General features: G+C 32.5%; 2 protein-coding genes, 1 long non-coding RNA gene and 1 pseudogene across 6 annotated transcripts; 1 reads left to right on the top strand and 3 right to left on the bottom strand.

Moving 5' to 3' along the window:
• Nucleotides 1-2,402: 2,402 nt before the first annotated feature.
• Nucleotides 2,403-13,174, bottom strand: LOC123220449 (annotated as a pseudogene).
• Nucleotides 13,175-18,952: 5,778 nt separating this feature from the next.
• Nucleotides 18,953-19,683, top strand: LOC123220453. The gene is made up of 2 exons (XR_006503048.1): nt 18,953-19,176; nt 19,289-19,683. It is a non-coding gene; the product is annotated as an uncharacterized LOC123220453 (long non-coding RNA).
• Nucleotides 19,684-22,685: 3,002 nt separating this feature from the next.
• Nucleotides 22,686-27,577, bottom strand: LOC123220450 (F-box protein SKIP16-like). Its single transcript, XM_044642668.1, has 6 exons — nt 27,222-27,577; nt 25,676-26,386; nt 24,598-24,816; nt 23,864-23,970; nt 23,231-23,323; nt 22,686-22,988 (listed from the first exon to the last, which is right to left on the bottom strand). The coding sequence occupies exons 1-5, from the start codon at nt 27,564-27,566 to the stop codon at nt 23,245-23,247; spliced, it is 1,461 nt and encodes a 486-aa protein (XP_044498603.1). The 5' UTR covers nt 27,567-27,577; the 3' UTR covers nt 22,686-22,988; nt 23,231-23,244.
• A 3,608-nt stretch (nt 27,578-31,185) lies between these two features.
• Nucleotides 31,186-43,584, bottom strand: LOC123220752 (flowering time control protein FPA). Of its 4 annotated transcripts, none has more exons than XM_044643328.1 (6): nt 43,034-43,582; nt 39,278-39,523; nt 38,875-38,967; nt 37,732-38,687; nt 35,835-37,120; nt 31,186-31,666 (listed from the first exon to the last, which is right to left on the bottom strand). In XM_044643328.1, the coding sequence occupies exons 1-5, from the start codon at nt 43,328-43,330 to the stop codon at nt 35,851-35,853; spliced, it is 2,862 nt and encodes a 953-aa protein (XP_044499263.1). In that variant the 5' UTR covers nt 43,331-43,582; the 3' UTR covers nt 31,186-31,666; nt 35,835-35,850. The 4 variants fall into 4 exon arrangements, with proteins under 4 accessions (XP_044499263.1, XP_044499266.1, XP_044499265.1 ...); XM_044643331.1 differs by lacking the exon at nt 31,186-31,666 and adding an exon at nt 33,780-34,626 and having other exon boundaries at nt 43,034-43,584; XM_044643330.1 differs by lacking the exon at nt 31,186-31,666 and adding an exon at nt 34,656-34,863 and having other exon boundaries at nt 43,034-43,584.
• Between the last annotated feature and the right edge of the window lie 7,933 nt (nt 43,585-51,517).

Here is a 51,517-nt window from a genome sequence, read left to right as displayed (position 1 = left end):
AAACACTCTTGAAAATTTAAAATTTTTAATATATATCCCTCCTAAATCATTATTTTCTTTAAAAAGTATATCAACAATATATGTCGTATTGTACGATACATCAACTATATCGTATTAATTTGATACACCTCATGATATACATCAATTTTAATCTATATTATATTATATTATATCATATCATATCATAGGATATGTATTCTATACAATAAGATATTGATAACTATAAAAATAAGAGAAAACAATTTAGATTAAAATTAATATAAAATTTTGCTCGACAGTATTTACACAAATAGACAAAAAAACTCTTATTTATTTTTTTATTAATAAAACTATATACATTTAATTTAGATATTAATAATAATACATTATCGTCTGTTTTGTGAGGCACCCATCATAATAAGTGTAAAAAAGATTTCTCTTTTTGTATTTTCACTTTAAAATAATTGACATAAAGGTTTAAAATTATTTTTATCAATTTGGAAAAAAGATATTTATTAACTTAATGGTTAAATCTATTTGAGAAATTTGATAATATAGTAAAAGTGATGAGTATTTTCATTTTCATAATAAATTGAAAAAAAAAATTTAATAATACAATCAACTAATTAAGAATCATAGCACGTAAGGGCAAATTCAAATTGAGAATTTGAATAAATATCAATTCGAACTGATGAATAATAGTATCATTAGAGAATTGGAAAAATCATTAAAAAAAAAAAGAATTCTTAAAGAATAAGAAGATTCGTGAAAAAATTTAAAAAAAAAAAAAAGAAAAGGAAGAATTAACGGAGAAAAAGAAAAAAATCATCAGCAAAATGAGTTTTGACATCAACAACAATCACAAGCCAAACTTGAGCTTAACAAACTAAAATTACTTTAATTCGAATTCAACTTGTTCAAGCAAAATAACAAACCAAACTCGAATCGGTCTCACTCGAATCCACCCTTAGTAACACATATGACACAACTTACAAACCTGGAATGACTTGTGCAGTAGCCCGCCCTTACCCTTTGAGCTGTGAAAGCCATCAGATACATCATACATTGGTTTGGGGTTCATTGGCTTTGTCTTGACGTAGGTTCACCAAGGAAATGGTACCAACTGCCAACTAATTTATCCCGAGATGCTCCAATCAGCTGACTTTGTCTCCTACTCTCTTTCCACACAAAACACCTTTCCTCTAAAAGAGTTTTATAAAACATTGTCGATATAATAAAAGTAAATAGAGATAGATACTAATTGAATTCGAACTTGAACACCCCTTCAATCGAGTTTACTTTGAATAAAAAATCATTTTATTTAAATTCAACTCAAATTAATTTAATCAAAATTAAGGATATTCCAAGTTTAACTTAAATAAAAGTAATTCAATTTAAATTTGATTCGAGTTTATAATTTAAATTCGTGACTCGAATTTATAATTCAAATTTATAATTCAAGTCCATAACTCATTAATAAAAACGATATTGTTTTATCTAATAATAAACAAAATGACATCATTTCACCAATTGTTTAACATAATTTAAACTAAACCACAAATCAAATTCAAATCAAATTGAGTCATCCACCGAACTCGTGAGCCGATGTGAGTCAAACTATTTAGCTCGAATTCAATTAAAAAAGATTCAAAATCTATTGATTTGAGCTTAACTCAAATCCAAGATAAATAAACTCAAATTGACTATCAAATCAAATCATCATTTGAGTCCGAACCAACTCAACTCAGATCCAACTTTGAGAGAAAACACAACTCACATCTTAATTGCCATACCTCATTTGAATGATTCACGAAAACACACAATGTTGTACGCTCTTCACATTTCTTGATCTTAATCACAACGTTACCAAACAAAATGGTAAACATATCAAAAAATGTCAGCATGCATGATGCACATGATCCATAAATTAATGGTGTAAAATAACTTTCTCCATGATTAGGGAAAACATAAGCATTGAAACATGCAAATCACAAAACTTGAGCAATCACACAAACTCATTGAGGATCATGCAAATCAGAAAATTAATCAAAATAAACATGAAAAATGTTCATAATTACGCTAGACTAGACAGGACAAGGCCGGATTGTGTCTAATTTGGCATAATATGCCATGCCACGGGTCTTGCCGTACCAAGGCCCAACAAAAGATGGGCTCGTATCAACAATAAGGCCCAGGCCATGACCAAGTCAAAGGCATCCTAACAGAATTATCTTATGTATTATCTTCATTTACCAAAAATAATAATAATAAAAAATTAAAGGCATCCTAAATTATATATCAAACTGGCCAAGTTAAAGGCATCCTAATTCTTTACTTACCCTTAAACCATAATCCAAAGCCAATATGCACTTACCATTAACTCACCAAAATAGCTAGACCAAAAAATAAAAGTGCACTTAAAATGATTCCCAAATTACTTCAAACAAACCACTTCATGAAACACAGAGAGCTTTTCAGTCCAAACAAGCAGCAACAAGTTACTAATACTTCACGACACTCAATCTGGCAAATCTGGAAAGAAAATAGAAAGGACCATCCAGGTTCATGAGAAGGGACTACTTGCCCAGTTACATTTGCACAATCTATCCAGAAGGTGGTCAGCTCCATACATGCCACACAAATGATCTCTCCTGGACCTTCATTCCACTGACTGAGTGGGCGGAAGTCAGTTTCTGCAGGTTCAGTCAATCTGAAATCACGGTGTGGTAACCAAAGTGAGGGATTACAAGTAAACAGGTTACATATGAGGTTTCCGTCTACTGAGCTACCTTCCCATAGCCACCAGGCTAAGCAAGTCAAATATACGAATGCAAATAATTGTATTTGCTTATTTATTCACATACATACATACATACATACATACATACATACATATATATATGTCCATGGTTCTTAGAAGATGTAGTCTGGCCGACAGAGGGAGAACTCTGCCACCTCAGCTTCAAATGGCCCACCTTTTGGGTCAGTCAATCTGGAAGAACAGTAATATTGACGCATTAGGGAACAGCAATAAAGGAAACTAGAGCATTTACAGAGACAAACAGTTCAGAAGCAAAAGTATATAGATTAACGACAAAAACCAAAATGGCAATATTAATATGATATGATGTCTGAGGTTAAGGTGTGGTCTTAACAATATGAAAACTTCAATATTTTGCCTCCCCAGCTCGAACAGTTTAACAGTAAAATCCAAGGAGGTTACACATTCTCTTCTTCAATATGCCAACAAATGCGAGCGATTAACCCAGGCTTGCTTTGACTGAGTAATGGACAAGCTTGAATAAGTATTTTGAGCAACAAATCATGGACCAATTCATTTCCTGAACAAAATTCTCTTCACAAAATATATATACGAGTTCTTTCTAATTGCTTCTGAACAAGGACTGGGAGGTAGCAGTTGCTACATATTAATGGGGCTCATGTCTTATGTGTTATACCAAATTAATGAAAATTGCTTCAATATATAAAGAATTTATATAAATTACCTGCCAGGGACAAACGTAAAAGAACCTCTGACAGAACCTGATGAAGTTGGTAGAGGTGTGCGGCTCTCATAAACAAATTCTTCCTCACCTGGACGCAGGAGGGGAAACTGCAAACATATAAGAGAAGAATAAGATATCCCAGGCTTCTCGTGGAAGCAAATCTTTAAGATGGTCAATGTATGATTATGAATTTACTATCAAGAAACTGAAGATCTGAAAAACTTGCCAGCAAATTCAGGAAATCTTTGATCATTTTCTTTTTTATTAATTTTTCTCTCTCTTACAAACAACTCTAAGTGACCACTGACCAAGGAATTAAGTCCATTGTTAGTTCAAAAGACATCTGTAGTTTGTCAAGTGTGTTACTGTATGGCAATAGAATTAAGTTAAATATTTTGAAATGATGTTTGATTACAGTGAGTATGTAACTTGAATTACCCAACACATTTTGTGAAATATTGACAGTACAACCTAAAAATACATGTGCCAAAGGCAGAACTATTTTGCAGATATGAAAAAAGTCAAATTCTCCTCAGTAACGAAAAAATCTAACATGATTTGATCACCAAAAAGAAAATCATTTAGACTTCAAAATAAGGGTGGCCCTATAAATAAAATGAAAATATAAATGTAATAACTAAGCCCACTTAATTTTTTTCAAAAGAAGACATACAAGTGGCACGGAACTTCCGCTGAACATACACAGAGAAAAAATAGCAAGTAAATCATACCATTCCAATCACAGCCTCTCCATTAGTGTCCGAAACTACAACATCATTAGCACGAATAACCCAGTGCCTCTGGTGCAGCTGGCAGGAGCTGAAATTCATGCCACCGGTGATGCATCCTTCAGGCATGAGGGACATGCGGATTGAATATGCAAACAAGTACTTCTTAGAATGACGTTGAAGTTTAGCTGCCTCCGGAATAAATACAGAAGAGGCACGAACCTGTAGTAGATAATAATTTTTACTAGTTTTATTCCAACAAGATGACTTAGAAAATTTTTATATTTATATCACTTATAGAACTTTCAACAAAGAAATGCCCTCCATATGCCATAGATTTAATACATAGGAGCTGCTAGAGTGTGCAAATATCCTATCCTGTCCTAGCTTAAAATAGCTAGGATGATAAACATTACAATTAATGCTCAAATGAACACAAAATGCGTTTCATCCAAAACTCCTCAATCATGCAAAATGTGAAAAAGATAATATTTGCTCATTAAAAAAACACCATTTGTTTTTGAAGTCAAAGAGGGATAACCCTGTAAAAACATAGCAAGAATTCGCTTGTTTGACTACAGTTAATGGTTCTTCTTAGGAAAATTAATTCACAAAATAATTTAAACTGAGTCTACAGTCCACACCACTCATAGAAAAAACATGATCTTTTAACAGTGTTTTCAAAAGTTCAAAAGAATGCATATGATCCATCAATTTGGTTGCATATACTCATCAGACTCATCGTGAACTGTATGTACATTATTGCAATACATGCAACAGAAATCAGTGACAACACAGCAGTCTAGAACCAATAACAGTATGTTTATTAAGAAAATGCATAACTCAACAAAAATTTTCCATATGATAAGATACAATGCAAGAAGCTCAACATGACTAGACCTTACACATGATAAACACATTATGCTAACTTTGAGAAAGAAAAGGCTTCAATTAAGTAAAGTTCTTTGATGTCACCTTGAATTATCTAAGACAACTGTGTCATGGTACACATATTAATGCAGTCCTATAAAATCTGAAGGTCAAAATAGCTACATGTGAAAGGCAATACAGTACATACCCTCACACCATTGGTTATAGCAGTGGAACAGAGGGGAGGTTTTTCAGGAAAGAGGTTAATACTTCGGATATTTCCTTCTTTACGAATTTTGATGATCCCATTTTCTAAGCGTCGGGCATGCTCTTCTAACCATAGTAGCATGGCATCCTGCTGCTGATCACTGCTAGCATTTTGCAAATTTATCAGATTATTTGGAACGCATGGAAGCATTTCTCCATCTGGGAGAAAATTCCTCGTACCAACATAGAGTTGGCCATTGGTACAGTTGAGGAAGAAAAACTTAAAGCTAGATGTCAAAGAAGCTGCCACAAGGATATACTTAGATCTGCTGTTAAAAGATAAGCCACCTGTAATCTCCCTTGTTTCCGTGATTATTTGACTTAAAGGCAACAGGTACACATTAACCGAATGATCATAAAAACAGTAGCCACCAATAAGACCCAAACCAACTGGACTATCAGAATCATTAGCTGAGCATTCCTGGCCATCACATAAGCGGTACAGAATCCTCGTGGGGAGAGGCAACTTCACGTTCAAAATATTCTCTAACTTTTGGATATCTGCTTCTGATGCACCCTTTCGAAGTGTAGCCTTTGCCTCTGGAAGGTTGATGGTCAACCAGTTTTTAAGTCTATCGCAACATCTTTTAACACGTATAACAAGAGGCCAGGGATACATATTAAAAGATTCCCGCCATGCCTGGTAAGTCTCCTGAGGAAAGAGAGTAAGAGAGCAGTCAGTGAAGATACACTGTTACTACACAACTTGGTGGGAAAAGTACTAAAAGCTTAAGTTGATAGACAAGCTTTTCATATCAAACAAATCCCATAGGTGCAAAGCACATCAAAACAAGCAATAACTGCAAAGATAAATTTTTTTTGTAATGAACAATGTCACACTAGCAGGATAGCAACACAATAACATTAATGTAAGCGGATAATACATTGTTGAGTTACCAATACACATTGAGTGTCACTAATATCAAGTAAAAGGATACAAATGTGCAATATTGCTTGTCACCAAAAGCAAATTTCCAATTGTGTTATCAGGATTGTTACTCACCTTAACAAAGTAACACATTGTTGAGCAACCAATACACATTGATACTACTAATATCACATTGGACAATAATAATGCAATGCCTCAAATCACTTAAAGTCATTATGCATTAACATCAACGGGACTTCTACTCCCATCGTCAACAAAGCAACACATTGCTGAGTTACCAACAAACATGAATATTACTAGTATCAGAGGATACAAATGAGTTGCAGCACGTCACTAAAAACCATTATTCCGGTAATTTTACTGGAATTTTCACATCTGGTAACATTCTAATTCTTCCTAAGAGCACACACTGGCAAAACAGAAAGACCCCCATATCAACATTTCCACGAAAAATCTCTTCTTTTTTCAATTTCTTCCATTCTCTTACCCAAAACAATAAAAATCAAAACAAATAAACATGAAACAAACAATAATAAACAGGACCCACTTGATATATCACCTATACTAACAAAAACAAACCCAACAAGAATTAAATTCAATTCAACAAAAATAAAACCTTAAAGGAGGGAAGAGAGTTGCCATAAAGATTAACAGGGGAATGTAGATCAAGTTCATCCTTGCAGATTTTGCGCCAGAGAGAATCTTCAGAGGCAGACTTCCTCAACCCTCTGTTAACACAAGCAACAATAGCGGTGTGTTTTGAGTCTAATTTTGATAAAATTTCCTTCAAAGGTAGATCTCCAACACTCTCCAAACCCATATCTGTGCCTCCCGGATTAGGGTTTTGTATTACTTTTATCACCGTATCTGGCTCTCTCCGATTAGGGTTTTGTCTAGCTTTTTTCACTGTATCTGGCTCTCTCCAGCTGCTCTCAGCTCCAGCTGGATATTGTTGTGGCAATGTAGGCAAATTTTTCAAGATTTGATTCAGTTAGTTTTTATCGAACAAGTCCTTTAATTTCTACAAATTACAATTTCACCCTATAATGCTAAAAGACAATCCTACCCCTAGTTTTACAAATTAATGTGGTTACTCTTTTTCCTTGTTCATAATTTTAATCTGTGATTTTGAAATTTTGGGAGAATATTTTGGTTAGTGGGAGCAAAAGAGTGAGATTTTGCTTGATTTTAATCAGTGACTTTTTCCACCACAAGTCTAGAGATGTAAAACTTTCATCTTTTCCTTATATGCACTTGTCCCCTAGCTTTTTAAAAAATTTCAATTTCACCCCTTCTCTCTTCCTCAATTTCTAATTCTCCTCTCCGACCATCAATCAATGTCTTCGATTGTCAACTCTCTTTCTCCTGCCTTCCCTCTCCCTCTCAGTAACTCTTTCTTTCTTTTTTAACTGTCTTTAGACAAAGATAACCAAAGAGGAAAGAGAAAGTGACTAAGAGAAAGAAAGAGAGTTAACGATCGAAGATAATAAGCGATCGCCAAAGAGTGTAAAACTAGAAACTAAGGGGAAAAGAAGAGGTGAAACTAAAATTTTTTAAAAAGCTGGAGGACGATTTTTTATAGGGAAAAAGATGAGAGTTTGTAACATTAGGCTTAAAGGAAAAAATGGTCAGTTTTTTAACTTAAAAAATCTAAGGTTATGATGTACTCCAGATAGAAGTTCTATCTCAGTTTTGAATTCCTGCCCACCTTGAATAGATCCTAGTTGAGCCCGTTTAACGGCAACCAGTTCTCCAGTGGGAAGAGTTCCTTTATAAACCTGCAAATATGTTGAGAAAATCAAAATTTGGGAATCATTGACGATGATTTTTTTTTCTGAACTGAAGACTATAAGACACTTTCAGTAACAAAGCTATCAACGTAAAAATAATCCGTGAGAGGGGAATATGAGTATATTGTTTTAGTAAGAACTTGGCAGAATCATAAAATAATGACTTTATATTCTATAAAATATATGATTATTCTCTTCGACCTTAAGTTTGTTTCTAACAATTTTCTTTGGAGTTATAGGATTATCCAGATCACTTCAAACATTAGTTAAAGCACAGTGGAACTGCCAGGCCTACATGTTCTGCTGAATGAGCAACCCAAACCACTATGCAAAGTGATGAGGAATGGGATCAACGGGGAAACAGAAAACCTAACCTTCCCATAACCGCCAGATCCAATAACGTTGGCTTCTGAAAAATGGTTTGTGTATTTATTAACCTCTTCAAAGGAAAAGCATCTTGCGCCTTTCAGTTGAGGAATGTTACCACTGCTCTTGGTTTGGTCCTAGTGGGCTGCATGTATTTGTTGAAGATAAATACATAGGACAATCCATATACTGAAGAATACGAGTATAGATATAATCCTATCATACCAAAAGGGTTCTGTTTATTTGCTTTCTGTGCTATCTTCTTTTAATGATGTGCATAAACCCCGACAAAGATCAAAAGTAACAGAAGGACACAACCACCAGCTGCTGCTCCAATGATAAAGCCAATGTTTGTCGACTTCTTTGATCTGGATTCTCCTGAAAGATGACAATAAATACACTTGCATCAACATCAAAAAAAGCATACAGCAGCATTTATTTTTAGTTCTATGAGGACAGCAGAATTACCGGCAAAGTGCTGATAGTCCTCAGCCATAAAGATGTAAGGTCCATAACCATGTGGAGGCTTGTAAGTCTGGTTGCTAAGGACAAATCCAAGACTAGAAACTCCTGTTCGATTAAAACTATCCTTATCATATGGGGGAAATACTCGAAGGGTCAAATTGAGGTACTCATTTGAATCCTTGTGCGGTTTACTCAGAGAAATTGAATCCACAGGAAGTTGATAAGACTGAAAAGTTCGCTCCATATGTTCCTCAAGTGTTGTGAAGTAAGTGAAGTTTTCCAAGTCTGAAAAGGGAGGTGCTCTGAAGGCTAGAGTTCCTGTATATGGGTAAGCACAATGACAGTTGGGGCTTGAAATCTGAGCTGAGCTGCAGGGACCAGGAATACAATTGTTGGATGGTGTTGAATAAGTGGAAATCTCTACTTCAGGTATGCAGAAATCTTTTGTTTCACCTGATTCCTCACAAAGTGGGTTACTCTGAAGTCTGCAGAAATCAGTTAAAAAGCCAAGTAAGTGAAAGGACACATTTTTCCTTTTTCTGGAAGACCTTGAATTCATATCCAAGATCTCCAATGCCCAAGAAGTAATTAGTTACACATTTTTTACTAAGAAAATGAAAGACTTAAGCTTTACATGAAATCAACATCGTCTGCTCCTGTTGTTGTCACGATATTAGAAATTTGATTTCCCGTTAAATCAACTAATTTCAGCTGGTTGCTATGGTTGTTGCTTATATTCATGGAGCCATTAAGCTGGTTGTTTCTCATTACCCTGTCACATGTGTCAATAAAATTAGAAAATATTGCCATTGCCTGGGAAGTTTTCACAAACTCCTGTTAGGAGCTCAGGGAATCTGCTTTTGGGCTTCAGTTGGAATTTTTTATGCCAATGAATGTGGTAGTACTTGAAATTTAAACCGATGCTTACACTGTCTGTAGATGGGGAAGGCTGAAAAATTCAGGAGGAACTTGACCTTGCAGTTGAGTCTTGTCCATCATCCTGACAGATGAAGTTGTTGATTATTGTTAGTGTGGCTGAAAAATTCATGATACCACAGACAACACGGTACAGGGGGACAGAAGTTCCAATATAGCTCTTTCCAAAAGATACATCAGAAAGGCAGTCATCACATGAAGACTAAAATACAACACAGAAAGTGGGAAATTTTTCTTCGAGTATATTCTGATCAATGTTCATTTGCAGTCTAATATGTTAATGTTCTGAAAGACAAAAACAGTGAGCATGATTAGACAAAATAATTGGTCTAGATAAAAAGAACAGTGAAAATTAATTGTTACTCTGGACCAAAAATGGTGCAGTTTGTGCGCTGTTGACTTGAAAATTACATGTTTGTGCCGCATCAATGGTGGGAGAGTAAGAGATACAACGGAAAGAGCAAAGAGACGTACCATGTTGTCAACGACTGCAATGTTGAAAACCATGTAGGAAAATCGGATGGATCAAAACTGTTATTACTCATGTCCCTGCAGATCATATCATAGAATTAAAATTGATGTCAAACGAGGTTGACAGATAAAAATAGAGCTAGTTAACCATCTCTACTTACAAGTAGTTGAGGGAGTTCAAGCCAGTAAGGTCAGGTATGGAACCAGTAATTTTATTGTTGGACAAAAACCTGAAATTTTTTATCAACAAACATTAAGATTGTAAAGGTTTTTGTTCAAGAGGATGATGCGGTACCAGAACAAATATTAAAACTTATTCGCTAAGTCTACTTTGTACAGTTCATTAACATTCGAAAGATTGTTGAGGTTTGAAGGAGCAGGTCCATTCAATTGATTCCTATCAAATCGTCTGTCACCATGACACAAAAAAATCATCAGAAAAAATTCAGAGGACCTCAGTGTTGGTAATCTATCAATTCCTTTGAACTTGAGATGCAGATACTCACACGACCTCCAAAGTTTGCACAAGTCCAAGGGAGGTAGGAAGCGTGCCAGTGAGGCTGTTGCTGTCAAATAGCCTGGCACAAGGTGGGGAAATGTTAGAGGTAAAGAAAAGATATATTAGTTTAATGTAATTGTAACATCCTGGTCCAATATGATATTTATTGAAAAAAATTTTGTCATTCTCAAACGATATGAGATGTTCATACATATTCAACATCTCTTCAATTGTCTGTCTATATGAGATTTGAATTGGAGAGTTTAATACTTGCAATGTTTACTTTGCATGTATCTTTAGAAACTTCATTAGACTTACACATGTATCAAAACCATGTTTGAGCTGAAAAGTTGTTCTGGGATTGTGCCTGAGAGTTGATTCATTCCAAGATGACTGTTATTGATGGAGAGGATGTTAGACTAGAATAAAACATAGAAAACAAGAGGGTAGTTTTCAAGGGAACTAAAATGTCAAATTCACTTGACATACAAGTGCTTAGTATGAACTAGCATGTCCAAGCCCGGTGAATTTCCACTAGAGACTGGGATTGTCCCGGTAAGTTTGTTATCAGCTAGATCGAGCCAATAAAGTTCAGCCAGATTACCGATAGTACGCGGAATTGGTCCAATGAAACTATTAGAATTTAGAGATCTGCAATGCATACAGAAGAGCTTGTAATCTGTAAACCTATGATGAGATATCCATATACTACATCTGAATTATCTTACAGATAGACCAGCTTCGATAGATGTCCAATAGAGTCAGGAATTGGCCCAGACAAACCGCATCCTACCAAGATTCTGGCAAGAAAATAAACACAACATATGTGTAATGAGGACTCTAACCACAGAAGTTCCTATCAGGTAATGGTTGACAAAATTTTGTCTACTTACAAGCTCGTCAGATTCTTCAAATCCCCAATTGTTGTTGGAAGAGATCCGGTGAGGTCCTTGTTGTAGGATAAGTCCCTACATGAAGAGTTCATATAATCAAATAAAGAAATCCTTCTCTGTGAAATTTATCATTAGCTTTATAAGAAAAATATATGACAGTGAAAATGCGGATAGAAGACATACAGAATTTGTAATTCCGATAAAGCTGTGATGTCTCCGGACAGAGGACCCGACAATTTCATGCTTGGTAATGTTCTGAAAGACAGAATGGTTTAGCTTTAGAAGGCTGGAGATGCAACTTATTTATAAGTATTCAACATGTTAAAATAACCTTACATGGAAATCACACGTGAGTTACTGCACCGAATTCCTACCCAATCTTCACAAGGATCTGAGCCCCGCCAACTAGGTGGAAAATTCTTCCAGATATCCTTTAGAGAATTTAGAGCAGCGGCTGCATCAAAATCCAGGAAACAACAGTCAAAAAATAACATGGTCAACAACAAAACCTGATATTTGAGAAAGAAGTATAATTTACATCTTATTCGAAAAACAGTGTTAGCCCTGAATTTGAGCATTGCAAGAGGAACTTGAGCAATATTTCCGAGAACAACAGTATAATACCCCTAGATAAATCTCACAATAACATAACAGGGGAAATATGTGTGAGCAATTGACATCGTTTGGAAATAATAAGGGAAAATTGATTAAAAGTTTGGGATTGCAAAGCAAAACTGTGACAGATTATGTATTCAAAGCGGATAATATTTTCTTTAGACGAAATTTGAAAGAGAATAAAGTATAGGCTGATTCTCTTAACAGGTTCATCCAGGTATTTCATAGTCTTAGATACTGCTCAAATAAATCAAACTACCAACATATTCTGACAAAAGATTAGATTGAAAATTATCATTATGAAGTTAATAACATAACAGGCAGAGTAACTGTCAACTCTAAACAAAAAATTCTCTCCAAACCTCTCAATTGATGATTCATTTACAGTCATTGAATCTTGATTTTTCACCAAACTAAAGCTAAAACATTACATACATTAAAATCCTTCAATTACAAATCAACAAAGCAAAAACTTACCATCATATGAGTTAGTTGTAGCTGCTATGGTAAAAAACTGGATTGACAGACACAGCACAAACACTTGAAATTTTAGACCCATTTCTAAAGAACCAAATAACATATAAAAGGCTTCAAACTTGAAGAAACTTCACAGCTTTGCTTGTCGTGATCTCAGTTTCTGAACTTGCAGAGAACACAAAATCCAGCTGATATCGTTCTCTAAACAGCTCAAGGAGAGCCACAAATTTGACAGAGTTACAAACCATGTTGGTTCATATCAATTGGCAACCAAACCTTTGTCCCATCACAAAAATACGAATGAAAGCTTGCACGTTGGAGGTTACAAAGCAAATAGTTTTATTTTTAACTTCAACAGACATCAAATAAAAGTTGAAGAAACATGTACTGTAGTCTCTGAATCCTCCATGGCCAATCAAAAAAATTATAGAAATAGATAATTACAAAAAATTCAGAACGGATAAGATATATCTAGCTATGCACAATACTTGTATAAAAATTTTATGCTAATAAAACATTGAATATAGGGACCTCAAATTCAAACATCATTTATGAAAGATGTGAGGAAAAAGGCAAACAAGACAGGATAGAGTGAGTGAATTGCGTGATAATGAGCGTATTTAATGGCTTTTTCTCCAACCTGAGCTCCACGCTGCCTAAATTTTCAATGATAAAGTGCCGTGGTCCATCTCCCTCTTCGCCTGCCTAACTAGGAACTCAAGTAAACCTGTGACTTCTCATGTAAAATTTATATTAAGTCAACCAAAAAAAAAAAAAAAAAACAGAAGCCAAATCTCCGTGATTTCATAGTAAAAAGCTCCAAATATCTGGCCTCGGCATGCCTGGTGCACTCACTTTTTCACTGGCTTGCACTAACTTTGATGTTGAAAGGGTAATTACCATTCCCAAACTTGAGGTAAATTCTATGAATTATTCTTCTTCTACTCTGCAAGCCTTGTTTTTACAGGCGCATTCAAATAAATCACTCCATGTCAAACCAATTGATATAGGTTCAAGTTAAGTTTGAACTAGGGCTGGACTCGAGCCGAGCCAGCTCGAGCTCGAGCTCGGCTCGACTCGATCGAGCTCAAGCCGAGCTCGAACTGGCTCGAGTTGGCTCGGTTGATTTTTTTTAAAAATTTTTTATACAAAACGACGTCGTTTTGATCAATATATATTAAAAACGATATCATTTTGATAACGAAAAACGAGTCAAATCGAGCCGGCCATATTTGAATCGAGCCGAGCTCGACTCGGCTCGAATCCAGCCCTAGTTTGAACCGAAATGATAGTGTGACAAACTCCAAATATTATTTCATTGTATTTTTTAAGATGTTTTGCCAGAGAATCATATTATTTATAAAATAAAACTATATATGTTATAAATAAATTGTACAAAATTATTATAGAAAATACTACAATAGTTTATAATTGATTATTAGTGTATATAGTATTATTTATAAATAATAATATTTGAAGTATGATAGTTGAATCATGTATCGTATTATATATTCAAAATATTATAAATTAGTATTAAGTTTAGACTGATCGTTATTTGAGTTTAATTCAATTTGAATACAACATCAAGTATATATTGTAAGAATTTTTGTGGTTCATATGACATGAAGTTTTGTTTTATCAAGTATAACAATATTTATTTGATAAAATAAAATAATATAATATTTTTAATACCGAAATTCTATAAGCTAATATAAAGATGTGACTCCTTATAATTAAAAAAATATGATTTTTTATGATGAAAAGAAACGACTCTTTATTAATGAAAATATGTAACTTCTAATGGGAAGTCACCATTAATTCTGTAAATAAAAGTTGATTATCTCATTACTCCTTACATATTTTTTCACAACATTTATATTACAACACATTTACAGATTTTACTACACACCCAACATACTAATAGTAACAATTTATATATAGAAAAACTTTAAGTTGTTTTTATCCATTATTAATCAAGAGATCAAGTGAGAGAAATCAATTCTTTTTATGATTGGTACATTATAAAATACGATAGGATCAATGTATATTTTTTTATCTTCATTTAATGTGAAAAACATTAAGTTTAAAATTTACGCGCATGATAATTGTTTCTTTACGCATATAAGAATGGCTTACATTATAGACATAATTAACTTACACTACAGGCATAATTAATTGTTTTTTTATACATATAATAATGACTTATATTATGAGTACAATAGTTTAATATTTAATTGTTATGTCATGAATGTAATTATAATTTATATGAATTATAATTTAATGTTTAATTTTTTTCGCTTTAAGATAATTATTAATAACTTACATATGGTATCAAAGCATGGTTTATAAACTCATATTTTTCTATTAAAGATTGTTGATTTAATGTATCGTTTAAATTTAATTTGTTTGATTGCATATAAAAAGTAATAATATTGATTTGTGTATAAATTCAATAAATTAATCTTGGTATTGCATCGATAAATATGACATATTCGTTATCTTTTCTTTTCTAAAGAATATATATTATATGTCACATTTCACAAATACACGAGTTTGAATTGTTTTGTGAAAATTATGTATGAGAAATGTTGCATGTCATTTAATTTCTAATAATTATGTTATTGGTTCTTGAAGTTAATTTCATTATAGATTTTATATGTATAAACGATTTTTTTTAACCTAACGATGACATATAAAATATTAACGGTGGGAAATATGAAAGTATTAAAAAAAAAACTTATTAGAAATTTAATTATAATTTGAAATTTATATTATAGATGATTTATTAGTGATCAAAGTGACTAAATCTTAATGTAAATAAATTTCAATTATAATAATTTCTGCTTATTTAAAGTTTATTATAATTTGAAATTTATATAATAGATGATTTGTTAGCCACCAAAGTGGTCAAATCTTAATGTAAATAAATTTTAAAATTATAAATGTATCTAAAAATTTAAATTTTATTTTAATTTGAAATTTATATTATAAATGATTTATTAGCCACCAAAGTGATCAAATCTTAATATAAATAAATTTTAAATTATAAATATTTATATTGATTTGAAAGTTATCATAATTTGAATTTTATATTATAAATGATTTGTTAGTCTTCAAAATGATCAAATCTTAATGTAAATAAATTTTAAATTATAAATATTTATAATAATTTAAAAGTTATTATAATTTGAATTTTATATTATTGATGATTTGTTAGTCACCGAAATGACCAAATTTTAATAAAAATAAATTTCAAATTGTAAATATTTCAAATGAGTTGTAATTAATTATAATTTAAAATTTTTATTACGAATAATTTGTTAGTTAATAAAGTAGTCAAATTTTAATGTAAATAAATTTTAAATTATAATTTATTGTTATTATTTTAATTTACCCACATACTTTTATATTTAAAGATAACATTAAAATTGTGAAACAATATTTGTTTAAGGGTAAATTGAAGTTTGCCCAAAGGTTAATTATTTGTTCTCATAATTGATAAATATGATTGTGGTAATTAGTATGTTCTATTAGTTTTATTTTGTATATCCAATAATAACAAATTGATCTAATTAGTGTATATGTGGTTAATAATTATTGTTTATATTTGTATATCATTGTATCAGCTAAAGGTGAACTTTCATTGACTTTATGTTATATTTTGAATTTGAATTTATGTGATAGATTAATGTATGAGTATTTATTTGTAAGTATTTGTATCGTATTATTTTATTCGTAAGCTTTCTTTGTTCATTTATTTAATTGATTGAATTTCTCTTATTAGAGTGAACAAATCCAAATTCATTTAGGTATTCTAAATTTTGATTTGGCATTCTAAATTAAGAAAGTTGTTGCTATTATTGATGAAATAGCAATGATGAAAAAGCTTTATATGTAGTTTGGGAAAGATTCGAACAAGTTAAATTTAATGTTTATGTGTATGACAATTGCGAATAATTTAAGTCAACTCTTATAAAACTGATGATGTCAAGGAATTTAAGAGTACTATCAAATTGCTAAAATCTCATATACTGGTACATTAATAAGTACTTTGACTATCATGAAATATGATAGTTTTTGTACCACATGCATGAACATGTTCTTGGGACGAGGAACTTAGCAATAAAAATAACGGTCTCCTAAAACTAATATTTTAAGTTTAACGGTACCATAACTTCTTTTGGTTTTCAAGAAACTATTGTTGATTAATATATATATGGAGGTTGGTGGGAGCAATTTTTTTTTTTTTTGAAATTCTCTATGTTGATGACAAATTGCTAATGAGTTTGGTTAGAGAGACAACTTATGTGATTAGAATAGAAATGCTTAATAAAGATAGTTCCAATTCATAATGGAGATAAATTTAATTTTGTGTAATGTTTGAAAGATGAATTGGAATAAGAGCAAATGAAACTATTCCTTATGCACCAGTTTAGTCATTAGTTTCGCTTGATAGGTATAAAAGTAATCCGAGTTTTGGTCATGCGAAAGTTGTAAAAAAAGTTCTAAAATATTTACAAGAAACTAAAGATCATATGTTCACTTATAAAAGATTCAATCACCTTAAGGTAATTGGATATTTAAATTTATATTATGTTGGATGTGTTGATAAAAGAATTGTTGAATCTGGAGATGTTAGGTTCATTGAAAATGGTAACATTAGTGAGAGTGAAAGAATACATGATGTTAACATGTAAGAAATTAGGATGGAAGATGTTATACTCAAAACCTTTACGATTGTTATTTCCCACTTTTCATGGATTATGGTTGCGATACCTCATTTCAGGACCCGAGGTTGTTGACAGTATTGCTAGGGTGCTAAAAATTAACTTTTCTATAGTTTTTTTCCTCTAAAAATGACAAATATTCTAAAAGTGTTAAATATATAAAGATAAAACACTTTATCATTAAAAAAGAACTTCAAAAACTAACTGTCAAATTGAATACATTAGCACTAATCTTATGATTGCGAATCCTTTAGGATAAGGATTATCTCCCAATACATTTAATGAATATGTGGAAAGAACGAGAATTATTAGACGTTATTAATGATATTATATTATATTTGTATTAAACTTTTGTATTTGATATTCTGAGCTCACTTATGTGTTTCTGAATATTTCCTGTTTTTTATTTGTATACATAATTGTTATAGAATAATGCTGACATGAATAGTCTTATAATAAAGATATTAAAGTTGAACTATTATGATCATTTTTATTAGAGATCATGTTAAGTCAAGCGTTGGTGTTACGGTACATAGAAAAGACTACATTGAGAAAAATTGACATACAACCGCCATAACTTACATTAATATTTCAATTTAATAATGATATAATGTTATAGTTGATGGAATAAAGATTTTGGTATAAAAAAATTTTGCGCACAATATGTGAGTCATGTGAGAGAATATAAGAATTTTTAATGCTCAAATGACATTAAAATTTTATTTTATGGAGTATAATAGTATTTATTTGATAAAATAAATTAATATAATATTTTCGATATCAAAATTCTATTAATTAATATAAAGATGTGACTTTTTATGATAAAAATATATGATTCTTTATGATGAAAAGAGGTAATTTTTTATAATAAAAAGAGGTGATTTTTGCCCTCTTAAACTTTAAAAACTAAAAGTTTCCTCAAACCTAAGTTTTAAAAATGACAGTTTCACTATAGGGTTTCGTTTTGAAATCTCCAGCGTTATCTTTGACTCCATTGCTGGCAACCTCTCCCTCCCGAAGCATCTTTTCCCTTTGACGGTCCCTCTCCTCTCATTGGGATGTCTGATATTTTTCTACGTTGATCGGGTGTTCAAATGAGAAGAGAGAGACCGTCGGTGGGAGATGATGCTTCGGGAGAGAGAGGCACTAGACAATGGAGCTAGAGATAACGTCGGAGATTTCAAAACAAAACCCTAAGATGAAACTGTCATTTTTTAAAACTTAGAGTGGAGAAAACTTTTAGTTTTTAAAGTTTAGGAGGACAAAAAGATATTATATTTTAGTTTATTTTTAATATTATAGAGAAAATAACGATTTTACTTTTACTACCATTAATTTTAACTGCTTATGGATGGGTGTTTAGGAGTATCAAAATTAAAGGGGGGAAACTTGGTATTGCAGCATACCTTGTGTGGGCAATAGTGCTTTGGCCTAAGTAATACCCAAATAAAATCCAACGGCCGAGAACGAGTTCACAGATCAATAAACCCAGCCAAACCGCCATTAAGATCACGCTACGTGGATAACCTAACAGCGAATCTTGACCGTCAGATGTAACCCATGTGCCAATCATCACTCTGAAAGAGCATTTTTTATATCGACGCACCAAAGCTTCAAAGCGCCGCCTGGAACAAGACAAGCCAACTTCTCTCCTTTCTTCTCTTATCTTCTTGTTCTCCACATAAAACCCTAGCCAAGGTAACCTAAAACCCTTTTCTCTCTCTGTTATTCGTTTATTCTTCCTGATTGACTTTTTTATGCTTTCTTGATTTGTGGCTTATGGGTTTGCTCTGTTATTCGTATTTTGCAGTGTTAATTTGTTTTCCTATCGGATACCCTTTGCAATTTTTGTTAGTGTAGTTTTTTATCTGAGCTCGGTTTTCTGTTTTGTGGGTCTTTTGTGGGATTTATTATACGGGTTTGAGCTGATATATATACACACACACACGCACAGACATATAGATTGTAACGTGTTTTCACCATTGTGGATAATGAATATTGCTCCGTTACTTCAATTACGCCCTTATTGTAACATTTGGGACTGTTTATTTTAAGCTTTTAGGTTTAATGTTGTGTATGTAATTTGTTTTAGGATTAGGGTTTTCTTTTTTCTTTTGTGTTTGTTTTGGGCGTATTCAGCTGAAACCATTTATTGGTACACTCTTTTTTGTGGCGTAAATTTTAAGCTTCTGATATTTGCTTGCATATATGAATTTCATTTTTTCTTCCCTTCAGCTTAAATTGTATGAGTTGTCTTCCAGTCTTTATTGGGTGAACTCAAAACTCTTGCAATTATATCTAGGCCGCCGCATTTGGTCATTGACACCTCAAATTTGTTCAAAATTTAAGGGTGATCCAATATGTGGATTTAAATATAAGTTTTAAATGACAATCTTACCTTAATAGTAACAGTAAAATTTAACAGATGGGTGAATATTTAAGTTTTTAAAAGTTAGTGGATAGTGAATTTAGATTTACACTAAACCTTGGGTGGAAGTAAGTCTTTTGACCTTATTTTAATATATAACTTTAAAATTATGGGACAAGATTTTGGTTAATGGAAGCAAAAGAGTGATATTTTGCTTGATCTTGAGTTTAAAGTTAATAAAATCAAATTAAATTGGAAAAACCCAATGTTTTAGAACTTGAATGGAAGCTAATTGAAGTGCTCAGTTGAATTGGTCCGATTGGGAACCAATGGATAGTCTAGTTCGAAAGTTTAAACTTATTTCATCATTTAATCATATTGACCCAAAGTCAAATTAAGGGATTCAGACTATAACTATGGGATGCGATTCAATTGTTGGTATAATCAGATCGTCCAATGATGTTGATTCAAATTTGACTTAAACAAATATGAACTACACCGATTTTTTAAACCGAACCAATTTAGTTTGAATCTACTCTTAAGTTTTAACACTTTCAACTACAATATTATGAATAAATAAATAAAAAGTCTATTTCATATACATTTTTTAATTGGGTCTAAAAAAAATTAGAATAAAACTATATACATAAATAAATCTTAATAACTTATATATATAAATTCAGATAACAACTTCTAATTAAGTGATGTGATCGTACATAGTTTCTCTCATTTTAAAATACTTAATCAAATAATACCATATCGGATTGTATGAGTAAATTTGTATAATTTATTTGTATTATTATATTACTAAAAAATTTATGTCTTTGTCACTAATTATTGCGATAGCAAAAAGTGATACATCAAACATAAGATATATAAACATGGTAGTCAAATTATGTATCATATCGTGTATTAAAAACCTAATTTTATGTATCACATATCATATATTATATTGTATTGTCTGATACGTCTTTTAAAAAATAAAATAACAAAATATTAAACAATTATAATTGACACGCTATTATATTAAAAATATCATAAACAACTCTTAAAATTTTAAGAATGTTCATATACTAATACAATTCTATTACATCATCATTTTCTCTAACAAGATGTATCAATTTGAATTAATAATATGTATTATATCATATGATACATTCATTATATCGTATTAATTATATACAACTTATAATATGTATTATCTTTTATCTGTATCAGATCAAAGATACATATTATATATCGCATGATATTGATAACTATGTAGATAAATGTATGTATCATTGAAAATGAAGTAATTGACACAATTTTGATGTTGAAAAGGATATATAACATCTCTTTTTCCTGCTTTATATTATTTTTATGACAAAGACATACATACAGTTACAACTTATAAACCTGGAATGACTTGTGCGGTAGCTCGACTTTATGCTTTGAGTTGTGTAAGCCATCACATACATCATATAGTGGTTTGAGGTTCAGTGGTTTTGTCTTGATGTAGGCTCACCCAGGAAATGGTAACAACTGCCAATTAATTTATCTCGGGATGCTCTAATCAGCGGTTAAGAAACCTTGTTGACTTTGTATTCTACTCTCTTTTCACACGAAACACCTCTCCTCCAAAAGAGTTTTATGAAATATTGTCAATATAATAAGAGTAAATAGAGATAGATACCAATCGAATTCGAACTTGAACACTCTTTCAATTGAGTTTGTTTAGAATAAAACATTATTTGATTCAAATTCAACTCAAGTTAATCTAGTCAAAATTAAGAATGTTTCAAGCTTAACTTGAATAAAAATGATTCAATTTAAGTTTAATTTGAGTTCGATTTGAATTTATAATTTGAATTCATGACTCAAATTTGTTATTCAAATTCATGGTTCAAATCCGTAACTCATTAGCAAAAACAATGTCATTTTATCTAACAATAAACGAAATGACATCATTTCACCAATTCTTTAACATAATTTAAATCAAACCACAAGCTAAGATCAAATCGAATTGAATTATCCATCTAACTCGTGAGCTGATGTGAGTCAAACTATCTAACTCGAGCTAGAAAAAAGTCAAATCTCTTGATTTGAACTCACCTCAAATTCAAGATAAACAAACTCGACTTGACTATCAAATGGAACCATCTTTTGAGTTTGAAACAACTTAGCTCAGACCCAACCTTAGGAGAAAACACATCTCTCATCTCAATTGTCATAACCCATTTGAATGATTCACGAAAACACACAATGTTGTACACTCTTCACATTTGTTGATCTTAATCACAACATTACCAAATAAAATAGTAAACATATCATAAAATATTCGCATGCATTATGCACATGTCCCATAAATTTATGGTGTAAAATAACTTTCTCCATGATTAGGGAAAACATTTGCATTGAAACATGCAAATCACAAAACTTGAGCAATCACACAAACTCATTGAGGATCATGCAAATCAGAAAATAAATCAAAATAAACATGAAAAATGTTCATACTTACTCTAGACTAGACATGACAAGGTCGGACTGTGTCTAATTTGGCATAATACGCGATGCCACAGGTCATGCCGTACCAAGGCCCAACAAAAGATGGGCTCGTCTCAACAATAAGGCCCGGGGCATGGCCAAGTTAAAGGCATCCTAACAGAATTATATTTGAGTACTATCTTTATTTACCAAAAATAATAATAATAATAATAGTAAATTAAAGGCATCCTAAATTATATATCAAACTGGCCAAGTTAAAGGCATCCTAATTCTTTACTTATCCTTAAACCATAATCTGAAGCCAATATGCACTTACCGTTAACTCACCAAAATACCTAGACCAAAAAATAAAAACTGCACTAAAAGTGATTCTAAAATTACTTCAAACAAATCACTTCATGAAACACAAAGAGCTTTTCAGTCCAAACAAGCAGCAACAAGTTACTAATACTTCACAACACTCAATCTGGCAAATCTGGAAAGAAAATAGAAAGGACCATCCAGGTTCATAAGAAGGGACTACTTGCCCAGTTAACATTTGCACAATCTATCCAGAAGGCTGTCAGCTGCATACATACATGCCACACAAACGATGTCTCCTGGACCTTCATTCCATTGACAGAGTGGAAGGAAGTCAGTTTCCGCAGGTTCAGTCAATCTGAAATGATGGCATGGTAACCAAAGTGAGGGATTACAAGTAAACAGGTTACATATGATGTTTCCATCTACTGAGCTACCCTTCCCATAGCCACCAGGCTAAGCAAGTCAAATATAGGAATGCAAATAATTGTATTTGCTTATTTATTAACCTACATGCATACATACATATATAATGTATGTATGTAGGTATGTAAGTATGTATGTATGTATGTATATATAATATATGTACATATATAAGACCATGTCCATGGTTCTTAGAAGATGTAGTCTGGCCAAGAGAGGGAGAACTCTGCCACCTCGGCTTCAAATGGACCACCTTTCGGGTCTCTCAATCTGGAAGAACAGTAATATTGACATGTTAGGGAACAGCAATGAAGGAAACTAGAGCATTTACAGAGACAAACAGTTCAAAAGCCAAAGTATATAGATGAATGACAAAAACCAAAATGGCAATATTAATATGATATTATGTCCGAGGTTAAAGGTTTGGTCTTAACAATATGAAAACTTCGATATTTTGCCTCCCCAGCTTGACCAGTTTAACAGTAAAATCTGAGGAGGTTACACATTCTCTTCTTTGATATGCCAACAAATGCGAGTGATTAACCCAGGCTTGCTTTGACTGAGCAATGGACAAGCCTGAATAAGTTTTTTGTGCAACAAATCATGAACCTATTCATTTCCTGAACAAAATTCTCTTCACAAATACTTTTTACTGAATATATAAACGAGTTATTTCTAATTGCTTCTGAACAAGGACTGGGAGGTAGCAGTTGGTACATATTAATGGGAATAATGTTTTGTGTTATACCAACAATAAGGGGTTCAATTAATGAAAATTGCTTCAATATATAAAGAATTTATATCAATTACCTGCCAGGGACAAATGTAAAAGAACCTCTGACAGAACCAGATGCAGTTGGTAGAGGTGTGCAGCTCTCATAAACAAATTCTTCCTCCCCTGGACGCAGGAGGGGAAACTGCAAACATATAAGAGAAGAATGAGATAGCCCAGGCTTCTTGTGGAAGCAAATCTTTAAGATGGTCAACGTATGATTATGAATTAACTATCAAGAAACTGAAGATCTGAAAAACTTGCCAGCAAATTCAGGAAATCTTTGATCATTTTCTTTTTTATTAATTTTTTCTCTCTCTTACAAACCACTCTAAGTGACCACTGACCAAGGAATTAAGTCCATTGTTAGTTTGTCAAAAACCATATGTAGTTTGTCAAGTGTGTTACTGTATGGCAATAGACTTAAGTTATACTTTGAAATGATGTTTGATTACGGTGAGTCATGTGACTTGAATTACCCAACACATTTTGTGAGATATTGACAGTACAACCTAAAAATACATGTGCTAAAGGCAGAACTATTTTGCAGATTTGAAAAAATTCAAATTCTACTCAGTAAGGAAAAAATCTAACATGATTTGATCACCAAAAAGAAAATCATTTAGACTTCAAAATAAGGGTGGCCCTATAAATAAAATGAAAATATAAATGTAATAACTAAGCCCACTTAATTTTTTTCAACAGAAGACATACAAGTGGCACGGAACTTCCGCTGAACATACACAGAAAAAAAATAGCAAGTAAATCATACCATTCCAATCACAGCCTCTCCATTAACGTCCGAAACTACAACATCATTAGCACGAATAACCCAGTGCCTCTGGTGCAGCTGGCAGGAGCTGAAATTCATGCCACCAATGACGCATCCTTCAGGCATGAGGGACATGCGGATTGAATATGCAAACAAGTACTTCTCATTATGACCTCGAAGGTTAGCCGCCTCCGGAATAAATACAGAAGAGGCACGAACCTGCAGTGGATAATAATTTTTACTAGTTTTATTTCAACAAGATGACTTAGAAAATTTTTATATTGATATCACTTATAGAACTTTCAACAAAGGAATGCCCTCCATATGCCACAGATGTAATACATAGGAGCTGCTAGAGTGTGCAAATATCCTATCCTGTCCTAGTTTAAAATAGCTAGGATGATAAACATTACAATCTATGCTCAAATGAACACAAAATGCGTTTCATCCAAAACTCCTCAATCATGCAAAATGTGAAAAACATAATATTTGCTCATTAAAAAAACAACAATTGTTTTTGAACTCAAAGAGGTATAACCCTGCAAAAACATAGCAAGAATTCGCTTGTTTGACTACAGTTAATGGTTCTTCTTAGGAAAATTAATTCACAAAATAATTTAAATTGAGTCTACAGTTCACACCACTCATAGAAAAAACATGATCTTTTAACAAAGTGTTTTCAAAAGTTCAAAAGAATGCATATGATCCATCAATTTGGTTGTATATGCTCATCAGACTCATCGTGAACTGTATGTATATTATTGCAATACATGCATCAGAAAGCAGTGACAACACAGCAGTCTAGAACCAATAACAGAATGTTTCTTAAGAAAATGCATAACTCAACAAAAATTTTCCATATGATTAGATACAATGCAAGAAGCTGCACCATGACTAGACCTTACACATGATAAATGCATTCTGCTAACTTTGACAAAGAACAGGCTTCAATTAAGTAAGGTTCTTTGATGTCACTTTGAATTATCTAAGATAACTGTGTCATGGTACACATATTAATGCAGTCCTATAAAATCTGAAGGTCAAAAGAGCTACATGTGAAAGGCAATACAGTACATACCCTCACACCATTGGTTATAGCAGTGGAACAGAGGGGAGGTTTTTCAGGAAAGAGGTTAATACTTCGGATATTTCCTTCTTTACGAATTTTGATGATCCCATTTTCTAAGCGTCGGGCATGCTCTTCTAACCATAGTAGCATGGCATCCTGCTGCTGATCACTGCTAGCATTTTGCAAATTTATCAGATTATTTGGAACGCATGGAAGCATTTCTCCATCTGGAAGAAAATTCCTAGTACCAACATAGAGTTGGCCATCGGTACAGTTGAGGAAGAAAAACTTATAGCTAGATGTCAAAGAAGCTGCCACAAGGATATATTTAGATCTGCTGTTAAAAGATAAGCCACCTGTAATCTCCCTTGTTTCCATGATTATTTGACTTAAAGGCAACAAGTACACATTAACCAAATGTTCATAAAAACAGTAGCCACCAATAAGACCCAAACCAACTAGACAATCAGAATCATTAGCTGAGCATTCCTGACCATCACATAAGCGGTACAGAATCCTTGTGGGGAGAGGCAACTTCACTTTCAAAATATTCTCTAACTCTTGGATATCTGCTTCTGATGCACCCCTTCGAAGTGTAGCCTTTGCCTCTGGAAGGTTGATAGTCAACCAGTTTTTAAGTCTATCCCAACATCTTTTAACACGTTTAACAAGAGGCCAGGGATACATATTAAAAGATTCCCGCCATGTATGGTAAGTCTCCTGAGGAGAGAGAGTGAGAGAGCAGTCGGTGAAGATACACTGTTGCTACACAACTTGGTGGAAAAAGTAATAAAAGCTTAAGTTGATAGATAAGCTTTTCATATCTAACAAATCCCATAGGTGCAAAGCACATCAAAACAAGAATAATGGTGTAGCAATGAACAATGTCACACTAGCAGGATAGCAACACAATAACATTAATGTAAGCAGATAATACATTGTTGAGTTACCAATACACATTGAGTGTCACTAACATCTAGTAAAAGGATACAAATGTGCAATATTGCTTGTCACCAAAAAAAAATTTCCAATTGTGTTATCAGGATCGTTACTCACCTTAGCAAAGTAACGCATTGTTGAGCAACCAATACCCATTGATACTAATAATATCACATTGTAGGACAATAATGCAATGCTACAAATCACTTAAAGTCATTCTGCATTAACATCAATGGGACTTCTACTCCCGTCGTCAACAAAGCAACACATTGCTGAGTTACCAATAAACATGAATTTTACCAGTATCACAGGATACAAATGAGTTGCAGTACATCTCTAAAAACCATTATTCTGGTAACGTTACTGGAATTTTCACATCTGCTGACATACTAATTCTTCCTAAGAGCACACACTGGCAAAACAGAAAGATCCACATCAACATTTCCACCAAAAATCTCTTCTTTTTCAATTTCTTCCATTCTCTTACCCAAAACAATAAAAATCAAAACAAATAAACATGAAACAAACAATAATTAACAGAACCCACTTGATATATCACCTATGCTAACAAAAACAAACCCAATAAGAATTAAATTCAATTCAATAAAAATAAAACCTTAAAGGAGGGAAGAGAGTTGCCATGAAGATCAACGGGGGAATGAAGATCAAGTTCATCCTTGCAGATTTTGCTCCAGAGAGAATCTTCAGAGGCAGAATTCCTCAACCTTCTGTTAACACAAGCAACAATAGCGGTGTGTTTTGAGTCTAATTTTGATAAAATTTTGTTCAAAGCTAGATCTTCAACACTCTCCAAACCCATTTCTCTGTCTCTCGGATTAGGGTTTTGTCTTACTTTTTTCACCGTGTCTGGCTCTCTTCGATTAGGGTTTTGTCTGGCTTTTTTCACTGTATCTGGCTCTCTCCAGCTGCTCTCAGCTCCAGGTGGATATTGTTGTGGCATTGTAGGCAAATTCTTCAAGATTTGATTCAGTTTAATTTTATCGAATAAGTCCTTTAATTACTCCAAATTACCATTTCACCTTATTAATGCCAAAAGACAATCCTACCCCTACCTTTACAAATTAATGTGGTTACCCTTTTTCCCTGTTTATAATTTTAATATGTGACTTTGAAATTTTGGGAGAATATTTTGGTTAATGGAAGCAAAAGAGTGAGATTTTGCTTGATTTTAATAAGTGACTTTTTCCACCCAAGTCTGGGGTTGCAAAACTTTCATCTTTTCCTTATATAAATCATTTCTTAGCTTTCTAAAAAATTTCAATTTCACCCATTCTCTCTCCTTCAGTTTCCAATTCTCTTCTCCCGCTATCAATTGCCTTCTTTGATCGTTGGTTCTCTCTCTCTTACCTTCCTTCTCCCTCTCATAACTCTCACTTCTCTTTCCCACCATCTTCAAATGAAGATAACCGAAGAGGGAAGGTAGCAAAGAGAGAACCGACAATCAAAAATGACAAGCGATCGTCAGAGAGTAAAACTCGAAACTAAGAGAGAGAAAATGGGTGAAAGTAAAATTTTCAAGAAAGTTAGGGGGCGATTGTATAAGGGAAAAAGATGAGAGTTTGTAACCTAGAGGTGGGGGGGGGGGGGGGGGGGGAATTTTTAAGCATAGAAAATATGAGGTTATGAGACAAAAATAAAAAATTCCGAACTTAAGGGTGATCTAATATTTGAATTTAAAAAAAAAATTTAAATGACAATTTTATCATGATATCAACAGTAAAATTTAATAGATTGATAAATATTAAGGTTTTTTAAAATTAATAAGTATGAGTTTAAATTTACACTCAACATTGGGTGGGAATAAGTCTTTTGACCTTATTTTAACATATAACTTTAAAATTATGGGACAAGATTTTGGTTAATAGAAGCAAAAGAGTGAGATTTTGCTTGATTTTGAGTTTAAAGTTAATAAAATCAAATTAAATTGGAAAAACCCAATGATTTAAAACTTAGAATTGAAGCTAATTGGATTGATTAGTTGAACTGGCCAGATAGGGAACTAATGGATAGTCTGGTTCAAAAGTTAAAACTTGTTTTAACCATTTAATCATATTCACCCAAAGTTAAATCAAGGAATTCAGACTGTAACAATAGGATACGATTCACTTGTTGGGTTTAATCGGACCATCTAATGATATTGATTCAAACTCAATTCAAATTCAACTTAAACAAATATAAATCGAACCGATATTTTAAACTGGATTAACCCAATTTGAGTCTAGTCCTGAGTCTTAATATTTTTATTGACTATATTATACATAAATAAATAAAATGTCTATTTTATATAGGATTTTCAATTGAGTTTAAAAAAATTAGAATAAAATTATACATATAAAATAATCTTACTAATTTATATGTATAAATAAGATAACAATTTATAATTTAGTGATGTGATTGCTTACATTTTTTTCCTTTTTCAAAATTCCTAATTAGATAATATCATATAAGATTGTATAAATAAATTTGTATAGTTTGTTTATGTATATTGTATTATTAAAAAATTTATGTCTTTGTCCCTAATTATTGTGATAGTAAAAAGTGATACATCTAACATAATATATATAAGCATGATAGTCGAATCATGTATCAAAAATCTAATTTTATGTATCATATATCGTATTATATCGTATGATACGTCTTTTAAAAAATATAATAACAAAATATTAAAAAACTATAATTGGCATATTATCATATTGAAAAATATCACAAACAACTATTAAAATTTTAATAATGTTCATATATAACTCTATTGTCTTACCATTTTCTCTAAAAAGATATATTAATTTGTATCGATAATATATATCGTATGATATATTTATTATTTTGTATTAATTTGATATAACTTATGATATATATCATTTTTTATATGTATCTTATCATATCATAAAATACATATTATATATTATATGATACTGATAATTATGCACACAAAGGTACGAGCAATTGAAAATGAAGTGGTGGACACAATTTTGAAGTTGAAAAGGAAATATAACATTTCTTTTTCATGCTATTATATTTATGACAATGATATGAATCAATTAGTCAAACAACCCATCTCATCTTATTCACAAACAATAAATTTCCAATCTTGAAAATAAGTTTTATATGATTAATTGTTTTAAAGATCTCAATTTCTCCAATCAAGGCAAATTACCTCCCTCTAAGGTATTGAAATGACAAATATTTGGGAAGAGTCAATTGCAAAATATTCACTTAACCATTCTTACACTAAAATTTTTACTTCCTTTGTTAATAATTTTATGTTATTTTACTAATTTATAATAAATTAACCTATTATTGTGTATTTAATTATTTTTAATTCAAAAGAATATTATTATATACGTTTATAATAAGTATTGATAAAGATATGTTATATAATTAGATATTATTTTATTATTAATTTTAATTTATTCAATTATATAATAATTTATTAAATTGATAGTCATTATAGGTGTATATAGTTTTATTAAATTTAAAATCAGTCAATCACGTAACATATCAGTTTATATAGCTAAAAAATAATGTTATATATACACACTTTTTATATATAATTTGAATACATAAATAATATGTTATTATATGATTATGTATTACTTTATCTTTAATTTAAAATAATCAAATCATATAATAAAATATCATCTATATATTTAAATTATGTATAAAAAATGTGTACGTATAGTTTTTTTGTTTACCGATTAAACTATATATACATGTTTTTTGTACACAATTTAGATACATAAATGATATGTTATCATATAATTACATGATTTTGAATTATAAATAAAATAATATTTAATTACATGATAATATATTACCTGTATATTTAAATTATAAAAAAAAAATATGTACACATAATATTACTCTTGATTTACAGGCTTTGCTTCTTAAAAGATCAGTCCATGTGTTGTGCATATATGTTTTTGCTAGATTGTTTTGACTATTATTAAACATAAATTTGCAATATCTAAAGATATGCTTCCAAAGTTGAGTTACAATGTAATTGAATTTTTTTTGTTATCCCATGCACACATTACATACTCTAGAAGTTGAATTGACATCTTCGACAAAGCTAACAATTTTCAACATAATATGTTAACCCGATATGACACATGAAAAAGAGGTTTGAGTTAAGTTTTTTTATACAAATTCTAATTCAAATTACGTTTGGATCAATCTATTTGTGAATTGGGTTGTATTAAATTTAATTTTTCATAATTCAAACATGACATGTAAGTAAGTATTGTATCATTTTGTGTCAATAAAGGTCAAGTCAGGTAAATTCGAGTCATATATAAGTGAAAAACATGTAAAATATATTATTTCAAGTCAAAACGAGCCAAACAAGTTAAACAATTCATACAAGTTATATTTTGACAAAATACACTCTATCTTTTGATTGATTTAATTTAGATTGTGTCATGTCAACTTGTTTATAATTTGAATCGTGTTCAGATTAGATATTTTTGCTTTGATTTCAATTTAGATTGGATTCAAACCAAAGGTCTTCTAAATAGAAACCTGAGATAACATAATATGAATATGACCCGAAAACAAGACTTAAAGGTCCACTTTAGTGGAAAATACTAGTAACATTTTTTGTTGTTTAGATGAAACATGAAGAGGATCATCAAAATTTTAATTCCCCACTAGACAGAAGCTTAAAAAATGAAGCAATACCATTGTGTGTGTGTGAGAGAGAGAGAGAGAGAGAGATTTTCATGCATAAAACACAAAAAAAATCAAAACCATATGGTTAAAAAAAGAAAGAAGAAGAATTCAGTAAAGCAAGAATTCACACAAACAAAAACAAAAACAAAAACAAACATTAAAATAACAAGAAGCAAAAATGGTGAGGGAGACCAACATATACATTCCTTCAAAGAAGTTAGCCCTAAAAACTTGAAGGCCCTCTTTGACAAGTTGTTGAAGAACAAATTGAGAACTCAGCCAAGCAAAGTCTAAGTCAAGTCAACTCCATTGTTACCAACAACTTTTCTTGTCATTCCCCAAAGGCCCATTTGAAATCCAAACACCAACCGCCTACATAATCGAAGAGACAATAAAGCCTTGTTAGGTGAAACCCATACTGAAGCATTATTCTCATTTGGTAGATGAAGGAGCCAATTAAACTTAATTAATATTTGTTTTTATAATTACCCAAAAGTAAGATATTTTTAGACATAATTGGCTAAGTAATAATTGCCAATTGGGCAAGAATTTGTTAAACCAAAAGGAGAAGACTTCAATCAGATCCTAATGAAATAAAAAAAAAAATCTAACTTGTTCAATACCCAATTGCAGAAAACCCATGAAAGAACTTCCCACTTCAGTACTTAAATCCAGTGTTTCCGGACTCCAATCAGACGTTGATCCATAAGTCAATCGGTTTAATCAACTATAACGGGTGAATCAATAATATTAACATGATATAATTAAGATTTTAAAATGGGTTTTAAGCCTATCAACATCAACATGACAATCTCCATTGTCTGAACTACAAGTCAACACAATTCACTTGATTAAACCCTCTATCAAACCATTCTGATAACACTTAAAGAAGTTTTAATCTTGAATCATATGAGGTATGCCACAACTCAAAACACTGCTACATCTTTTGGGCTGTTAAAAAATTTGCAGATTCATCGAAATTGTTGCAAGTTTGAACATCTGCAAATCTAGATTAAAAATAGTATGAATTGAGAAGCTTAAAGATGCCATACGATTGGCAAATTTCAATAGATTATAGTTATTTTCTATAGCATTTTATTTTCCTCAATGCCAAAATTATATCGTGCCTTCAAGTTGCTCTCATTGTCCATTGAGATGAGGTGATATCTTGCCTGGCCCTTGGGCACTTTTTCTGATATAAACTACAGCGTATTGCATACCTAATGAAATTCAAGAAATCACCTTCATCTCTTGCACAAATGTTACAAACAAAACAAAATTGAAGGTAGAATTGTAGATAACTGAGATTTTTCCATTAGAAAACATAACGAATGGTTCAAAACTCTTCCCAGGCAACATATTGTTTTGAAACTTACATCATTCCAAGGATATCTTCTGCTAGTATACAATCACGATATTAATATGATCACAGTATTCGTACTTCATGTATGACAAATTTTACGTTCCTCGTTAAGATTGATGTTTAAGGTTTATGAATCTTGTATTTTACGTTCACGACTCTTTACTCTCTAGTATTTACCTTCTAATATCAGATATCAGTTACTCGTCGACGGGGTGTTATAGGTAAAACTTCCGGCCATGGCAGGCTAGGTGTTTTGAATGTTAAGGGGCTGACCATAAGAAAACACATTTCTTCCAGTTAGCACTTCCTACTATGAAGTTTTACAAAAGCCTTTCACTGGTAATTTCAATATGAGTTCTCCCGAAGTAAAACCAAAAACAAATTGCCACCGAGCTTCAACTTTAATTCCAATCGAATTCATTATCCTTGGACATCAATCACAATATTAATATGATCCCAGTACTGATATACTTAAAGTATTATGAATTTTACATTCCTCGTTAAGATTGATGATTAAAGTTTATGAATCTTGTGTTTTACATTCGCAACTCTCGCTTTCTAAAATCAGATATCCATCACTAGCCGACAGGGTGTTGTAGGTAAAACTTCTGGCCGCAGGCAGGTTTGGTGTTCTGAATGTTAAGGGGCTGACCATTAGAAAACACATTTCTTCCAGTTAGTACTTCTCTACTTTTGAGTTTTACAAAAGCCTTTAATAATTTCAATATGACTTCTCCCTGAGTAAAACTTCCAAACAAAAACAAATTGCCATCGACTTCAACTTTATCGCCTCATGTCAAATTCAATCTATATGGTTTAGGTTGGTTCCTTTACCTTACTGTCTAATAAAAAGCCTGGTCTATGATAGCGCAGCAAAATACAAGGGATGCACTGTCAACTTTATATAGCCCTAAGAATAAGATCAGTAACTCAGAGGTCATTTTTTGCAGAAAACCATGAGATTAATTCACTTTTGTGAGCCTAATTCACTAGGGGGAAAAAACCTAACCCTTCTTATTTTTACTTACTGAACTGTTAAGAAATTCGTACCAGAGCGAATATGACAGGCTTAAATTTTTTTATGATAATTTTTTTGGGTATCTTTTACAAGTTGAAGACTTGTTGAGGGCAATTCTCTTGGCATACCTTAAGAGACACAAGTATATTATGCATCTCAAAATAGTTTTTTCTAATACAAAGTTAAATTACAACTCAAAATAGTTACAAATATGATAATTGAAGAAGAAAGAATCACCCTAAAGGTCAGTAAAAAGCAACTCTCTTTGATAAAAAAGCTCCAAAGACATTAGAAAATTCAGCTGTAATATGAGAGCAAGCCAAACACTATATAACCATATATATATATATACATACATACATACTCATCTAAAGCAATTTCTGAAAAGCCTAATAACAACAGAACATGCAATTGTAGACAGACAGCCAAACAAAAGCAACACAGAAATTAAAGAAATTAACAATCTAGCACATGTTGATACTAAACACAGCAACAAACAAATAATCCATCAGACAATGAATCATCAGCAACCACATATGGAAACAGATGCAGAAAAAAGATTCATAATTTAACAGATCATGGTAATGAAATTCAATAACACAATTAACTACAGGAAATACGCAGATTCCTAACAGACAAAAATCCAGAACACCAATGAAACATGAGAAAAGAGTAAGCTAAGTTCTTGGACCAACAAGAAACAACCAGTTAAAGGTGAGCTTAAGCAAAAGACACTTGTTTATTTCAATCTCACGAAGGAGAAACTAACACAGACAGGTAAAAAGATTTTGGGCCAAGGGTGTCTAAAAAGTTATTTCAAGGTGAATAATTAAAGCCTTAATGGTCATGAATCTCATCAACTAGAACCTTCACTAAGACCATCTTAATCAGAATAATAAAAATCCCTTTATAGCAACAGCACAACCCAAATTCCACTGTGGTCAGAGATATCTGTCCACATAGAAACAGAACCATTATGAAATGTTGCCCAAATTACAACCAAAGTAACATTAAAAAAAATAAAGAACCAATACACCATTCATCACTGCTTTCTTATATATCTTCCCATCCATGGATGGGATAAAAACATCACAAGACTCCATCCTGCCTCAAATCCTACTCAAATGAAAAATTCCTTGCAGTCGGAAAAACAAATTACAGATCTAGATGACTTCATTTACAACTATACTGCAACACGAAAATCAAATCACTGAAAAAGTTTTAAAAGTAGCAAAAACAGATCAAAAATAAGAGTTCAAGCAAACTTAGATTTTTCCTTATGAAAGATGTTTCATCAAAAACAAAAAAGAAAGCAGAGACATAAAAGCATGATTTGTCACCCATACTGCTGGGCAACATTCCACAGTCAGGCAATATGCAAATCTCCAAGATTAAAAAGATGTAGTCAATTTAAAAATCACACAGGTTAATCCAATTTCAACACTCCAAATTTTCAACATCTTATATACCAGAAATAAACAAAGCCTAAAAAACTCTTCTCAGTAAGAATTCTTTAAATGCTAGTACAAAATGTTTCACTTAAAACATTCCATTATCCAGAGAAAAACTACCCATCACCAACAATTAAGAATCAGTAATCAGTATACACCTTAAGTTAGGATACAGAGTATACCATTCAGTAAAACTCTTCCAAATTTTAAAGAAGCTCATTAGCACAAATCCCTGATATTATCTTCATTAGGGAAACATCAACAACTTCAACACAAAACCTTAGATCAGTCCTTACTTCAGATGGCCTAGATCTCAAATTTTTGTATTCTAATATGCCTTGTCTAGCTAAAGAAAATTATGTGCATCTATCCCTGTGCTTGTACTAAAATTTCAGCACACCATTTAATTGAAGGTCTCAGAATATGGAAAATCCCTAGAATTCCACAACAATTTAACTTCATCAAAAGGTTTTCACAGACCATAAAAAGCCAAGATATCACATTATACGTGCTTTAGATTGTTTTTTTTTTTTGGGGTAAGATATACGTGCTTTAGTTACCCTAAAGAAGATGTGGACTAACAGTTATGGCACACAACTATAAACATAGAACTCCAAAAGCATTCTGACTAAATTGGACAAGTATCATGCCAAGCAGAATTTTCTTTTTCTCAATTTAAGAAAATTAATCATAGCAGAAGAACATTACCAAGATCAGGGATATCTCATAGCTGATTTCCGGTCCCTCGCCCTGCAACAGTATTTGGCTGCTGCTGTTGTTGCTGGTTCTGAATTTGAAGGAGGAGATTAGCAGCAAATTGCAATGTTGATTGGTATCTTTGGTTTTTATCAACTTCATCCTCAGATGCACCCTGACCAGCTCCAGAGAGCACAGACTGAAGTTGTTGCATCTGATTAGGATACTCAGAATTCACTTTATCAGCCGGCAATGACATAACATTTGGTGTTTGAGAGATGTTGACCAGATTTGATGCCCCAGTAGGATTGTTAGGCTGCTGAAAAACTGGTGAACCATACAGTGTGGAAGCATCAGTTCCATGCACCACTCCATAGCCTTTTTGAGTACTTGGAGGAACTGCAAACTGATTCTGCTGACTGACTGCTGGAGAAACAGCTATGTGTGCACTTTGATGAGCCACTGCAAAATTAGTCATTGGCCTAGAAGACACTGCACCTGGCTGTGGCATGTTGACAGTCAACTCTTGATATTGGGAGCTGCCATGGGGCATTTGAGCAGAATGACTTGAAAGAGATGCATAATTATGAATCTGAGATGGTTGAGCTTGATGACTAAACTGACCCAATTGTTCAACAGAATGACCAGCAAGATCAGGTAATATTGGTCTGATTGTTGAGGAGCCTGTTGTAGGCAGAGCACTTTCTGCAGACTGTGCAGTTCCAGGCACTAATGAAGCTAGAGTAGCAATAAGCTCTGGAGTTAAACTAACTCCAGCTTGGGAAATGGCAGCAGTGTTTTTCGATCCATGATCCAGGGAACTTGGCTGCACCAATTGGGACTCACTTGCATGCATGAGTTGAGGTTTTGATGGAATCTTTGGGTCATCATGTGAAAACCTACCATAGTCCATTGGCAAAACCTGTTCCTCATTTAGCCTAGTCATCGTATGCTCAGCATGCAGAGGAGGAATATTCTGTCTTTCAACAATCTCAGATGGCTGCATGGATTGATGAGGCAGCTTCAGAACAACACCATATAAACGTTCAGGCCCCACAACTTTCAATACCTTGGTCAAGAAATCTGAGGGAGGGACCAAGAATAAGGTTGTCCCATCATCAAACTTGGCAACACCGGCACGGTTTTTTGAACCCAGGTACCGAAGGAATTCTGTATAGGAAGCAAAATTTTCTTCACTGTCAGGCAAGAAGAAAACAATCTCAAATCCAATAGCCTCAGCATAATGCTTGGCAAGCATATCCAATCCCGTCCTGGCTGAGCAATTAACAACTTCAGGACTGCAAAACAGGAAACCCCAACATAAAATGACAGAAAAAAACTTATGCAAAATCGTAGAAACAAAGTGCAAAGAAACCATAGCTAAACTAAAATTTTTTAAGCAAGAAAAGAGTTGGTAAAAGCATAAATATAGGCAAAAACTTTAAAATGTGAGACATGCAAAATTTTAAATAATGAAAATAAATTTGAGAAAATGAAAAGCACATAGAATTTTATTATATTCTCTCAAAAGAACACCTCATTCAAGAGCAAGTAAAATATGAAGAGAGTCCTTTTATAGGACATACTAAAAGACATCATATTCACTGTGGAAAAAACTTATATAGGCGGAGCATATATCCATAGAAGAAAAGAAGAGAACAACAAAAAACCCCTGTACAGAGTTATTTGAGTCCATACCAAAACAAGCTAAACCTTCTAAACAAAACTGCTAAGTATCCCAACTCCAAAAACATACAACATATATGAATGTCTTGTTACATCTAAAAAAAATTTACTGGGTAAACCAAATTAGTCATGTGCAAAGAAATTGAAAATAAGCACATATTCTAAGATAGGAACACAACAGTAAACCAAACTCAGGAACTCAAGTAACAAGAAATATACTCACAGCTCAGATCCTATCCCTTTTCCTATAGGGACACATCGAGCATGACAAACTGGGGTGCCACCCTTAGCTATAATACCGCGCCATATGCAATCATTATCAGCACCAACTGTTACCTTAGCGCCCATTGGACTAAGACGACTCATCCCTTGAACATTCATAAATGTAGTAGAAGCACCTCCACCAGTTATAGGACCCAGCCCATACGGCTGCTCAAATCCTAGGCCAAAATCATCAATCCTTCTTGAAGGAAAAGAAGCATCATCAATAGACAAAGAATTGTCTATCCTTGAACGTTTAGGATCTCTTTGAAATTGGCTCACATCGGATACGTCCCATGAATCAGATACATGTCTCATGGGTTGCCTGATACCCGACACAGGAGAATTACGCATCCCAGGTGAAGGTGAAAGCCTTCTCCAGTTTGGCTCCAGACCTTTCAGATTAGTTTCTTGCATACCATGGATATCATGTTCAAAATTACCATGGCCACCGAAAGACCTCATTGACATATTTGGTCCATGAACACCACCAGATTGCAATCCAGAAAAATTATTTTGCATCATTTGATGATTATGACCAAGCATATCCATTTGAGAATATCTTAATGGATGATTACCTAAAATCATCTCTGGGCTTGGCCCTTTTACTCCAAGATAAGAAACAGGGTAATCTTTTCCTGGTGCCAAGTCGCTGCTTGAATACATAATAGTGATTCTAGGATCATTAAACAACCTACCCTGTAAACCCTCCTTAGCACGCCGAGCCTCATCGACACTTCTAAATTCCACAAAAGAGTAATTTCGTGAAGGAAAACTCTTAATTCTCTCAATCTCACCGAATAGGATCATTGCATTGTGAAGCATTTGCTCATCAACTTGAACAGAAGGGGGGTAGCCTATCCATAAAATCTTACTAGGTTGACCATCTCCCTTTCGTGCTGCTGAAGGTTGTGGATGCTGCAAGAGAAGAATTGATTAGAGTAAAAATAATTACAAAAATTTGTAACTTTTGATGGTTTAGCAGTGAAAAGTGCATAATAAAGTTCTATATAATGCAAATCAAGCTATGCAAACCCAAAATAAAATTACAAACAAAAGGAACCTTTTGCATTCAACAAATAACATACTAAAGATTAAGACTCACTGGTCTTTTATAAGCTGAATGGATATCAAGAAGTCCACTACCCCTACCAAGAAATTGCCCATCTCTAGAGTCATGGGAATTGGGCCACTGATCCTGTACAACAGAGCAAAAGAAAACCCCATTTCAAAAACAAGAAAGCAATAAAATCAATACTATAATTGTGTCAGATACAAATAAAAATTGAGGAGAGACAGAGTGGAAAAAAAGGAATTTACACAAGAAGCATCCTACTCTGAGAACTTATTTAACATGCCCTTGGGATATTCATAAAAAGTTCTTCCAATGACATTTTAAGAAGACATTTCTAGAGTTTAGAGGGGAAACTTGCAAGCAAAATGAATCTTGTAAAACAAATAATGGTTCTTCTTAAACACACATAAAAAACCTAAACAAATGTACTTACTCTTCTTGAGGGTTGTGATCGAAGGAAGTCCACACGTATCTGCTCACCACCTATTTGCTTACCATTCATGTTTTTCAAGGCTTGGGAAGCATCTTCCAATTTGAAATACTCAACAAACGCAGTATTCCGGTCTCTAAGGAATTTAAAATCCTCAATTTTACCAAACTTGAGAAATTCCTCTTCCAATTCGTCTTTTGTTACAGTTGGACTAATTCCACCCACCCATAGATGTTTACAAGGTTTGGCCTGGAAACAAGGATTTATAAGAACCATGAGAACTTATTACAAGCTTAATATTGAATAAACTATGACCACACACAAAAACCCCCCCCAAAAAAAAAGATGGGGTGAAAATATAAATCTATTAGAAAATCAAAAGAAAATCATTTAAATTCCATGAGTCTTGTACATAGACAACATAAAGTCAATCTAGAAGCTTGATGATGCATTATTTGATTATAAAGTCAATCTAGAAGCTTAAAGAGTGATACGAACCTTAGGAGAACCACATCTCAAAAGCTAGCTATTGAGATGGGAGAGCCCAAGGCCATATAAACCCCACACTAGTTGTCCGTACTTTCCAATGTGGGATCTAAGTTTCATATCTTACACTTGAGATCCTAACATACCACCACGCTCCGCAGCCCGGCGCCCAAGCGGGCTGGCTGTGCGCTAGCTCCCTGCTAGCCCCGGAGCAAACACTGCAATGCCGGCATCATCACCCGCACAGCACGATTGCAACTAGGAGACATGATGATAGCTCTGATACCAAATGATACAAACCTTAGGAGAACCACATCTCAAAAGCTAGTCATTAAGATGGGAAAGCCCAAGGTCATATAAACCCCACACTAGTTGCCCATACTTTCCAATGTGGGATCCAAATCTCATACCTTGCACTTGAGATCCTAACAAAGAGCCTCCAAGATTAGCAACCTACCAACTAAAGATGCATCAATTTTTTTAAGTTTCTCAAGCCCAAAGATGGATTGAATCCATGCAATGTCTTATCAAAGTTGCATGCGCAACAAAACAATGTCTAGAGTCCTCTAGAAGATAACCTAATTGGTTATATATCTTGCGAAGGAATAAGAGGTTTGGTGATCAATTCCCCTTTACCAATCTTGGCGGGTCGGTGCTAATAAAAAGATAAAAAAAAAAGAGGTCAACAACATATTAGGTTGAAGTATTTTTTTCTAAAGGGACATAGGGTAGTCATTTTAGCTTTGTGAAATTGATTAATGAGATTTACACCAAAATGCATGATTACTACCATAAAAATTCTTTGAACTTGATCTCATTGATGTAAACCAGGCAACACAAAGTTTTAACCTAATTAATCATGTCTTCAATCATCAAAATGTTGCCATCACTTTTATAAGCGTGACTTCCAATTGAGAGTTTGAATGGGTAGGATTTGGCTTATTGCATTTTGTAACTTAGTAGTCATTATAGCAAAACAGAATCGATCCAATTCATGCTTACTTTAGAAAACAAATTTGCAATAAAAATTAAATGAAAAATATTTAATTGAACTTCATTCTTTGAAACAACTAGTATGTTCGATTAGCCCTTATTATTTACAATTTCTTGTCATGAAATATGATTAAAAGAAATTGCCATTGAGATCATTTGAAGATGAGACACAAAGAACATCCGAGCCAAAAGGAATTTCTATGGAACCAACTTAACCAAATTTGATTCCAAAAGAAATATATTATGATCGGGGTTGAGATTATAACGAGAACTGTTACTTGAAACCTGGGTTAAACGCTACATTCTAGAGTGTTAAAAAACTTCAAATAATTGGATCCCATAAAATTCAACAGGTTTTCAATTCAATTACATCTTCTAATGTCTTCCAAAGGCACTCCTAAACAATAACAAAATACGAGGCAAGGTGTGTGACTTCAATTATCTCTATTTTAATTCATTACATAATCAACAAGCATAATGATCATATATAAATACATATCAAAGCCTCTACTAGATCTAGAACATACAATTTACTCTAATTTTAGATCAACAAGTAGCCACTAATGAGTTCATAGATTGAAGAATTAGCATCATAAAACGAAAATGGATTTTGACATGGCAGACAAGGATGCAGCAGACACCCATTCATAACGGGTCTAAAATCTAGGGTTTGGCGGAAAGTTATTCAATGGTGTTGGCTTGTGAGTCAAGAACACCATATATTGCCTGCATAGCTTGAGTTTGAGGTGTTAAGGTGTGAAAGAACTAACAGATGGTTATGTCCACCACTGGTACCATATATTATTCGATTACTTAAGTTTGCAATCCCATTATCTAGTGATGAAGAGCATCAAGAAACTAATTTTAACACTCGACAACCCGAAGGATAATGCACTTGGAAATTGGAAATAAATGAGCATTTGAGGATGGCTTGATTATTACATTAACAAGGGTGGGGTTTTTATATTAATTTGCTTCTCAAAATTTTGGCCCAAATACATCAAAATTTAGTGAAGAGAACATACAATCAATACACAGCTTAGCTAGTCTTTGTTTATTATTCTTGTTGGAAAATATGAGGGAACTTTAACCAAGTACTTTTGGGCTCTGGTATGTTAAGATTAGAACCTCTCTCTTCAAGATACTGATCTGAAAAGCATAGTCCTTTTCTAAAGAATTCTTCTCGGAAAAGCATAGTACTGGAATTTGGTTTTATATAAAAAACATTATCACCAATAATATAATTCAAATTACATTACCGCAGGTTCATATTATTAAAATATAGAAAAAATACAAAAGCTTTTTATTTTTTAATTCTTCATTTAAGTCTTGTTCATGTGCTCATCTACCCAAGAATTCTGAAAGCTTTTGCAGTGCAGACACTGAAACTTCCAATTCAAAATTGTAGCACTTTGAAAAAGTATGTTTTTTGTAGAGGGTACAACCGAATTGGCCTTTAAGATCTTTCATCATCAAATTCAATTCACAAATCTCATTAATTTCTCATCAACTATACAAGATACATGAAGAAACCTTCTCGTAAATTGTACGTGGCAAGAGTATTCAGATTATTTTGGTTTTCAAAAAATCGTTACAAAGGCAAAACACACTAACAATCACTAAACTCAAACTTACTTAATTATGCACATTATTCAGAAGGATTTTGATTTCATTCCTTGAGGTTTGATTAAAAACACACATCTTAAAGATTGTGCAAAGTTAATCTTATACATATATATCCCTAGTCACCCTAAGAACATTGTTGTTTACCGTAACCCTAAAAGTATTATTCAAATGATGTATAATTCTTCTCAAATATTTCATATTAAAGTAAATTTCATAGTTGATCAACATCCAATAGCGCTGTTGAAACTGTGCAAATTTTCGAAGCTTCCTCTGTCTTTCTCATGTAAATGGATTAAATCATCACGTATGATTTCTTTTAGTTTATTCTATTTAATTTAATCCAAATCACTTCAGAAAACTTCATACCAATTGTTCATTATATTTCAAATGCCCAATTCTCTATCAGAATATTGGATGGAACACAACTTAATGTATTGTTTAATGGCTAAATTAAAATTTTAGGTCAAATTTATCAAACCCTAAAACTGTTAATTGTATAAGGTTCTCGCAATCTATTATACAGTAATCCAATTTCTTACTTCGCAAAACAAAATTTTCATCAAATAAACCTACAATAGCAATCAAATTATTACACGAATAATACAGATCCAAAACTCCAAAAACTAAATCAAAATCATAGAAATTAGAACAAACCGGTCGTGCAAACTCAATTTTGAGTGGATTCCCACGCAAACTGCTTCCTTGAAGGGCGTCTTTCGCGGCCGTGGCATCCTCCACTCGTTTGAAATACACAAACGCGAAGCTTCTGGACGAGTACGTCGTCACGCTATCAAGCGCGCCGTATTTGATGAAAAGGTCCGTCAAATCAGCGTCATTCGTCTCAGCCGACAAGTTCCCCACCCAAAGGTGGTTCGACGGAACCTCCGGCCCGTCCACCGCGCCGTGGCCGCGGGTCAATCTAGTCGATGACATCGGCTGTGGCAGCGCCATGGATTGGTCTAAATTATTCCTCGAAGAAACTTACCACGAAAAAAAAAGAGTTAGGGTTAGGGTTAGGGCTTCGGTTCAAGAATCAGAAGTTTAAATGATTATAATGAAGAAGAAGAAATAATTACAATGTTGAAAAGAGAGAATTAGAAACCCTAGAAATTGAAGAAATGAAAAATGAATTGAATTGAATTGAATGGATGCCGATAGAAGAACGACGAAAGGATGTAGTTTGAAGGAGACGAGCGGTGATTTTATAGAAACGGTTACGAAAAGTGATGGGATTTTGTTTAGGGGTTAATATCCATAAGGTCCTCTTAGTTTTAGCTTCTCAAAGCATCCTCTATTGCTTGAGAAAAATATCAATGTTGTACATACATGGATGGACCAGGCAAAAACTTGTTCAACGGCCTGTCCGGGTCTTGCCTAGGGGTGTAATCAAATCGAAAATTAAATAATGTGTGGCTAAGATTGGCTCAATAACATTAAGGTAGGCTCGAGTTCGCAACATCCCGAGCTTAACTCAAATATCATATTTTAAGCTTTAAAATTTATAAAATTATATTTAAATTTTATAATTTATAAATCTATCCAAAACCTTTGAAATTATTTTTGAATACTATGATTTTAAAAGTATAAATAACATTTTTAAAAGTTTATTATTATTTTATTTAAATTAAATCATAAATTTACGAGTTTATTAAATTAACTAATATCAAACTCAAACTCAATTCAATATTAATCAAGTCAAAATTGCTCACAATTCGGTTCGAATAACAACTCGGCTCACAAAGTTTGTAACCAATTTAATAGCTAAAGGGCATTTACACAGGAATTCGGACCAAACTACCCACCAACCTAAAAAAAAATCCACATATATTTTCAAAAGTATTATAAATTCGTTTATAAATAGGGGCATTTAGTTTGAAGAATATTTTTTTGTCAAAATTAAAAGATTATTTTGGAGATAAATTATCTTGAAGGTTACTAGATATAAATTATTACTATATTTGATAAAATTTAATAAAATAAATAAATATAAATAATTATTGTATTTAGTTAAAGATAATAAAAAAATATTAGTATATTATTTTAAAATACCCTAAAAGATAATTATTGTGTTTAGTTGATGACATTGGCTGTGGCAGCACCATGGATTGGTCTAAATTATTCCTTGAAGAAACTTACCACGAAAAGAAATGAGTTAGGGTTAGGACTAAGGCTTCGGGTCAAGAATCAGAAGTTTAAATGATTATAATGAAGAAGACGAAATAATTACAATGTTGAAAAGAGAGAATTAGAAACCCGAGAAATTAAAGAAATGAACAATGAATTGAATTGAATGAATGCCGATAGAAGAACGACGAAAGGGCGTAGTTTGAAGGAGACGAGCGGTGATTTATAGAAACGGTTACCAAAAGTGATAGGGTTTTGTTTAGGGGTCAATTTTCATAAGGTGCTCTTAGTTTTAGCTTCTTACAACATCCACTATTGCTTGAGAAAAATATCAATGTTTTACATACATACATGGACCAGGCAAAACTTTGGTCAAGGGGCCTGCCGTGGTCTTGACTAAGGGTGTAATCAAATCGAAAGTTAAATAATATGTGGCCAAGACTTGGCTCAATAATATTAAGGTAGGGCTCGAGTTTGTCAAGTTGTTAAATTCTCAACATCTCGAGCGTAACTCAAAAATATTGAAAATTTTTAAAGGTTTATTATTATTTTATTTATATTGAACCATAAGTTTATGAGTTCACTGAACCGATCAACATCAAACTCAAACTCAAGCTTATTTCAATATTAATCAAGTCAAAACTACTCACAACTTGGCTCGATTTACACACCTAGTCTTGACTGAAGGGCTGAGAGGAATGAGGCTGACTCATATTTTTAACACGATGGATTCAAAACCTAACCAATTAACCAACTCCAACTGTGCATATTATATATTTGTGATATATTTATATATAAATTAAAATGGTATATAACCAAACAACATGGCAATTTGAATTGCCATCCTATATGATACATGATTTGCTCGATTTAATATTGGATCAATCCAATTCAATAGCTAAAGTGCATTTACGCATCAATTCGAATCAAACTAACCACCAATCTAGAAAAAATCCGAATTAGTCCAATTCAATAGTTAAAGTGCATTTACACATCAATTCAAACCAAACTAACCACCAACCTAGAAAAAATCCGAATCAATCCAATTCAAATAGTTAAAAGTGCATTTACATATCGATTCAGACCAAACTAACCACCAACCTAGAAAAAATCCACATATAATTTCGAAAGTATTATAAATTCATTTATAAATATGGCCATTTAGTTTGGAGAATGTTTTATTGTCAAAATTGAAATATTACCTTGAAGATTACTGAAGATAAATTATTACTATATTTGATAAAATTTAGTAAATATAAATAATTATTGTATTTAGTTAAAGATAATAAAAGAATACTAATATAATATTTTATTAAAATACCCTAAGATATAATTATTCTAAAATATTTTTTATGTTATTTATTATATTAATTAAAAATTAGATTATTTTTGCCCTAAAAAAATAAATTAATAAATAAATGATATAGTTATAATAAAATCAACGTTATTTTGATAATCTTTTAATAGTTAAGGTAAAGATGATAATCTAATTATCATTTATATTACCTATCATATTATTATTGATAATAAATTAAATAAAATAATATAAATAATAAAATATAGATTATCAAATTAATCTTTAATCTCTCTTAACCAAACGTCTGTTGGGGTTCATTATAATGGCATTATATGTGAAGTGGATTTTCACTTATACTTCAATTTTCGCAGTTTCAATTTGGCATATTGACTCTTTCTTGGGTAAAATTTTGGCCAAAAATGGATAAGAATATTTCACCTGTTATAAATATAACAAAATAAATGAAAAGAAAGAAGCTTTGAGAGAGATTTATAATGAAACAAGAAATGAAAGCATAATGAAGTGAGAGATTGATTTTTCCGGACGAAGAGAAGAAGAATGTATATGAAGGGAGGAGAGGGGGGCTATTTATACAAATATTGGCCACCCCCCCAGGCAAGCATATGGCCATTTTCAAATAAAATTTTCCAAGGCCATTAATGTTTTCACACTCCTTTGGCCAAATTTTCTTCTTCTGCGTCAGCCTCTCCAATTTCTTCTTGTAATAATAAATGCTTTCTCACCCCTTTTCTTGACTTGATTTGGTGGAAAGCCACCCCCTTGGATTTTCACTACTTATAGATAATTATATTATCCTTGCTAAAGAAAAACCCAGTGGATAAAAAACCTAAACAAAGGAACATAATTATTTAATATCTTGTAAGTTGGTGTTGGACGTGCTTAAACTGCCTCATTAAAAACCTTATTAGAAAAACTCAGTGAGATAAAACCTAGTCAAAGAAAAAAGAGTACAGTGCACATTATGTCTACAATATTAGATACTTCAAAAATTGCTTTGATAAATGTTCTCCCTGATGAATACTCCCCCTCTTTGTAGTGGAATTAATTTGGTTGCTTTTTGAGCCGCCACATACTGATGTTATATACTAATTTCTCGAATGTTGATGTCGATAATGTTTTGGTGAATAAATCTGCAAGATTCTCACTCGATCTTATTTGTTTGACATCAATCTTTCTGTTCTGCTGGAACTCATGAGTGTAAAAGAACTTTGGTGAGATATGTTTGGTTTTGTCTCTTTTAATGTATCCATCTCTAATTTGGGCAATACATGTTGCATTGTCTTCATATAATGTGGAAGCGATGTCTGTTGTAGAAGGAAGACTACATGTATTTTGGATATGATGGATGACAGACCTTAACCATATGCATTCTCGATTGGCTTCATGGAGAGCTAAAATTTCTAAATGATTTGAAAAAGTTGCAACCAAGGTCTGTTTGGTAGAGTGTTATGATATAGTTGTGTCATTATAAGTGAAAACATATCTCGTTTGTGAATGGGGCTTATGGGGGTCAGAAAGATAACTATCATCTACATATCCAAACAAACTATGATTTTTAGGGGATTTGATATAATAGAATAATCTCAAATCTCTAGTTCCACATAGGTAATGAAGTATATATTTGATTCTGTTCTAGTGGCGACAAGTTGGCGTAGAGCTAAATCAGGCTAACAAATTAACTGCAAAGGATATATCCGACCTCGTGCATTGGGCCAAATATAATAAGGCTTCAAAGGCATTAAGATATGGTACTTCAGGACCAAGTACCTTTTCTTCTTCTTCTTTAAGACAAAATGAGTCCTTTTTTGAATCAAGAGACCGAACAACCATTGGGGTGCTCAAAGGATAAGTCTTATCCATATTAAAACGTTTTAATAATTTTTCAATATACACTGATTGATGGATAAGTATTCCATTTGAATTGTGCTCAATCTGCAAGCCAAGACAATATTTTATTTTTCCCAAATCGTTCATTTCAAATTCTTTTTTCAAATATTCAGTAATTTTTTAGAGCTCTTCAGAAGTCTCAATTAAATTCATGTCTTCAATATAAACTGTTACAATAGCAAATTTTGATTTTAACCTTTTGATAAAGACACATGAACATATAAAGTCATTCACATAGCCCTCTTTTTTTCAAATATTCACTAAGGCAATTGTATCACATACATCCGGATTGTTTTAATCCGTACAATGATCATTGTAATTTGATAGAATACATGCCTCTTGGATTGTCCCCTTTCACTTCAGGTAATTTATATCTTTCATGGAGTTTCATATAAATTTCAATATCCAAATTTTTATACAAATAAGCAGTAACTATGTCTATTAGATGCATATCCAATCTTTCAGAGACTATTAAACTGATTAAATATCTGAATGTGATTATACCCATCACAGGTGTATATGTTTCATCAAAATCTATATCAGGCCTTTAAGAAAAGTCTTAAGCTATAAGTCTAGCTTTATATCTAGCAATTTCATTTTTCTCATTTTTTTTCTCACAAATATCCATTTATATCCAACGGATTGTACGTTTTGAGGTGTTGGAACTACAAGTCCAAACACTTGACATTTTGCTAGCGAAGCTAATTCCGCTTGAATTACTTTTTCCCATTTAGGTTAATCATGTCTTTGTTTGCACTCAACCACAGTACGTGGTTCAAAATCATCATCATTCAGAATTTTAGTAGCTATTGCAAATGAAAATATATCATCAATTATAATTGTTTTACGATTCCACAACTCTTGTGTGTGAACATAATTTAATGAAATTTCAATATTCTCATTTTCTTGTTCTTTAGGATTTTGTACCACTTTAGGGACTTGTGCCACTTTAGGGGCTTGAGTCTTTTCAGGGACTATAACCTTTTCTGGAGGAATATTAGAGAGTGTAGATTTTTCATTTATTTTAGGATCATCATGATTAATATTTGTTTGATTATTTGTCTTTCTTTTTTGAGAAACAGTGTCATTCAATCCAACAGGTCTACCACGCTTCTGGCGTGTAGTAGATTGATCAGTTACGGCTCGAATGGACTGTTTAGAAGTCACATTGATTCTTGTTGATGCATTAGCAGCTGAAATATGTGATCTTGTCACTTTTACCGTATCTACAAATGTATTAGATAATTGGTTGACAATAATTTGTAATCGCACTATCCTTTGCACTTCAGTTTCACTTTGGGATGTGCGAGGATCTAAATGAGACATGGTAGGTGCATACCAAGTAAGTTCATATTTAACTTCAGGAGGCATTTTCTTTTTCCCTAAAGATGAGAAAGTTGTATCATCAAAGTGATAATTTGTAAATCGTGTAGTAAAAAATCACTTGTTAATGGTTCTAGATATCTGATAATGAATGGTGAATTATATCAAATATAGATTCCTAAACGACGTTGGGGTCCCATTTTTGTGCGTTGAGGCGATGCAATAAGGACATATACAACACAATCAAATATTCTCAAATGAAATACATCAGGTTAGTAACCAAAGACCAATTGTAACGGAGAATATTGATGATAAGAAGAAGGTCGCAAGTGAATTAACGCTACAGCATGTAATATAACATGTCCCCATATAGAATAAGTAATTGACTTTTTAATAATAAAGTGCGTGCAATTACCTAAAGTCGTTTGATAAGAGACTTAGCTAATTCATTCTGTGTGTGGACATACAGGACTAGATGTTCAACCTCAATCTCTATAGACATACAATAATCATCAAATATTTTAGATGTAAATTCACCAGCATTATCTAACTGTATTGACTTGATTGAATAATCTACGAAATGTGCCTTTAATTTGATAATTTGTGCTAACAATTTAACAAATACAATATTACGAGTGGGCAATAAACAAACATGAGACCATCATGTAGATGCATCAATTAAAACCATAAAATATTGAAATGGCCCACTTGGTAGATGAATGGGTCCACATATATCCCCTTAAATCCTTTGTAGGAATGATGGGGATTCACCTCCAATTTTGGAGGGGGATGATCTTATTACTAATTTGCCTTAAGAATAGGCGCTGCAGAATTGTTCACTGGACAATAAAATTTTATGATTTTGTAATGTATGTCTATATGAATTTTCAATAATCTTACGCATCATTGTAGGTCTTGGGTGGCCTAAACAATCATGTTAAAACATAAATGTTTTTGGATCAACGAACTTTTAGTTCGATACTGCATAGATTTCAATTGTCTTTATGATTATATAATACAATCCAGATCATAAAGCATTACTAGTTATACAGATGAATTCTGCACCATTTTCTCTCATGGTTTCAAAATGATAACCATTTTTTCTTACATCTTTAAAACTCAGTAGATTTCTTCTCAATCTACTTGAATATAATGCATCATTGATGCTTAATTTGGTCACATTATTTAACACAATTGTAGCTCTTTTAGAGCCTTCATTCAGATTGATTGATCCTGATATAGTATTTACTTTAGCCTCTATTGGTGATAAAGTTAAGAAAAATTTCTTTTCTTTTAATATAGTGTGGGTGGTTGTATTATCGACTAAACACAGGTTTCCATCACCAGCTTTTGAAGTTAACGCTTCAATTTTGGAGTCTATTTCCTTTCATTTTAAAATTTACATTAGTTATTACAAAATTTGAAAGGAAGAAATATATAGTACTAATTACACACTATAATAGACATAATTTCCTAGTCTTGAAGAAATTCTGAAAGGTCAAAGTTTGCTAGATCTACAGGGTCTAGATTATCAACACAATTTGATTCGATCTTCTGGTTTGTATTTTTAATAGATGCTTAGTATAAATCTATCAGATGTCTTGGCGTATGACAGGTACGCGATCAATGACCTTTAGAACCACATCTATAACATTTACTTTCATGATTTTGTGGTTTACTCTGTATCATTTTTTCTTTATCCTGTTTTGCTTCATCTTTGGTCCTTTGAAGGTGAAAATATTTTCTATTATGACCACCTCTGGATCGAAACTTATTTCATCCAAGACCTCGTCTATGCCCACGATAACTACTACTAGTAGTTGCATTCACTTTAGGGAACGGTGCAGTACCAGTGGGGCGACTCTGATGGTTCTTTAATAATAATTCATTGTTTTGCTCAGCCACCAATAAACAAGATATCAGTTTAGAATATTTTTTAAAATTTCTTTCCCTATATTGCTGTTGTAGGAACATATTTGAAGGATGAAATGTGGAGAAAGTTTTCTCTAACATATTTTCTTCAGTTATTTTTTCTATACATAGTCTCATTTGGGAGACAATTCTGAACAAAGCAGAATTATATTAACTTACAGATTTAAAATCTTGTAAGCGCAAATGAGTCCATTCATACTGGGCTATCGGTAATGTTATTGATTTATGATGATCGAATCTTTCTTTCAGATTTCTCCATAATTTCAGTGAATCCATAATATCCACGTATTCTGCTCGTAACCCTTCATGGATATGATAACGAAGGAAAATATTAGTTTTAGATTTATCCTATTGGGATGTGTTATTTCCTTCTTTTAATGTTTCTCCAAGGCTCATTAATTGTAGATGGAGAACTGTGTCCAATGCGCATTCAAAATAATTTTCTCTATCCAATTGAAGGGTAACATATTAAAGTTTTACAAGATTTGTCATTTTCACCAACTGTAGGTTGATGAAAGAAATAATAATTAGTCATATAATGAAGAAAAATTATG

Source organism: Mangifera indica, chromosome 7, assembly GCF_011075055.1.
Source record: "Mangifera indica cultivar Alphonso chromosome 7, CATAS_Mindica_2.1, whole genome shotgun sequence".
NCBI lineage: Eukaryota > Viridiplantae > Streptophyta > Magnoliopsida > Sapindales > Anacardiaceae > Mangifera > Mangifera indica.
Note: the sequence above shows the minus strand (reverse complement) of the source record. Positions and strands in the feature narration are given on the sequence as shown.

Bases quoted from the DNA above. Each gene is read 5' to 3' on its own strand.
- LOC123220752 (XM_044643331.1), bottom strand. From the start codon at position 43,330: ATGGCGCTGCCACAGCCGATGTCATCGACTAGATTGACCCGCGGCCAC. The intron at 38,688-38,874 runs GTGAGTCTTAAT...CTTCTCTTGCAG, and splicing joins ATTCAGCTTATAAAAGACCA to CATCCACAACCTTCAGCAGC. The intron at 37,121-37,731 runs GTGAGTATATTT...CCTGTTTTGCAG, and splicing joins AAAGGGATAGGATCTGAGCT to TCCTGAAGTTGTTAATTGCT.
- LOC123220450 (XM_044642668.1), bottom strand. From the start codon at position 27,566: ATGCCACAACAATATCCACCTGGAGCTGAGAGCAGCTGGAGAGAGCCA. The intron at 26,387-27,221 runs GTTTTATTTTTA...CTCTCTCCTCAG, and splicing joins ACTCTCTTCCCTCCTTTAAG to GAGACTTACCATACATGGCG. The intron at 23,324-23,863 runs GTAATTGATATA...CTGTTCTTCCAG, and splicing joins TTTACATTTGTCCCTGGCAG to ATTGAGAGACCCGAAAGGTG.